Source organism: Chenopodium quinoa, unplaced genomic scaffold (assembly GCF_001683475.1).
Source record: "Chenopodium quinoa cultivar QQ74 unplaced genomic scaffold, ASM168347v1, whole genome shotgun sequence".
Classification (NCBI taxonomy): Eukaryota; Viridiplantae; Streptophyta; class Magnoliopsida; order Caryophyllales; family Amaranthaceae; genus Chenopodium; species Chenopodium quinoa.
The window spans coordinates 6,460,452-6,521,399 of NW_018743331.1; the positions used below are offsets into that span (position 1 = coordinate 6,460,452).

General features: G+C 35.2%; 1 protein-coding gene across 5 annotated transcripts; it reads left to right on the plus strand.

The window, feature by feature from the left end:
* Positions 1-25,993: 25,993 nt before the first annotated feature.
* LOC110737843 (protein PAM71-homolog, chloroplastic-like) lies at positions 25,994-46,728 on the plus strand. Of its 5 annotated transcripts, none has more exons than XR_002514480.1 (13): positions 25,995-26,172; positions 26,262-26,300; positions 29,177-29,332; positions 32,747-32,906; positions 35,762-35,945; positions 39,567-39,614; positions 41,500-41,596; positions 44,156-44,313; positions 44,853-44,918; positions 45,001-45,051; positions 45,137-45,241; positions 45,323-45,512; positions 46,444-46,728. XR_002514480.1 is itself a non-coding variant. In XM_021918190.1 (12 exons), exons 3-12 carry the CDS (start codon positions 29,224-29,226, stop codon positions 45,386-45,388), a joined length of 1,044 nt encoding a protein of 347 aa, XP_021773882.1. In that variant the 5' UTR covers positions 25,994-26,172; positions 26,262-26,300; positions 29,218-29,223; the 3' UTR covers positions 45,389-45,673. The 5 variants fall into 5 exon arrangements, 2 of the variants coding, with proteins under 2 accessions (XP_021773882.1, XP_021773881.1); XR_002514481.1 differs by lacking the exon at positions 46,444-46,728 and adding an exon at positions 45,744-46,415; XM_021918190.1 differs by lacking the exon at positions 46,444-46,728 and having other exon boundaries at positions 25,994-26,172; positions 29,218-29,332; positions 45,323-45,673.
* The last annotated feature ends 14,220 nt before the right edge of the window (positions 46,729-60,948 follow it).

Here is a 60,948-nt window from a genome sequence, read left to right on the forward strand (position 1 = left end):
GGGTTTACAATTGTTTCATTTACTTTGTTTAATCTATATCAAGTATATAGATTAGATCTTATAAATTTATTAGCCCCCTCCCTCCGAGGATTAACTTCTCTGTAATGACACAATGGAGTTCTTGCTGCAAAACCAAACTTCTTTAATCATCCTACCCTCCCCCCCCCCCCCCCCCCCCCCCCCACTTCCTAAAAAAAAATTCCTAAAAGGTGAAAAAGCTGTAATGATAATCATTGCATTAGTGACTGATAGCCTATTTTTACTGTGCAGGCTTCAAAACGACTGACAAACCCATTTGAAATTCTGTGGAAGTCATTTTGCCTTGTGTTCTTTGCAGTGAGTATATAATTGATCGTAAGTAGCTGTATTTATAATAATTTCGTTTTGCTGAAACATGCTTACACTTTTGTTTCTGAAGGAATGGGGTGATCGCTCAATGCTTGCAACCATCGCCCTTGGTGTTGCACAGGTACGATATAGAACTAACATTCATATGTATAAACTTGTATGCATCCATAAGTTTTACAATTATATCTTAACTACTTAACTTTCAGTCTCCATGGGGCGTGGCAAGTGGAGCCATAGTGGGACACCTAGTTGCCACATCTGTTGCAGTTCTTGGAGGAGCATTTCTTGCCAAATACATTTCTGAAAAGCTGGTAGGTCACTGAAATGTTTCTGTTGTTAACTTGTGCTATCTTGCTGCTCTTATTTATCATGCTCACTATATTTCCCTTTAGGTTGGCTACTTAGGAGGAGTCCTATTTCTTCTTTTTGTTGTAGCAACATTCTTTGGATTCTTTTAGTTCCTCGTGACATAACAGAGTCGAAGGATATTTTCCAAGATAGTATATTCAAAGCCTTTATCTTCAAAAAGGAAATCTTCAGAAGATTTGTTCCCCAGATCAGGAACTCCTCCCCACTGACACATTAGTTGGATCGTGCAAGTATAATCTATCAGCTTTATAGCCAGCTTGGAAATGTTCATACAAGTTACGCCATGCCAATTCAGCAACAGAGCACCTTAAGTAGGAAATTTGACAAATTCCAATAACCAGGTAAACAAAGTGAAACCTGTGAAGTATAGGAATTCATTGTTACTAATAAAATTTTTGTGCCTTCCTATGTATGACATTTATTTAAATTGCCATCTTGCAGCAACCATTTTTGTATACATAATGATTTACCATGAAAAAACAAGAGAGTTTTTTTAACTGTTATATGTTTCATTTTTTGGCATATATAGCATTATAGCTACATTACTCTTGATACAGAAATGTATGTCACAGATCGGATGGAATTTGGGAATTTCACCCCTCAGTAATCTTCCATCATTTTTATCAGATCTTCCATCATTTTTATCAGATGTAGAGAGTTTGTTTAAATGCTTTTGAAGTATTACTTTTGAGAATTGTGGGATGGGGAATTGATAAGGAAAATTAATTAATATAATCCCGATTTCTTGTTTTTAAACCTGGAGGTGCTTTCATATACACCATCTTCGAAGTCCCATGAAGGCTAGCGACTGGCGTTGTGGGATATCCATTTGATATACTTCCCAATTTTTGCAGCTGCCACAGCCAAAAAAGTACTAACAGTCACCACTGTTGTCATTGGAACAAACATCACATAATAGTCCACCCCCCGTATTGAGATCTCTAGAAATCACAAGTCTTGCTTTCAAGTGTTTTAAACTCTCATTAGGGTTTTTAATTCTGTACACACTTGCTTCCAAGGGCTTTCTTCCTGGGCAGTAGTTTTCCAATGATCCATGTGTCATTTTGTTCTAGTGCTCGTATCTCCACACCCATTGCATCACACTAACTGGAAACTTTTAGGCTCTTTCCTTACTATCACAGTTGCAACAAATTTCCGTTTTTAACAGAACCATTCACAAATATGCGCTACTGACTCCAACTAGCAAACTTATCACCATCAAGTCGATTAGTAGCATAGCACAAACAACCATATGTTTCATATAATTTAGGCGTTTAGCACCTTTTCTGGCGTTGCTAGAAATTACCAAGCAATTTGTGCTAGAGACTAATGCTTCTTATAGAGGAAGAGGTTACAACAATTCTGGACACTCCTTAGTTTTTTCTAGAACTATCATTCCTCGAAGGCAAAAGCTTTCATTACATGAAAAAAGAACTACCGTGTTTGCTCATTGCAGTGCTAAAATAGGAGCACAACCTATCTAGTCAAAAGTTTCTTATACTCCGTAATAACTTATCAGAATGGCTCTTATCATAAAATTCGCAACACCGTTTCAGCAGTTTGATCTAGTTGTCTAAGTTAAAGTGATTTGTCTTTGATAAACAAATACTAAAGTGGTGTTCGGAACTGGGGGCAAATGCTTTGGCTAGAATGTCTAGTTTCAAGGTTTAGATCATGGCTTAATCAATTTTAACTCATAATCACTTAAGTTGATACACGACGGTTGTGAGTTACATGAGAATGTGAAGGCCTTATTAGAGAATCTTGGACAAGGGAAGAGATGATTAATACTTTGCCATTCCACTTGAACAGGGCGCAAGATGTATAGGTGAAAACTCTTGTTGATCAAAAGGAGGTCTGATAGGAAGTTTGAGGTGGATATCTGAGTTAGGCTTACTATTAGCTGGTCTCGAGACCAGCTATAATACTTCCTCCGTTCTATTAATATTGCAACAAGGATGAAATTACGCATCCCAAATCACATTTTATATGTTAAATATCTATAATTTTATAAGCATAAAAATTATAAAAAGTTGATATTGTGTAAGTATTTTACGAGACAAATCTAACAAGATCCCACATGAATATATTTTACTTATATAAATCATAACATGTGGTCAAACAAGCATGATAAATAGTGCAAAAGTCCAGTTGCTGCAATATTACAAGAACGGAGGAAGTAATATGGTTCCTCACTCTCACTATTGATTTGTATTTTTTCATTTTTCAAAAACCAAATGTAGTCGTTTTCTCTCTCTAACAGCCCACATTATCCCTCTATTTCCTCTCAAAAACACCATTATCAATCTTCAAAAAATTTAAGATCTCAAATTTTGTGTATCAAAAACTACTAAATCATGGATATTCAACAAAAAAAATTCAAGGTGCAAACAAAGAATTTTAATTTTTACTATTTTCTTCTATATTTCATAATACTAGAGCAAATTTGTTGAATAATTAGCGGCTATTTCACCAAATCCCACTGATCACTTTAATAATTCACCAAATGCCATCAAGGTTTCAAAATTCACCAAATGCCACCGAGTTTTAAAAGAATTCACCGAGTGCCATTAATGAATGACGGTCGTCAGTTGACCCCACCACTTGCCACTTGTCACCTTCTGATTGGTCTGTTTTTAAAAAAAATAATTAAACAAAAAATTTAAAAAAATTAAAAAAAAACCAAAAATAATAATAATAAAAAAAAAACCACCAAATCCCCACCCACCACCCCACCCCTTCTACCACCCTCACCGGCAGCTAGGCCGCCCACCCCACCCTAAACCCCTCTCTGCCGCCGAAGACCGAAGCCCCTACCGCCGGCGACCCTCACCGGCAAGCGTGCCGACGGCCCCGCCCCTTCCTCATTCCCTCTCCGTCATCTTTCTACCACCATTAAAACCCACGTTCACGCTCGAAGGCAAGAACACAACATGCTCATTTCTTCACCATTTTCTACAAAATTACTATCAAAATGCTCACAATCAAGAATGCAACAACATGGGACAAACAATTTCATCAAACAAGCATCACACGAGAAAGCCCCAAATCGATTTTTCAAAGGGGGTTTTCGAATTTTTCACAAATTTGCATGAAATTCGACAATGAAGCAAGGATTATACATGGAAATACTTACATTGCAATGAGAAGAAGAAATTACACACAAATTGCAAAGAAAACCAGCTAAATTCGAGCCAAAAAAACGAGCACCCACGAATCGAAAAGGGGTTTCGGGTTGTGTGGGTGGGTGGCCGGAAACGAAAAGGGGAGGGGAAGGGTGTTTTGGGTGGGGTGGCCGGAAATCGAAAAGGGGAGGGGAATGGGGTATTGGGTGGGGTTGCCGGAGTCGAAAAGGGGAGGGGAATGGCTGGGAGGCTGTCGGACTTTCGCTCTCCTCTTCACTGTGCTTCTCCCTCCTCTTCCCCTTCCCGACGGCAGGGGGGCTGGCCAAGGCTGGCTCCATGGCGGGTGACTTTTTTTTTTGTTATTTTAAGATTTTTTTTAAACTGAACCAATCATATCATGACATGTGTCATGATTAAACCCTAATGACTAAACGGAGTTAACGGCCGTCAGTCATTAATGGCACTCGGTGAATTTTTTTAAAAACTCGATGGCATTTGGTGAATTTTGAAAACCTTGATGGCATTTGGTGAATTATTAAAGTGCTCAATGTCATTTGATGAAATAGCCGAATCATTAGCTATTAAAGAGTATATTCATAATGTTCAGATTAATACTGAACAAATTTGTGAATAATTAGCTATTGAAGAGTATATTCATAATGTTCAAATTAATACTAATTTTGCTTTAGTATTATAAAATATAGAAGAAAATAGTAAAATTACCTTTCTGTAAAGGTTATTATTAAAATTCTTGTTTGCACCTTGGATTTTTTGTTGAATATCCATGGTTTAGTAGTTTTTGATACCACAAATTTGAGATCTTAAATTTTTTGAAGATTGATAATGGTGTTTTTGAGAGAAAATAGAAAGAGAAAATGACTACATTTGGTTTTTGAAAAATGAAAAAGCACAAATCAATAATGAGAGTGAGGAACATCAACGGTTATTTGATGCACCCTGGTACTAGGTGCACAACGTCTATAATATGAACATTTAATAAAAAAAATATGAACACATTACAAAAAATGAACATTTAGTAAAAAAAAAAAAAATGAACACGCGCGTTACCAAAAATGAATATTTAGTAAAAAAAAATTATGAACATGCCACATAAAATAATGGACATTAAGTAATAAAATATGAACATGTAATTTTAGCAATAAAAAACGAACGATTAGTAAACTAAAAATGAATATGATCATGCCATATAAAATGAACATTTAGTAAAAAAAATAATGAACAATTAGTAATAAAGTAATGAGCACGTAAAGACAATGAACATTACATATTATAATTATAAAAATGAACATAAACATCCAATTTTATAAGTTCATATTTATAAAGAAATGTTCAATTTATATGCACTTAATGTTCAGTTTATATTACAAAAGTATTGAATTATATCGAGTCAGACTAAATTCTTTCAAAAAATTGAAGTTCATTATAAAATAGTGTTGTGTTCATATTTAAAATTTCAATCTTTATTTTCAAATAATATATGTTCAAATCCGAGTAGTGTCATGTTCATATTTATTGATGCTCATTGTAAAATAGTGTAATGATTATATTTAAAAATTTCAAGGTTTATTTTCAAAATTATATGTTCAAATTCTAATAGTGTCATATTCATATTTTATATATTCATCTTCAGAAACTATAGTTTAAAATTTATTATATATGATTGTTAACGAAAAATAGATCATATTAATTCATTATAAATTCTTTTATGTTCATTATAATGTGCTAAATGTTCATTTGAAAAATACTAATTGTTCATTTTATATATCAAATTCCAATTGAGGTTCATAAGTCCTTAACCCAAATTAACTTATGTTTATATATTAAACTAACTCAAATGTTCATAAAAAAATATACATGTTCAGATATCTAACATAATTTGCTCATAATTACAAAAATTAAAAATGTTTTAAAAATACATAAATCGAAAACAAAATAAATTTTCGTATGCAAATAATCAAATGTTCAGATATATAAATTATAAAGTACAAAATGCCAAAATTTTAAAAATTATTAAAAATACATAGATCTAAAACAAAAATAAAAGTTCATAAGAAATGTATCACATGTTCAGAATTATAATTAAGATGTTCAAAATTCCAAAAATATATGTCGGTAAAAATATATATTTATAGGAAACGTATCATACGTTTATATTTTTAACTTAAAATGTTCAAAATACCAAAATGTAACCAAATATAGATTTGTTCATAATAAAATACACAAATATCACACAAACTCAAGCATTGATTAAACCTAACTAGATTAAAACATCATAAATAATTTTGACTTAGCTACACCAACTTTATGAAGAGGTCAAAGATGAATTTGGCATAACAATTAACAAGGATATTCTAAAACTCATCCTCTAACCTAGCGATGGCGATTTAAACAATAGAATCTCATCATAAAATGATTTTCTCCACCGTCTTAACCACCTTCTCGCCGAAATTGCCATTTTCGGCTTCACTTCGTTGTAGAGACTAGCTCCATTAACAAAGCTTTAATTCTTTAAATCGAAGGTTGGACAAAAAGAAATTTGAATTTGATTTCTAGAAATTATGGAAAGAGAAAGAGTGTGAGGAGAAGAGAGAATTGAGGTACTTTTTTGTTGTTTAGAGAGCCACAAGGGCGAGTGATGAGATTCGATCCCAAGATTACCTAAAACCGGGAGGAGAGCTCTAACCATCTGAGCTATCCCTCACTTTCAGAATGGAGGTATAAATGTGTAAAAAATCTAGAAAGTAAATAATCAGGTTGGAGGAGAAGGAAAAACCCCAACTTATTATAATACGATGTAATTTTGGAGTGGTGGACCACCTAGAAATAGGTGAAGCAGGGTTCATCTAAAAATTTGCGGTCCAAAATGGCATGTATTGGGCTTTTCCAACGAGCTTGGGAAGCAATACAATGCCCCAATGGTCAAGTGGTCCTAAACCCATAACTAAGATATTTATAACTACTATAAATAGTGCTTAGGGGAAAATCCCAAGGACCAAGGTATGTTCAATTTTCTATTTGTTCGTACTTATAGAGAAAGATTACAAGCGTTTTTCTTTCTCAAGAACTCGTAACTAACTTTGAGTATTCTTAGACACCCCTCGAGCTTAGTTAACTATATTAGGTGATCATGATTCAAGCCTAAGATGTCCCTACTAGTCAAGAAATAAACTCTTGATTTGGTGATTATACCCGAAACAACACTCGTATGGACACAGATGAGCGAAGAATGGGACCTAAGAGTTTTATATCATCCAAGTATTTGGTCCATAATAAGTAATAAAGCTATAAATGAAGATCCGGGAATACTTCAACTAGCCTTTCATGATTCACAATTGAAACAGTTGAGAGGATTTATTCTTACAACAATGCATCCTTCATGTTTCATGATAAGTATTCTTCTGAACTGATGGTATCTATAACTATCTTGGATGGGTGGGTGGTCAAGCATCGCGATCACAATGTTGCTGAAATCCATTACTTAGTATTTTAGTAATGTAATGTTGTCTTGAATCTCAAGCTACTTGGGAGCATACTTTAGATTTTGAGAATAGGTTTCCTAGTTTTGAGATTCAGACTTGAGGTCAAGCCTTTCTGATTGCTACAGAAAACAACTATTAGCTTGATTATAGAGAATGTGTAAGTTTTTGAGTAGTTTCGGCAGGAAGTTAAGTCAAAATTAAAGTCAATTGTTCATTGTAAGCAGATTTTTCTCATCACCAAAATATAATGCAATAATATGTGCAAACAATTACTCGCAGTTAAGAAAACTCAGGTGCCAATCGAGGAACTAGAGGCATCATTTAAGTACAACATAATCAGCCCTCTCAACAAAACAAAAAAAAGTTAAATTTTTTTACAGCAATTACATCCCCTGCATCTTCAGGGTCATAGCGCATTGGTAGAGTTAAAAGAAGAAAAGGCGACTAACGCCAGCAACTCATGAGTATCTAGAGCAGCTAACCCCAACCAATTGGATTCGTACAACAATTACATCCCCAACAAACCACAAAGGCTTGGACACCTAATGTTACAACATTACAACTGACCACTAATCGTCTAACCCACTTCTCTGATGCAGCATTGACAGTTATAAAAACCTCAGAGCAGAGCTAAGATGAGCAGAGGAAAAAATGCTTCTTTAGGCGGAAGCTGAATAAGCTCTCATGAAATTTTTTTCATTCCTTAACGTGACATTCAGGTGAAAATTGTGTGATAAATAGGGTAAAGAATTTATTCAATCAAACACTGCTGAGTTCGGAATGTCCCATTTTTATGCAGCTCAGTGACACGTCTTTCAAATCTCTTAGCTCCAGGACCCGACCTTAAGATGTCTGCATCACCCCATTCACCACAAGTGTTGTTCCTCTCACCAACGCACCATCCACCAGGCACAACACTCCCACGTCTCCGCCCAAGAATTTCTTTGTCGATACGATCAAGTATTAGGTCATTCGGACGAAACTGTGTGGCAAATGCTGATCCACTCTGTAGCATGTCTTTTAAGTCAGAGCCATTCAGGTGTCTGGGACTATCATTTGAAGATGCATACTGTAAATTATGGTTTACAGCACTCTCTTTGAACTCTGGTGAGTTGCAAACAACGGTTGGTACATAGCTCAATAAAGATGATGGGGAGTTTGCTAAGTACATTAGTAAAGTATTTTTCAACAAGAGCTTTATATCGGATGAATGTATTTTTGGCGTCGGATTTATTTTTAAGATGATATAATCAAATGTATTTGGTATAGTGATCCACAAGAATTATGTAATATTTGAAACCATCATAAGAGTAAACTGGTGAAGTCCATAGGTCGGTATAAACATATTCGAGAGGAGCAGAAGAAGTAATGGAAGATATAGAGAATGGAAGACGATGACTTTTATTACAAGCACAAGAATTACATTCTAGAGTAGAGATACTGGATACATTTAGTTTTTTTTTTTAGAGATAATTTGCCTAAAGGCATATTGTGATGGATGTCCTAAGCAGTGATGCCAATCAAGAAAACTAGTAGTTGTGCTTGTGTAGACCTTAGGAGAAGTGGTTTGGACTTCATAGATGCCAGACTTAATTTTCCCCTGGAAGAGAGATGCCCCCATTGTCAGATTTTTCACAAGAAAAGAAGTGGATGAGAAAGTGATAGAAATATTATTATCTTGACATAATTGAGATATGGAAATAATACTTTTGGATATAGCAGGAACAACAAGAACATTGTTAAGTTTTAGAGAATTTGAGAATATTATAGAACCAAAGTGAGTAATTTTTAGGCCTTTACCGTCACCAACAACTAGTTCTTAACTCCCATCATACGAAGTGTGCATAGAGAGATTGTTCAAGTCTGCTATTACATGGTGGGAGGCACCGCTATCAAGAATCCAGGTGGAAGAGTATGATGTAGAAAGATTGGCAGTGTTGGCTTATGGCATAGGAGTTGGACGGTTGTTGTGTGGTGGTGGTGTAGCATTAGGAAACTGTTGTTTAAAAAAATTGCAATGAGCAACAACATGACCCTGTTCACGGCACCATTGGCATTTGCCTGAAAAGGTCTTGATTGCTTAGTATGGTTGTTGGGAGTTGGAAGAATACCTGTAGTATTGGTACGATTGTTGTTTTTACCGTAGGTACGGAAGTGAGGCCTTGTTGACGCTGCAAAGGCAGTGGCAGGAAGTGATGGATCAGTATAGCTTTGCTGCAAGGAGAGCTGCTTGTTGATAAGTTTCTCGTGCAGTTTCTCAGATGAGATGGGTGTATCCCTGGCATCACCGATTCGATGACTTAGTTGTAGGAGTCATCAAGGCCAAAGAGGACTCGATCAATTAAATCCTCGTGTTTAAGCTTCTTGGCCAATGAGGCTAAACGATCGGCACAAGTTTTGAGAGATTGCATATATTCGGTGATGGATTGACCACCCTTGGTGATGCGATTTAGTTGATCCTTGACTTGTTTGATGTGGCCATGAGTAGGAAGAGCATAAGTGTGTTTGAGAATGTCCCACAGCTGCTTGGAGGTACGAGCCTCAGAGACCGAGGGAACAAGGTTTGGTGACAATGTGCCGATTAAAGCACCAAAGAGAAGACGATCTTGGCGAGTCCAAAAAACATTATCTAGGTTGGGTTCCTCTTCACCACTAGAAGAGGTGATAACAGAAGGAGGGCATGGAAGGGAGCCATCAATGTATTGAAACAAATCATGGCCGACGAGTATAGCTTCGATTTGAATTTTCCAAGAAAGGTAGTTTACAGGGGTGAGTTTTATAGTGGTCTGGATATTGAGAAAAGTGAAGGGTTTGGCAGGGTCATTCCCATTGGGAATTTGATAAGAAGGAATAGAGTTTGAGTTGACCAATTTGGTTAGAGAAGAAAGAAAAATTAAGTGGAGGGAGGAGATCGGTAGGTTGATACCATATAAGAGTTATGAAAGAAGTTGTATTTTCTCATCAAACGATTACATATATATAGTATACAACTGGTAAGGGCTTTAGCATAAGTTAGGCTATATAAGATTACAATCAATCAATCACCAGGATTAAGGAGGGGATTAAGGCTAAATTATATAGAGTAAATTACTAACTAATATTCCTAGAATCAAGGTAGGTAATATTTACAAAATAATAGAAGATATTTACTTTGAGAAGATCAATCCTTAACATAAACTTCCTTGACTCAATCTCAACTTACATGAGTGAGTAAATAAATAAACTAACTTCTTGACTCAACTCCAATAATATATGGGCAAGAATAAAATCATGAATCATGCTCAATAATTCTAACTTTAGCTCTTATAAACATACATAAGCCTTGCTTATTAAATTCATTCTTCCTTGACACTTAAAAATAAAACATACTTACATGATTCAAACACATATTCAACCTGTATCATGCCTCAAATAACATATTCACATGCTTTCATAATAATTCATGATCAACCAACATCCAATCCAAGCATTTAATCAACCAAACATGCTACTAATTCATCACTTGAAACATATTTTACTTCCCTAACATGATATTAAGCATATACAAATATTTCTATGCGCATACGTACCTTGAATAATGCCTAAACTCAGCTACACTCGCTAGAAATCACCTAGCTCAAAGCTTCCTACAAATAAAAATACATAACCATAATTAATCCACTATTCTCAAAAATTTCCAGCAACAATAACATACTTTAAACCTCACTAATTAACCCAATTTAATGGTTTAAAAGGCTTAAAACCTTTTCTTTAAGTGGGTACTTAAAACTCTTTCAAAAAGACTTACTTTTCATGACTTAAATAAAATTTCAGCATAATTACTTATTATAAAATATCACTAATCAACTAGAAAATCATATTTAAATCATCAAGAACCTTTTTCCTTTTATCGGTAATCAAACCCTAACATAGTAATTAAAAAGTAGTGTGTATAATTAAATTCCAGCATTAATTGAGGGCTTAACACTCATTAAAAACATGTTCTAATCATTAAGTTAACAACCACAACAACCTAGAATCAAAGCCTAATCATAAACATTCTATATCCAAATTCTAAGGTTTCTATATTGGGGTTTGTAATCAAATTAAAATCTGAAAATTATAAGAATAAATTAACAACATCAACTACCCAAAAACAACATCAAAATATAATTAAAATCATGCCTTGAATTAATTAAAACAAACTTATAAATTAAATTAGGAGAAAGAGTGTTTTTTTTTTTGTACCAAAACCGAAAAGAGAGGAGAGAGAAGATGGTCGGATGGTGGTCGCAGGTTGTTGCTGCTGGCCTCTGGTGGTCGGTGGTGGCACCGGTGGTCGCCGGTGGTTGATAGGAGGAGAGAGGCGTGAGAAAGAGAGGTAAAAAAAAGGAAAAAGTAGAGAGAAAAATAAGAGAAAAAGGTTGGAGTTTTGTAAAATTTGACAAATTTGATTTTTAAGTGTGAAATTGTTGAGTTTTTGGGGTATTTATATCCCCTTTTAAAACAAAAATACTTATTTATAAAACCGCCATTACTAATCTTATCCCTCCTTAAATTCTCCTTTGGGGCTAACTTGTTGGACCCTTAAAAACTCTTTTACTCCTAACAAGTTAGTCCAATACTTTTATTAATGTTGACCCAATTTTAAACACTTTATTGCCCTAATTTTTAGCTCATATTATTTTATACACACTTATTTTATATTTAAATAAATAATTCATTTAAAATGAAATGAATCATTTTAATTTATAAATAAAATAATTAATTTATATATAAAAAATATTATATAATTAAATACGGAGTATTACGTAGATCATAAGATATCAAGTCTGAAATATCAGGGGAAGCATAAAATATTCAAGAACTTCAAGAAGGAGAAAGAAATGAGTATTATAATTTATGTCATAACCTTATTTTTTCACTTATTATAAATATTTTCTTAAAATATTTTTGAATTAATCTAGGTGAGGAAAATATAAATTACTCATGCCTCAAATTAATATTAATCTCTCCCATAAAAAGAAAACGTATAGTATCATTTTAAACTGATTTATCTTCCTCTAAGTTTTCTTTATATCCTATGACTATATGAAAGGAGCACTATAATTAAGTAAGAAATTATTTCATTTTAGAATAGCATATCTTATACCTTTTAAAGAACTTTTATTTAAACTTTAACTCCATCATCGTTCGGAAGAGCAAAGTTTCCTTATGCATTTCTTAATAAGAGGAAAATTAATTTTTAACTAAGTAAAATACGACTATGCATGCTTGTATCATATTAGTAATAAAATAAAATCTTTCGATTTATGGTTTATGGCCTATATTTAAACAAGAGGGTAAAATTGGATATTTAATTATGATGGGTTACAAGTTGATCTATTTGCCATGGAGAATTATACGTTTAAGTTTCATTGCCTCCGATAGATCGTTTATGTAGTCTAACATGATCAAAATTTTCAATTCATCACCTATTATTTAGATTTAGGCCATATTGAATGTCCATTTTGCATAGGTCAATTTCATACTATCCCTACACATTTCCTTTCATATTCCTCTCAATTCGTATCAAACAAAATGCCATTAAATCCCAACTTATAGAAGTTGGTCAATTTAAAAGTCGTCAATCGAAAAGCATCTTGTAAAATAGAAAAATAAAAAAAAAATTCTCCTCAAAGAATTTTCTATGGTGTCACTAATTCTAGTGGCTTCCTCAACCTTGATACATTGACCTCCACCTTGAAAGCAAGATGGCTCAGTTTCATTCAAATGATCCTATATGGATCGAACCCCACCCCCCCCCAAAAAAAAAAAAAAAAAAAAAACCTTTTCAAAACCTTGTATGAAATTTTTAGACCATGTTTAGATGGGCATTTGCTAGAATTATATATGGTTTTGATCCAGGAGTGGATTCAAATCCCACGATGAACGGTACATTGGGCAACTTTAATGCTCAAGCCCACCATATATCGTAAGGTTTATTTATTTTATTTTGCATTTGAATGTGATTGAAGATCAGGAAATTTAAGTGTTTTTGTGTATTATTAATTTAAGAAAAAGTATGTGAATAACCATAACAAGTAACAACGTATTAGTAAGAGACTGCTCTTTAGAATAGAGGAAGAGACGAGTTCCAGACGTTCGATCTTCCTAACTTATACCCGTACCTAGATCTTTAATTTCACAAGATCATTCTTATATAGTGCCTCACCTAATGGAGTGAATGTCGTTTTCTATTTGGAAACGATCTTAGAAAAGATTGTCTCTATTCAGGGAAAAATAGAGTGGCAACTCTAATTTCTTTTTGTCTAGTCAAATTATCGACTTACGCGGGATTTTGACTTTTAATCTAAATTAGTAAAAAAAAAAAAATAGGTACCACAACTGGCATAGTTTCTCTTAAGTAATTAATTTTCAAGGATTTCCCTTTAACTTATTTCAATTTAGTTTGGGATTTAATAAATATTCATTTTTTTTTCATTTTGCAAGATCAAATGAAATTATTACAATACAACACCGACGCATATAACACAGATAAGCAACACATTTTAAGAAAAATAATTTAAAAGTAATACCACATGGATCGAACGAATCAAAAAGACAGTAATATTCTTAAAACTTAATGGAGCAATATGATATTGTCATGTGTCATCTTTCCCTCACCATGACCTGTTACCACATGAATAATGGCATGACATGTCCATAAAACCTTTCATTTCAAACAAAAATAACTTAATGTCTAAACTTTATTATTATTGAGATAAATTGCCCGGAATAATCCGACCTTTGCCTTATTCGCCCAAAATAAATCCCACCTTTCGATTATTTTTTAATAATTCGACCTTTAATGTTAATCCGCTTTAAATGGTCTCAACCGGTCATTTAACTTGTTATAGCATGTCAGGGCTTGTTTAGTTCACCTTTTGTTTTTGCTTATCTGATCTGTAGGCGTCGCATGAAGTGCGCCTACGTGGAGCATAGGTGAATATGCTTGGAAATCATAGGAAGTTGGATTTGACATATAACGATAGGGACAAAAAAGTAGAAGCCGCCAACAAGCACTACTAGAAATAGGCTTAATTCCGAAGGAATTCTTCCGACGGAGTGCAATTCCCTCGGAAAATTTAAAATTTCCGGCGGAAATTGGATTTGTAGGAAAAATCCATTGGAACAGGAACTTTCCGATGGAAAATTCTGTTGGTAATCTTCTGACGGATTTTAATTACCTCAGAATTAACCTATTCCGACGGAATATTCCGTCGAAAATATTACAGCAAATTAAAAAAAAAACTTTGAGTTTTCTGCGTTTTTTGCGACAGAAAACAGAACCAAACAAGAAGAGAGAGAAAGGGAGAAAGAGGAAGAGAGAGAAAGGGAGAAAGAGAAAGAGAGAAGGAGAAAGGGAGAAGGAGACCTCGCCTCCACCACCAGCCGCTGCTTGGACGCCGCCGGTGTAGGTAAGTCTGGTTTTTTTGTATTTTTTTTTTTAAAGTTGCGGAAAACCCTAACCACCACCACCTAGGCTTTGCCGGAATTCACCATTAGCAGCGTCGAATTTCACCACAAACACCAAGGCTTGACCGGAATTCACCAATAGCGCCGCCGTTGGATAGTGGTAAGTGTTTATCCTTTTTTTTTTTGTAAATTAACTGTTTTGGGGTTTTTTGTGATGTTTTTTTAATTTTTTTTTTGTTTTGGAATTCCTATTAACAGCCACCACCCCCACAACCACGACACCAGCCTGCCGCCGGTCTGCAACCAGAATGACGCCCAACCACCGCCGACATCAGGTTGTGTTTCAATTTTTTTTTCTTTTTTTCATTATAACTTTATAGCATTTATTCGTTTTTTAATATACATAGGCAACACAAACTTAGTTCCTAATTGTTTAATTTGAATTTTTTTGTAGGATTTGTAGATTTCCTTGGTTCTTTGGCAATAATAAGTGCAGATCTACAGGTTAGAGACTATATAAAACCAAAAATTATAAGTTTAGTTTATACTTGGCATGTTAGTCGATAAATGTATTTAGATATATGTTAGTTTATTATTGTTTTTTGTGTAGTGTATACAATCTGTTCTATTTATATATTAATATGTTGAAATATTTGAAATGAATGTGTTTGTGTTATGATATGTTAGTTTAGTTTAGTTTATTTAAGTTTAGTTTTTAATTGTTGTATTATAACATGTTAACATAGTTTGGTTTAGTTCATTATAATAATGTATGTAGTTTAGTTTTGTTTATTTCACCATTAGTTTAGTTTACTGTAGTGTTTGTTAGTGTATTTAGTTTAATATTTTTGTTTGATATAATGTTGAATATAATATTTAGTAATTGTGCTAATTGATTTGCTTAGTTTAGTTTAATTATGATAAATCTCTGTTTAGTATAATGCATGTGACCTTCACTTTATATATACATAATAAATGAATCATTTGCATAATCATTTGCCTAGATACCCGTTCAAGGCATACACAATAGGAGTATGTCTTGAATAGTCCCCGGTTGGACTGTCCTTGTACGCTTATTCTCACTTAGGTGGTGAATGTAAGCCTTGCTTTTGATTCTACGGAAAATCGTGTCTTTTCATTTCTTTACAGTGTTCTCTGGGTACATATGTAGGTGTGTTTAATTTCCTACATCGTGTACTTGGAGAACTGTAGGGAAATGATGGCGGATTTTCCATAGAATTGAAAACCTGGCTTACATTCACTAGTGGGATTAAACGTACAAGGATGGGTTAGGTTGGAGTGATAAGGACCCTTTGGAAGCATTTCATATCTCATTTGCATTTTCATAACACTTTGATGGATAATGATTAGGAAGTACACTTTGTGACTAATATACATCTTAAACTACCTATAATATGCATGTTATGACAAAGAAATGGTTCATTTGGTTAGAAATGTAGAAAATAGGCAAAGGATAGGTCATTTAGGGGTCTATTGGTTGGATTTTGGTCAAACTCGCTCCCAAAACTTAGAGACTTGGTTTTTTTTATGATTTCAAGGCATATACAACCCCAAATATACGGGTGGCAATTCGGGTCAGCAGGTCGGGTTCGGGTCAGATTTCGAGTCGATTTCGGGTTATTCTTAGAAACTATTAAAAATAGTGTAAAACTTAATATTATTACGAAATATGAATTTTGGGTCAAATCGGGTTGAATTCGGGTTGTTCAGGTTCGGTTCAGGTCGGGTTCGGATTTCTCTCAGTAACTTCGGGTCGGGTTCGGGTCGGGTTTTCGTGTCGGGTCAGGGTTTTCCAGCCCTACCCAAATACCTATAATAGACATTTTATGACAAAGAAATGGATCATTTAGTTAGAAATGTAGAAAATAGGCAAAGGATAGGTCATATACGCCTCAATTGGTTCTAGTTGGGTCAAAATCGTCCCTAAAACTTAGGGAGTCGGTTTTTTTTTTGTGATTTCAAGGCATATACATCTTAAACTACCTATAATAGACATGTTATGACAAAGAAATGGATCATTTGGTTAGAAATGTAGAAAATAGGCAAAGGATAGGTCATTTAGGGGTCTATTGGTTGGATTTTGGTCCAACTCGCTCCCAAAACTTAGAGACTTGGTATTTTTTTTGTGATTTCAAGGCATATACAACCCCAACTACCTATAATAGACATGTTATGACAAAAAAATGGATCATTTAGTTAGAAATGTAGAAAATAGGCAAAGGATAGGTCATATAGGCCTCAATTGGTTGAATTTTGGTCCAACTCGCTCCCAAACCTTAGAGACTTGGTTGTTTTTGTGATTTCAAGGTATATACATCTAAAACTACCTGTAATAGACATGTTATGACAAAGAAATGGTTCATTTGGTTAGAAATGTAGAAAATAGGCAAAGGATAGGTCATATACGCCTCAATTGGTTCTAGTTGGGTCAAATTCGTCCCTAAAACTTAGGGAGTCGGTTTTTTTTGTAATTTCAAGGCATATACATCTTAAACTACCTATAATAGACATATTATGACAAACAAATGGATCATTTGGTTAGAAATGTAGAAAATAGGCAAAGGATAGGTCATATTGGCCTCAAGTCGTTCTATATGGATCAAAATCGTCCCTAAAACTTAGGGTGTTAGTTTTTTTTGTGATTTCAAGGCATATACATCTAACACTATCTATAATAAACATGGTATGACAAAGAAATGATTCATTTAGTAAGAAATGTAGAAAATAGGCAAAGAATTTTGATTTTAACTTACATCTTTAATTTGTGCAACTTTTCATATGTCTATCTTGTAGGAGGCCTACCAGAAGAAAGTTGAAGAAACAAGCACCCAAGGGATTCAGAAGAGTCCAAATGAGTTGTACTGGGAAACTGTAGGTGGTCGAAACAAGAAGGGTCGTGTGAAGGGACTTGGCCAAGGTGCGGAGCTGTATTACGACAGCCAAAAGGGTTCCAAGTCTTCCCAGCAGTACACGCCTTCCTTTCTTTCCCAGATGCAGGATCAGATGGACCAGAGGGTGGAGCAGAGGTTGGAGGAGAGGGTGCAAGCTGTGCGGAGTGGAATGGAAGTCGAGATGGAGACTCGATTAGCCGAAATAGAAAGGAGAAACCAAGAGAGGTATGAAGAGATGATGCGTCGATTCTCCCGCAACGACCCATATTCCAACATTCCACATCAGCGTCGAGACCCCACGAACGACCCGGGTAGCGGCGGTGTAGGGCAAGGTACTCCGGCTGTAGCTTAGAATTTGTGTATATAGTTGTACATGTATTTAGATTTAGATTATGTTGTATAGTTGAACAAAATGTATACATTATTATTAATAAATATATAAAAATATTTTCGTAATTAAATCGTCAATTCAAAGTTATCTTAAATTAGGTGCAGGATATGTAGGTGACCAAAATCGAATTAAATTATTTAATTTTCGCAAAATAAACAAGACTATTCCGACGGAAAATTTCGTCGGAACTTATACTCTTCCGACGGAATTGTTCGTCGGAACCTATAGGCTTCCGACGGAACAATTCCGTCGGAAAATATAGCCTTTCGACGAAATTTTCCGTCGGAACGTATACCATTCCGAGGAATAATTCCGTCGGAAGTCTATATTTTCCGACAGAATTTTCCGTCGAAACTATATAAGATACGACGGAAGTTTCCGTCGTAAAAGTATAAATTCCGACGGACTTTGTTTCGTCGGAACATTGCGACGGACTCTCATTTAAAGTCAAAACCAACTCCGACAGACATAAATCCGTCGGAGATTCCGTCGGAAGTGGGGCTTTCGACGGATTTTTCCTCGGAAAACGTCAATTTTCCGACGAGGTGTATTGCGACAGACCTGTTCTGACGGAATTCCGTTGGAAAGCCCTATTCCGATAAATTTTTTGATGTTTCTGATGGGAAAATTCCGTCGGAATCCAGCTGTTTTCTTGTAGTGAAGTTTTTAAGGAATTTGTAAACCGTTTATGGATTATTAAAGGCAACCACGAAAAGGGACAAAACCGAAAGCGACAACAATTTGATTCATGAAGGTTAGACCCCATTCATAATCCATGAGATTACTAACTCCATAGTGAAACTGAACCATAACTGGATAATCCGGGATGATGGCATAGATTGAGTCATGAACTCAATGTTGCCCGTATTGGCCTCTACTCGATTCTTATAGTGACACGTATTAACTGCAACCCAAAAGACATACATGCAAACAATATTCAATTCGCTCCAAACTAATTAATCTAGGTCGGGTGAATATTTAATGCATACATAAATCTAATTATTGTGACAACTTGAATTTAGCAACAAGATAACTAGGAACCTAAACCGGTTGTCCAAATTATCTTATTAGGCGTGATTTTCAATTACATATTCCCAATTAAACATGCTATATAGGTGATCAAAACAAATAGAATAATCAAATAGATTAAATAATAAGCAAACATATAAATATTGGAAGCAACTCAATAATTATAGAACGAATTAAAAGCATCCTAAACATTATACTATATAATTATTAATAAAATCCTAGGCATGATACTAACAAAATTAATATAAAGCCTAAGCATAATACTAATAATTAAAAATAACAATCCTAAACATGATGCTAGTAAGAGTAAACATTGTAGAATTAATTAAACAAAAGAATAATCAAATCTAGCTACTTACTTCGGTTGCGAAACCTTGCAACTACATCATGAATAAACGGTAATTAACTTCAATAATAAATCGAAATATACTAAAATAAATTAATTAAAGAAAAGAAATTAAATCGAGTTTAGATTGAAACCCTCAGGGTTTATGATCAACCTTTCACGCTATGGACCGCCGACAGAGCTTCGGGTGAATTATTAATGTCTAGGAGCACTCGGAGGAGGAATTTTGAAAGATTATGAGAGAGAGATTGAGATGTCTAGAGCATAAGAGAATATGCGAGAAGAAAACGGTGCCTGTAACCCACGAAAGGCCACGGTATTTATATAAAAATAAACGGGAAATAGATAAAAATTAAATCGCCTAAATCAGAAAGACCATGCGCCATCTCGGGATCATCGAGTGGCGATGATTTGCATCGCGCCACGATACAATGCGTCGCGACGCGATGCAACTTGGCGCGACACGATGCAAACGTCGGCTACGTCGCCACGCGCCAGATTACATCTTTTTGAGTTTTATTGAAATTAGTCTTTGTACGTCCTAGTATACAAAAATTCATCTTTTTCTATACGATTTTGAACGCATTTAGACATTTAGAAGATTATTTCAAACTCAAATTAATTTATGATTTAGATAATTTTTAGAAAATTGAGTTGGAAAGTATGATTAAGAATGAAAATAAGAATAAAGATGAAAACTAATGGATTGGGCTTAAGATTAAAATAAATGTGGGCTACAAAAGTTAGATTAAATGGGTTTTAAAATAAAATTAAGTACTTCTTTATTCCAATACTAAACCCGAACCATATGGCAATGAAAGGCAACCCTCACCATCGGGTTTCAGTCGGAGAGACATTTTAAGGTGTCTACATGATCTGATCTGATCTGGTCCGATCCGATCTGATTTGATCTGGTTTGATTAGATCTGATCTGATTGTCTGATTTGACCAAACTTTGACCGTATGTGTACGACAATCTATAAAGAAAAAATACATCAAGTGGGGTCTTGTTAGATTCGTAATAATGTGTATTTTATTCAAATGTAATTTTCATACTTTTATTCACTACGAAATTTAAGATATTTAGCGATAAAAAATCGCACATAAAATGATGATCTTAACTTAACTTATTTTTTCTGAAATAAGTAAAAATAAGTTGAATTAAACAAGGCCTTACATGACACATGTCGACATTTAATTGGTAAAAAAAAATTTCAAAGAAAAAATAAAAAAATTTACCTAATTAATTTTAAAAACCACCCCCACTTGCCAACCACCCTCCACGGTCGCCGACCACCCTCCCCCTCCCTCTTGAACCGCTGACTCCCCTCCCTCCTCCCCCGAACCACCAAACACCCTTAAAAAAACCCTTCCCCATCCCGATCTCGACCTCCCTCACCTTCTACCACCATGTTTCCGACCCTCCCCTTCCCCTGTCCTTTTTTCGCCCATCCCCTCAATTTCGGCCCCCTCCCCTCCCCCTTGTCAGCGCACACACCATCATTGTTTCGGTAATGGGTCTGGTGGTTTAGAGGTGACGAGAGGTGGTTGAGGAGGGGCGGCGATCGGCGCAGAGGAGCTGGGGTCTAGGCGCGGCAGCGAAGGGCCTGGTCTAGGCCGATGATAGGGGTGGGGAGGTGGCTGGGAATGGTGGTGGTGGTTTTAATTTTTTTTACATTTTAATTATTTTTAAAAATGTTAGTTTTATAGTGGTTAATTAATGTTAATTAGTAATAATCATTTCTTTAAAAAAAAATTAATATTAAAACTTATTTTTGACCAATCATGTTGTGGCACGTGTAAAAAAAACTTAATAAAAAAAATTACCTACTTAACCGGGTACAGGTCACTTGGGACTATTTAACGCGGATTGACATTAAGGGTCGGATTATTAAAAAATAATCGAATGTTGGAATTATTTTGGGCGGATGAGACAAAGGTCTAATTATTATGAGCAATTTTTCTTTATTATTGTGTCTATTTAGCCACCCTAATAATATTACCTTACTATTTAGCAATGATTAACTTATACTAATACTTTGCCATTATTTTTTGTTACACGTATTATATATTATTTCTTAGGGAAAATTGATATTAATAATCCCAATTTTGCTCCACTTTCTTTTAATAATCTCAACTTTGGATTATTCAGGAATTATTTCAACTTTGGGGGCTGTTTACTTTCTTCAATCTCAGTGGCCGGTTACCTGTTGAATAGGTTTTGTTTAAAAAAATTGATTTAAATGACACGTGTCATAAGTGAATTGGTTAAAAAAAAATTTTAAAAAAACAAAATTAAATGAAAAAAAACCACCAGCCAAACCCTAACTCCCCACCGCTGAAACCTTGACGCCGGCCGGCTGCCGCTATTCCCCCTCTCCCTACGCCGGTTTCTCCTCTCTCCCTGCGCCGGTGATGCAACTCATCCCCACCGCCCTCCATTTTCTCTCTCCTCAGTATTCCCTGAACTTCAATTTTTCGGGTTTTGTTTTTTTTTTTGAAGGGAAATTTTTCTGAGTTTAAATAAATGTGAAATGAAGAAACTTTAATAACCAACCACTACAGTTCCCAATTTCTTCCAACACCAAAAAAAAAAATTATGAATTTCTTCTTCCAACCATTTGTATTTAGGAGTGATTAAAGGGTGTCCCACGTCTACCCAGATCGCCAACTAACTTGTAAGTCGTAACCCACTTCACATTTTTTTGATTTTTGAATTTCTGGGTTCATTGCGGCAAAATGTCGAACACCTTGTATTCAAGTTCAATTTTGTCATTGCGGCAAAATGTCGAACACCTTGTATTCAAGTTCAATTTTGTTGAAAATATGGAAAACCCAGTTGAAAAAGGGGAGAATTTGAGGTATAAAAATGGTGGATTGGTTAAACAAATCTTTAAAAAGCCAATTCAATTAGTTGACTAGATAATAAAGGCAGCAGATGAAGCTGCTTCGTTTAAGCAGGAGTGTTTGAAGTATCAGGGAGGGGGAAAATCGGAGACGGGTGCGGTGGTAGAGGGGCGACGGGCCGGCGCGAAATGGGCAGCGGGCTTGGCGGCAAGCTGGTGTTAAGGTAGGATGGTGGAGAAGGGGAGGGGGCTGGTGTATTCTGATCTTTGGGTTTTGTTTTTATTTATTTTAATTTTTTTTTTGGACTAATTAGGACTTGACATGTGTCAAGAAACCTAATATAATAGGTCATTGACTTTTGTTTACCGGTTTGGGATTGAAGAAAGTAAACAACCCCTAAATTTAGGATTATTTCAAATAATCCAAAGTTGGTATTATTAAAAGAAAAAAGAGTAAAGTTTGGATTATTAATATCAATTTTTCCTATTTCTTATAGTTTTATTTTTTAACTAACCTTATACAAAATATCTCTTTAGAGTTTGGTTCATGCGATTGCTTGAATTTGCTATGGTTATAGTATAAAACTACTATATTTCCAACCCATTTAAAATCAAATACTTAATGACAATAGTGATTTTATATATACTTTCATGACCCGGGATATCGTACGGGCCAAAAGCTAGTTTAGATACAAACCTGATTTCACCAAATATTATCGAGCTTTTTAAAAATTCACCAAATGACATCGCGTTTTTAAAAATTCACCAAATGCCGTCGAATTTTTCAAAAATCCGCCCAATGCCATTGATGAGTAATGGCCGTTAGCTCCATTAGCCAAAAGGATTAATGATGACACGTGTCATCTTATCATTGATTCTTTTTAATTATTATTTTAATTAATAAAAAATAATATTTTTTTTCTCAATTTGCGTGCCGAAAAATGTTATGTTAAGGTTTTGGCGAATAGTTTGACCCTTTATGAGTTCAAGTTAAGCTCGTAATTGGCAAAAACTTAACATAAACGCCTCGTTTTGCGTGTTAAGTAAAACTCGATTTGTGTATTGTTATAATTTTTTAACCATGAAAATTGTTCAGGTATAGTTTTGGGGGACATTTGGGCCCTTTATGGATTTAAATTAAGCTCGAAATTAGGAAAAAAATGACGTAAATGCCTCGTTTTGCGTGTAAAGATTGTTATTTTTTTACCGTAAAAATTGCAAAACGAGGCATTTACGTTATTTTTTTTCCCAATTATGAGCTTAAGTTAGATCCATAAATGGTCAAAATGACCTCAAAACCTTACCCAATCACTTTTCATAATTAAAAAATAACGACACGCAAATCGAGATATTTCTCGACATACAAAACGGGGCATTTACGTTATTTTTTTTGCCAGTTCCGGGTTTTATTTGTCTCCATAAAGGATCAAAAAGACCCTCAAAACCTTACCCGAGCAATTTTTCCGGTTCTAAAATAACGACACGCAAATCGAGATATTCCTTGAAGTGCAAAATAGGGCAGTTACGTTCTTTTTTTTTGCCAATTCCGAGCTTAATTTGTTTCCATAAAAGTTCAAAATGAACCCTCAAACCTTATCTGAGCAATTTCATGGTTATAAAATAACGATACGCAAATCGAGATATTCCTCGACATGCAAAACAAGGCATTTACGTTATTTTTTTGTCAATTTCGAGCTTCATTTGGAAACTTACAGGATCAAAATGACCCCCAAAACCTTGCCTCAGCAATTCTTTATCACGAAAATCAAGAAAAAAATATTATTATTATTAATTAAAATAAACCACTTATATCATAACACGTGTCATCATTAAACTTAATGACTAACGGAGCTAGCTCTGTTAGTCATTAAGGGCATTGCGTTTGGTGAATTTTGAAAAACGCGATGGCATTTAATGAATTTTCAAAAAGCTCGATGACATTTGGTGAAATCACCGTTCTTTTTATACAATGAAGAATTTTTTAAAGCAAATAATTATGGAGGGAAATTCTTTTAATAATACACTTCCAACTGTCGCTTTTGGTTTCTCCTTTAGTAGTATATAATAGATAGATTAGATTAATTAGTGAAGACACTATCTAGTCCAGGTTTTTACACTAATAAGTTCACATAGATAAGATCATGGTAAGGTCTGACATCACCTTATAATCTTCCCAAATAAAGTCCGATGATTTCAATATACATCAACATTTTATTTGGTGCGAGTGGATTTAAGGATAGAAGTGTCAATTCGATCGGATAACCAAATGGAATTTGGGTTGATCCATGACGGGTCGGGTCTGTTCGGGTCGGGTATATTCCGTTCAAAATTACCCTGTTAACCTACCTCGGGTCGGATCGGGTTACTTTCGGGTCGGGTCAAATTCAGGTTAAGATCTGTCGGGTCCAAATTGGGTTTGGGTGGGGTCAATTTCAGATCGGTTCATATTCAATTTGGATAAATTAGGATCGGGTTTAAAACGGGTTTGACCGGGTTAATTTTAGGTTGGATGACTTTTGATCGGGTTGGTTCCGGTTCAATTGATTTCGGTTATGTTAAGTTTGGTTTGATTACTAAGGTTGATTCAATATTCGTTCAATTCTGATTCAGATACTTTTTTAAGTTTGGCTGAATTTTGGTTGTTTACCAAATTTAATATTCAAATAAGTAAATTTTTTAAAACTAGAGAAATTATTGAGCTATATATATATATATATATATATATATATATATATATATATATATATATATATATATATATATGTATATATATTATTTTGTTGTTGGGTCGATATCAAGCCATTCATGTTTGACCTTTTCATATCTTGTCATTAATATATGTTTAAGTAAAAAAAAAGGTAAATAATAGGTTGGGCTTAAAATTATGGTTGATTTGAAATCATGTCAAGTCAAAATCAGGTCAGATTAAAATCGGGTCGAGTTAATATCAGTTTGGATCAAAAATAGATCGGGATTGAATCGGATATTTTTCGGGTCAATTTTGGTTCGGATTGAGTTTAGGTTGGGTCAAACCAGTTCGATTTGGGTTCAAGTCGGATCAAATCGGTTTTGGGTGAGTTCAAGTCGGGTCAAATCGGTGCAGAGTTAAATTCAAATCGGATCAAATTCGGATTCGGGTTGAGTTCAGTTTGGCTACAGATCGGGTTCTGGTCTTCAATTTCTCAAATCAAATCGGATTGATTACAGTTCGAAACGGATGGTTTTTTTCGGGTGGTTCTGTTTTGACACCTCTATCTAAGGATTGCTGAATTTTCCAATAATCCTAGCCCAATTGTCTTTCCTAGCTCAAAGACTTTTTTCTAAGCTAAAATCTCTTTCAGGGGTGTCTGAAGTTGACCCGACCCAAACCCGACCCGAAAATAGCGGGTTTGGGTTGAGATTTTTCGACCCGAAAACTTAAATGGGTTGACAGGAACCGGGCTTGAAATTAAATGGGTTAGGTTATAGTTGAAAATTTCAACCCGAAAATGACCCACGTAACCCGAAATTAATTTTAGGTCAAAATCAGGTCGGGTCAACCCGAACTCGACCTAAAAAAAGTCTTTATAAAAAAAAAAAAAAAAAAAAAAAAAAAACTAAAAACACCTACCTATGTGATTACCATTCCCAGCCAATACGGATAAGCCCAAAAAATATACTAGGTATAAAACCCTAAGTATAAATACCTAAGTATAAAACCTCTCCTTCTGTCTCAGGCTCTCATCAGCCGTTTTGGGGCGTTTTTTTTCTCTCCTCAAATCTTTCATAGTTTCATTCTCCATTTCTCCTCAAAGTCTCTCGTTTCAAGGCTTCAAGCTCAAAGAGACAACGATTCAACATCTCAGCTCTCGTCTCAAGTCAGCTGAAAGGTAATTTTTAGTTGATTGTTTTTGTTTTCATTTTGGTTGTTTTTTCGATCTCAAGTTCTCCATTGTCGATTTTTTTGAATGATCTCCAGCCGTCAAAGCTCAACATCTCAAGCCTTCAAAACTCAAAGGTAATTGGTTTCGGTTTTTATTTATTTATTTATTTTGTAAATACAGTTTTTTTAAATACAATTAATTTCTCCCCTTTTTATTTTTTAGGTTAGTTATACTCTAATTAACGTTTCATGCGTATTAAGAGAAAAATTAAATGACGTTTTTCCTATTTGTTACAAAATTGTTTGGGTTAATTATTGTTGATGCTGCTTATAAAATTGTTGCTGATTTGTTTCATGCGATTATAGTCTAAATCAGATTTTATGCGGTTTTAAAGTATTTGGGTTAATTATACTCTAAATAACGTTTCATGCGATTTGTTGCTGATTTGTTGTTTGATACTTTGATGGGAAAGGGTATTTTGCATGTCTTTATTTTTCGATAAATCCTCTGTTATTAAGGATAACCCCCCCTTTTAGCCCAAAATCCATAAACCTTAACCCAAAATCGAGCACACTTAATTTCCAAACCTTTTCTTTTCTCATTATCAAGAGTATATTGGTTATCTTGTGAAACTTTAAATTTTAATGGTTTATTACGTGTACCATTCGATACATACTCCCTCTGTCCCCATTTTTTTTTTTGCCCCATTTGACTTTTCACGGTCTTAAACGCGCGTCTTAGAACGCATATAACTTCATTTTTTTATATTTAAAAATTATAAAAATTTGATATTAATATAACAGTTAATGAGACAAATCCAACAAGACCCCACTTGACTATATTATCTCTTATAAATTAATGAGAATGTACGATCAAGATTTTAAAGTTTGACTCAATTATTTGGAATGGAGCAAAAAAAGAGGGACAAAGGGAGTACATGACATCACATTACTATCATTAAAATAGAGTTTTATGGACATGGTAAATTTCAATGGTACTAATGTGGTATATGATAGTATCATTAAGACTTCAATGATACTATACATATTTTTAATTATACACAAAAAATACCATTGAACCATTAGTATAAAATCATGAATGTAATTGTCTAATCTACATTATGAAAACATTAACACGCTATTATGCGCATTTACCAATAAATGGCACACCTCATCTTTTTCTAACCAAATCATATTCTTTGTAAATCAAAATGACTTCCCTTTTTGTTCAGGGTTCACCATTCCCCTATTTAAAAAATTTCTATCGGGTTTATCTTCGCCGAATTTACAAGTGCCCATGGGCGCACGTTAGACAAACCGTATTCAATTATACAAATAATCCCACATGTTAAAAATACTAAAGCAAAACTTTGATAGGCTTGAGACAATTGAGCTTTAAACAAAGAGCTTATTAGTATTGAGTATCCAAAAACACAGTAAAATTAAATAGCAATTAAAACATGAAATTCAAAAAAAAGAGGGGAGAGAATTAATACATGCGAGAGAAAATTAGTGTCTGGGTATAGTGGGATTTGAACATTTGAGCGGACAGAAGAACGAACAACTAACAATGGAAGTAATCTTCCGCAATCAATGCCAATTTTTGATGTTGTAAGTTGTTGCTTCACCACCATTTTATCACTTTGTCCAACTTTTTTCTTAATATTTGCTTTAAAACCAATTAATTTTTCATCTTGGATAAAAATTAAAGCACATATAATTTGGGTGTTTGGGTTGTAATTGAAAGAATTTGCGTTTGGTGGTATCACTACATTTGAAAGACGATAGATGAAGAATGATGCAAAAGAACTAGGAAAGCTATACTGTTTTGGACTTTTGGAGATATTAATGACAAAAATAAGCTCATACCCCCTCGCCCATACGCCCATACCCAATCCAAACTCTTAAGGGGGATTCTGTTTGGAAACATTTCCGATTACCGGTCATACAGCACATGTTATTTTGGTTATTCTCTTTTATTACGTTTCATGTCTTTATTTTTTTTTGGTAACATCTCTTTTATTAAGGATAACCCCCCCCCCCCTTTTAGCCCAAAATCCATAAACCTTTACCCAAAATCGAGCACACTTAATTTCCAAACCTTTTCTTTTCTCATTATCAGTGGTAATCTTGTGAAACTTCAAATTTTAATGGTTTGTTACGTGTACCATTAGATACATACTCCTTCTGTCCCTATTTTTTTTTTTTTGCCCCATTTGACTTTTCACGGTCTTAAACGCGCGTCTTAGAACACATATAACTTCATTTTTTTATATTTAAAAATTATAAAAACTTGATATTAATAAAACAGTCAATGAGACAAATCCAACAAGACCCCACTTGACTATATTATCTCTTATAAATTAATGAGAATGTACGATCAAGATTTTAAAGTTTGACTCAATTATTTGGAATGGAGCAAAAAAAGAGGGACAAAGAGAGTACATGACATCACATTAGTATCATTAAAATAGAGTTTTATGGACATGGTAAATTCCAATGTTACTAATGTGGTATATGATAGTATCATTAAGACTCCAATGATACTATACATATTTTGAATTATACACAAAAAATACCATTGAAATTTAAAATTTCACAACAAATAACCAAAATACCCCGTGCTGTATGACGGGTAATCATATATCGTTGAAATATAAAATTTCACATAAAATAACCAAAATAACCCGTGTTGTATGACGGGTAATCGGGTATGTTTCCAGAAGGCCAGAATCCCCGTAGGGAGTTTGGATTGGGTATGGGCGTATGGGCGAGGGGGTATGAGCTTTTTTTTATCATCAATCAGTATCTCCAAAAGTCCAAAACAGTACATCTTTCCTAGTTCTTCTTCATCATTCTTCTTCATCTATCATCTTTCACATCAACAATAGTGATACCACCAGTCACCAAACACAAATCCTTTCAATTACAACCCAAACCCCCAAATTCTATGTGCTTTAATTTTTATCCAAGATGAAGAATTAATTGGTTTTGAAGCAAATATTAAGCAGAAAGTTTGGACAAAGTAAGTGATAAAATGGAAGTGAAGCAGCAACTTATGGCATCAAAAATTGGCATTGATGGCGGAGGATTACTTCCATTGTTAGCTGTTTCTTCTTCTGCTCGCTCAAATCCCACTTTACCTAGACGCCAATTTTCATTCTCATGTAATAATTCTCTCTCCTTTTTCTTTTGAATTTCATGTTTGAATTGCTTTTTAATTTTACAGTGTTTTTCGATACTCAATACTAATAATCTCTTTGTTTAAAGCTTAATTGCCTCAAACCTATCAAAGTTTTGCTTTTGTATTTTTAACATGTGGGATTGTTTGTATAACTGAATACGGTTTGTCTAATGTGCGCCCATGGGCACTTGTAAATTCGGCGAAGATAAACCCGATAGAAATTAGTTTAATAGGGGAATGGTGAACCCTGAATAAAAAAAGGAAGTCATTTTGGTTTACAAAGAATATGATTTTGTTAGAAAAAGATGAGGTGTGCCATTTATTGGTAAATGCGCAGAATAACGTGTTAATGTTTTCATAATGCAGATTAGACAATTACATTCATGATTTTATACTAATGGTTCATTCACTAAGTCCCTGATTTGGTTTGGATGTAAAACATTTTCAATGGAAAATTAGTTTTATGCAAAAATATTATTTCAAGTAAAAGCACAATTGCAAATTAGTTTTCCTTAGTTTGGTTGTATACGAGGAAAGTTAAAGAAAAATACAAAATAGGAATGGGAATGTTAGGATAGATAAAAGGAAATTAAAAGGGAGGTAAGGAGGAGGGATGAAAATGTGCTTCCCTTGTTTTGTAAAAGAAAATGTTTTTTATTGTTAAGGATGTATTTTTCCACCGTTGGAAATACTGTTTTCCACCCCTTCACAAACCTAACAAAGGAAATTTGAAATTAAAGGGAAAATCATTTTCCATGGAAACATTTTACATTAAACCAATTAGGGCTTAAGTGTCTTTCCTGCCTTGATTTTGTTGACGCACAAGTGATTATGCAAAGTCTCGGTCATAAATTTGATGCATGAGCATAATTGGAATTGAAAATCTTTAACATGTTTGATATCTGCAACCTAGTACAGGGTCAAAATAGATTCTAGTAAATAATTACTATCTTGCTGCTCTTTAGTTGGTGTTGAGGTTATTCTTATGCTAACCCTCCAAGAAGGAAAAAAAAGGTTTCTTGTGCTAAATATGTAATCATCCCTTTTTTGCTTCTTGAATCTTGAGTAGGAATTAGCTCGTTGTTCTACACCTAATTATTTAATGGAGCTTATGAGATCGTAATATATGATTTGAATAATTAGTGGTTACATTATGTTGGGTTGGTAAAGGATGTGTTAGCTTGAACAACGTGACAACCTGGTTATTTGGTGAGGCTATTGAAGAAAACAAGGGATTTTCTCGATCTCATCGGTTCTTTAACCCCCCCCCCAAAAAAACAACAAACAAAACTCTTCGGTTATACATGAACATATGGCTTAATAAAGGTTATTTCCTTTATAAATTGTTTTTCATTTGTGTCTCTTTAAAAACTTGAATGAAATAGGGTTTCAATGAGAAACAAAGGAATAACAATTTTTTTAAAGGAAACTTATGTCATTTTATTTTTTTAAGAACCTTAATTAGTTTGAAAACAAACCTTTTAGCCAATTTTTAGAACGGAAAAAAGTTATTAATATCACATTTTTCAAGTACAACTAAAATCACAAGGTTACCAATTGAGAATTAAAATTAAGTTTTGGTTACCAAGGAGAAAATCCAAAACATATGATTATTGTACTCCAAGTAGTTCTGATACAAAAAAGTTATTAATATCATGAATTATGTTATTAGAACAATAGAGTTGTTTTTTTGTTCAAGTAGTTCTGATGCTAAATATATGGCTCTTATTTGGTTATTGTTAAGAGCGATTAATCAAATTTGCACGAAAATAAGGAAGTTAGCCATAACCAATTATCAAATGTGTTTGAAAAATTAACTACCAGCTTGCTATCCAAGTACTCCATCCATTCTCGAGTTCGACTTGCTTTATGTTTTGGTCTGTCTAGAAAGCAAGACTCAATCTTACTTTATTCTATTTTTAGCAATCTCATATTATTAGTTAACCCCCTTTTACTCCACTCCACAATTTATGCACCTTTCCAATTTAAAATTAGTCTCTTACATTATCCAATTCTTTCTTACACCTACCTACCTTTTTACTCCAGCTCTTTTACTCTAATTACCTTTTTCATGCACCCACTCACTTTTTCTTAACTATCCCGTGGGCTGTGTTGTCATGTAGACTTCACTTGCAAAAATTGAGTTAGTAGGCTTGTTGGGAGTATGTTGACAACCATCTAAAAGGTCTTTAGTATGTTAGCAATTTGACAACCATTTAAAAATCCTTTTAAGAATTTTAAATAAAAGGTGTATATATTTAATGAATTCAATCACCTAAATAAAATTTAAAAAATACCCCACCTAAGGTAAGTGTGTATGTGCTTAAAAAGTTCTTGTGTTTTAACTCATTGAAATTATCTTCTCACTTTTTATTTTAATTAAAAATACTAAGATTTGTTTTAAAATGGCATCAAAACAACTTTCTAGCAAATGGGTCACACGCTGGTTTAAATATGTCAACTTTGTTTTTAGCTAGTTGGAACTATTTGATAATTGGCAGAAGCTAGAGTTAATAAATTTAACACACTCCAAAGTTGGTGTCAAATGGATGTACCATAAGTATATCATTAAATGTGTGTTGTGTTGTTTGATTTATACAGAAAGACCCATGGTTACTCATAAAAGTTGGAAGATGCATAAATTCATAGAATATATTGGATAGGAGGATAGTGTTATATTGTCTGCTTCTGTGTGCTGTATGTGTTGGCCCTGCCTGGCGGTCATTACATAAGAGACATTTAAGGTCGTGAATATTGTTTGTTGTATTGGGTGATTTTCATTTTCAAAATGCCTGAGTTTTTTTGAGTGTGACCATCGGTGTGTCCAAATGCCGATATGTATATCATTATAGGACACTCCTATATGCCATTATACAGTCAATCTTGGTAACGTTGATGATGTTTTAGTGAACTAAGGGCAATGTACATGTTTTGACTTTGGTCTTTAGTATCTATATTTTTTTGTATGAATATCATATTGAATGAAGAAGGGACCAGAATTTTGTAGAATTCGATAATATCCGACTAAAAGAGTTTGGTGAAGCAAGTGAAACTAATTCCATGTTTGAATGATGACCTGTTAAGAGATCAAAGAGATCAAACCTGTACCATGGCCTATAAGTGTCTTTCTCTTCTAATATGGTCCCCAATTACTTGAAATATTGTGTTTTTCTTGTCAGGACGTTATGTTTCTCCTGCCTTTTGACTGTGCAATTGGTGTCATACCTATATTTTCTATACCGACTCTCATAAGAAACATTAATTTTTACCGGAATCCTCAATTTGTGTTCACATATTCTTATACAAACCTAGTCTCTTGAATTCTAGGTTTTGGTATTTACACATTGATACACTAAATTTTGATTGATGATAAATAAATGTTTTTTATGTTATGAAGTAAAACACAAGGAAACAAGGAAGTTCAAATCAGTCTTCAGTCCTGTCCGAAGCCAGGCCTCAAATGTTGGTGTTGGATCAAGTGAGTTTGATGGAAGAGAGGAGTTTAATAGTCAGAATATATCTTCAAATGGCTTATCCACTGAAAGTTCCTCTCAAATGTAAGTATCAGTTGTCATTGTTGCAAGTTTGTAACATTATGCTTTTATTTGTAATCTTTATGTCATAAAAAGTTTATATTAGTTTTCATTGTTGCAAGTTTGCAACCAAGTAAGTTGTTGTTTGTAGTCTGTATGTCATAAACAGTTGTTTTTATGTGAAAACACGTATGACTGACAGGCATCACCTAATAATAAATAAGCCTATAGTCCACTAACAAGGTGGTGAAGGAAGTAGGGTCGTCGTACAATATCTTTTTGATCCTATTATATTTGCGGTCTAGTGTTTTGATGCTGGAATAATTGAAACTAAGACAATAATTGAATAGGGAATAATCAATACTAAGGCCTTGTTTGGTTGACAACATAAAATGGGAAAAGTGGAAATTCATGGAAATTGATAAGTTGGATAGTTGTTTGGTTGACATACAAAGCAAAAATGGAGGAAGTGGGAATTCATGGGAATTTCAACTTCCTACAAAATATGAAAAGTAAATTACCAAGCCCCCCTTGGTTAATCAGGTTTCATGGGAATTTGAAACCCCCGCCTCCCTTTGACTTCCCCAATTCTTCACTTTCTCTCTCTACTTTCCAAACCCTAACTACTCAACTTACATACTTTAAATCTCTCACCCTTTCTTCATCTCTCAAATTCTAAAACTTTGTTACATCTACTATCTTAATACACTCTATTTTATCCTCGTTCTCTAAAGTCTTATAAGTTTCAAATATTCCAAAGAGAAACTTTCAAGAACTCAAATATGGCACCAAAAAGGTCAAGAACGGGTTTGAGAGTTCGAGATAACCACAATCGGAGATTCAATAAGACCCAGACTAGATTTTTAGGACATAGTCATCGACACTGCAGACTAGCGCATGCACGCGCCTTATATATGAGGCACCATTTTTTTTTAATAATTTATTTATTTATATACTACTTTCTAAGTATTAAATATGTCAAAAAAAAAAAACTCAAATTTAATCTTTAAAACTGATTTACAATAACTTTGTTTTTTTTTTTTTTTTTTTTTTTTTTTGTAAAAACAATAAGAAAAGAGAGGGAGTTTAAAGTTGAAAGTTCTAGATCCTCTTAGAGGGTAAAAAAAAAATTCATAATTGTCAATTAATTCCTACTCGTTTCATTCATATAAATCCTTTAAATGATATGGAAATTGATGATGAGGTAAAAATGTTGTTTGCTCAAATGTTTAGTTTGTCTTTTTACACTTTTTCCCTAATTACTTACAGTATGAATTTTTGAGCTCTTAAGTGTTGTGAAATCTAGAGGTGATGACATTACCTTGTACTTTAAATTAATGAATAGAAATATTAATATGAGTTTGCACGAATTTTTGGTCTAAGCAATAATTTTATTCACAAATCGCCAGCCGAATATATCGTCATAAGAGAATTGTGACTCCCTCTATCATCTATATGCCACTCGAATCCACCACCTTGTCTCTAAGGTTTGGCACTGGTTTGCCGACTTTACTATTTTTAGGAGGCATGAGCCTCAAAATGTTCATAGTGAGGAATTGGCCATTTTCGGTAGTTATGTTTACCGAACAACTAACCATACAAAATTAATTTTGCGCACCAACTTGCAGTCCACCATAAGGAGATAGCTAAGGCACCTCACTGCTGTCCCATTTACTTGGGTGGCTTGATCACCCACATTGCTTGTGCTAAGATCGGTTTCGTTGAAACTGAGCATGTCCTGGTCCTATCCAATTCGATCTAGCCTATTACAATAGTGTACATGGGTTTGTAATAACTGTACTCCTACAAAGCAATAAAAACTAAGCTAATTGCATTTAAGGATATACTAAGGTCTATCAAAGTAAATACAATTTCTCACTATCATTAGACTCCACAAATGACTTCTTTATATCTCTGTGTAGGAGTCATTTTTACTCTATAAATAGTTATGGCATTCCTCCAGACCCAAATGCTATAAATTACTTCAGCAATAGCCATCAAATAAAATTTACTAGTTGCACTCGTTTTTTTGGCAATCTTAATTGCAATATGCACTTCTTCTCTGAAAGACTTCATCTGCCTTCTCACCTGCAACACATTGAGCACATATTTCCAGACTTCAGCTGATGAGCTGAGAGAGAGCAAGAGAAGAACTAATGTTCAATGCTCTCTGGAGCCTGATCATATAACTGCAGCTTTGCACACATTCAATGCCCCAACTAGTGATTCTGTCTTTAGTGGGTAGTATATGCAAAACAGTCATCCATAAAGTGAATACAATATTAGGACAAGCTTTAATATTACAGACCACCCTTCTCCACATCACCTTCTCATATGGTCCTTGAAGCTTCTGTTACACAAGTTTGATTGAGAAGCCATCTCTACTGTTATCTGCATTCCACACACCAACCTTACCAATGTAGTCTCTACATCTCTAAATTTTCCTCTCAAACCATGAAGCATGGAATAAGCATAATGAAGACATCCCTTTTGCTTGATATAGGCATAGTGGAATAGGCATATGTGAATTCATTCGACCCAAAGCTTGTCCTTTCTGTAAGCTAATGCCAAATGGAGTTTGGTAAGGGCAGCCTTATTCCACACATGAAGGCATTTCATAATGCTGTATGAACTGTGTCATCTCTTTAGTATCCTACTAAAGATAATGTCTTGTGTGGCTGTGTCTGAAGTTTGTACTGTGATGTGTCTGACAGAATAACATGTTTGTGACTCCTGCTCCTGTACTTTGATGTGACAACCTTTACATTGTTTACCTTTTGACTTCTGATTAGTCTATATCATCTCTTAATCGCATATGATCTGTTGCAATGTGTATTAGGATGACATCAATTTGTGTTTAATTTTCAATTGTTTGGCAGTGACAAGCGTCCTAGCCGAATCCCTTATCCTCTCTCTATAGCTATGGTTCTAGGTGTGTGTGCTCTGGCGTTTTCCCTTGTTATGTTTGTCAAAGGAGGGCCTTCATCAATTTTGGCTGCTATTGCAAAGACCGGATTTACTGCTGCATTCACATTAATATTTGTCTCGGAAATTGGGGATAAGGTAAACATTTTTGTAACAAAGCTTTTATCTGTTCTTTTGAAATTATATTGGTTTGCAGTCTGCACTCTACAGTTTTATTTGAGTCTGATTTAAATTAGAATAATCACCAGGAGCGTATCACATTCCTTGATCACATCTTCTTCTGATTTGAGTATATAATGTTAATTAGAGATGGCTAGTTACTTTGCTAACCGAAATTTGAAAATAATGTTGAACCCATGTTTTTTTATTTTATTTTCTTTTATAATTGAAACATCAAGATAAATAGTTTTCCATATGAACTGGCCAGCATTACTGTGCTGCTATAATAGTAGATGTGATGTTATAATTATGTTTGAGCTCTTGTTTGGTCATCAAGGAGGATCTCCTCTGTACTAAATTTCTGGGTTTATGATAATGACATCCTCCTCCTGGCTGCTTGTAAGGACTTTAGTGATTAGTTCTTATAAATGATATCTTTTAGAAGCATCTCATGATTCTTCTTAGGTTCCAAATTAGCTAGCGTTTTTCAATAGAATCTCTTGGTGTGGCCTGATGCTACTTAGATATGTTTGGAGGACAAGTTCAATAGAGTTAATGTGTGGTACAAACATATTTGAGATTGAATCATGACCAAATATTAATGGCAACCCCATTTATGTTAGATCTAGGCATCTTCAGAACTCATTTTAGAGGCTAACAATGATTAGGGAGATGAATCTTTGACTGATGACCTTAAAATTTGAAAAAAATGCAAAATTCATGGGGACTTAATAAGAAAAAATTCTGTCTTTTGACTTCACTTGTGTATCTTGAGTGCCTGCCTATAGAAGTGCTTCTAAGAGATAATAACATTTTGGAAGAATTTTTTACTCCTACATGGGTAAACCAAAGAAGAGATAGAGAAAAAATATGAGCCTTTTCTGCTAATGTTCGCCTAGCCATTTCCACTCAATTCTAGTGTTTTGAGTTTTTCCACTTTCATGTGCTCTTATATGTAAGAGGGAGTGTATTGAGTTTCAAAAGTTTAGGGTAGGTGAGTGATAAATTAAATGCACTTTGGGTACATGCGTTCAAATTCATTTGGTTTTCAATTGTTTATGGACACCCTTAGGGCATGCTTGGAATGCTAGTAAGAGGGGAAGAAAATTTATTAGAAGGAAAATATCTGACGTTTTTGAAATGCCTAATTTGGAGATAGAATTGTAAAAGGGTAACATGTTCCCCTCAAAATACGGGTACAAGTTATCATGACCCCCTAGGGCTATGTTTCTCGGACTTGGGTACCCTAGGGTAACTCTCCCTTTGAATAATTATCTAGCTTCCTCCTTTTTCCTCATGCCATTTCATCTCATCTCACTCCTCCTTGCCATTCTCCTCAACCTTTGTCTTGCTCTACCTCAATCTCTCTCCTTGTTCTCTCAATTCCTAATGAGCTTATCGTCGAAAAATAAGTGGGTAAAATCTTACTCTATGGTGGTCAAAATTGACCAAAGATTTCAAACCAAAACTTCAATGTCAAACTGACCACCATAGAGCTTGATTTTTCCCATAAAAGACTCTCGGTTGCGATTTCAATAATTCTCTCTTTCCTCTCTATTTTGCCTGGTTTGTGAGGTAATATAATTTGCAATAGTTTGCAAAGTGGTTTATATGATAGGGCTTTTTTGCTGTAATTTTTGTGGTGGTAATGGCTGGTGTTGTCGGTAGTAATGATTGATGGTTGCATCTGTCGTGTCCTCTCTCCATTTGGACCTGTTCTCTTCACCTGAAATAAGGTGGTCGAGTTTGAATCTGATCTTAATTTTTCTGATTTGGTCTAGTTTGTTTTGATGCATTATTTTATAAAACTTTGACCGTGTTTTTAATCTAATCTATCGAAAAAAAATCAATTTGGATCTTATTAGGATCGTCTCATTAATCATGTACTTTTCAAATATATAATTTTCATAATTTATTTTAAATTCACAATTAAAGATATTTAGCAGTTAGTAAACGAGAATTAAAGTTCTGATCTAAATATTTCTGGTTTGATCTAATTTGATTTTGACAAGAATTAGAAATGAGTATCTAAAATAAGTTAGAGAGAAAAAGTCCTTTCTCCATTGTAGACAACTTTGTTCATTACCCTTGAAATAATGCCAAACTTGAGCAAATGAAAATATTATCCCTTTTATTGATCCTCTAGTAAAATTTATACCCTTAAAATTACCCCCTTAACTATTTAAGAGAATCCAGGCAAGCCTTAAGGATTCACTTAGAGAGAGCTTAAACTAATTAGGGAAACGAGGTTGCGACTAAAGAACCCTGAGAACCAATCTGCCCTTTTTTCCCATTGGAGTAACAAGTTCTGGAATCTGGCTTTGGTTTGAAGTACACAAGTTGTTATTAAAGTAGCTTCATTTCTGGTACCATCAAATTGCTTTATAGGACTAATAGCTTTTGGATGAGTATCCGGCTTATAGAAACAACTTGAAAAGTACATTGATTTTAATAGGAAAGCAAAAAATGTAAACAAACTAGTTGATTCTGACATGAAGCTAGATTTTCTTATGATTAATAAATATCATTTGCTAGCTTGTTACTACTCAATTCTGCTGTTACGACTCGTTCTTTTTTAAAGTTTAACTACAACGTATTCCTTTTTTGAAGTTGCAAATTAGTTGCAACATTACTTTATTTGGCCAATTGATTCTCTCTATCTTTCTCCTTATCACATGGGTCCACCTATTTGCTCTCTCTCTCTTTTCTCTCCTAAATAATTATGTATCCCCTCCACTTTACATGTTTACAATTAAAAGAGAACGGAGGAAGTATGTCAGTTTCATGGGGCTCCTGATGCTACTCATTTTGTCAGTTCCTGCTCTATACAGCCCTTCTAATTTAGCTTTTGTATTCTCTTTACATAACTCTTGCATTTTGAAACACAAGTATATAAGCATTTTCTTGTTTTGAAAGTAACCTTCCATACACAGCGATTGGCTTCTGTTGTCTTAGGCATGACTAGTTAGTTTCCAATGTGATGTAGGCAAAGTTATTAAAATCAAGGTTCTACTTTGAGGGCCTTTAGAATTGAATTGTAAAATCGAATCAAGTACATTATACTCAAATTTCATTGAATATGTTTGTATTTTAAGTTAAAAACCTAACTACTGATAGAAAATAGTTGTTTACCCACTAAATAACCAATAATTGACGGTGCAATTATTAATAACTTTGTAGGCATGTTTTAAAATTTGTAAGGTTTTTGTTAGTTAAAAGAAATATGTAAAATCGGGTACAATTGTAATTCGAATCACATGGCTGTACAATAATCGTAAGATTCTAAGATTTAAAACGCGATTTTAATAACTATGGATGTAGGATTATTGGCTGTTAGAAGTGAACGAAAAGAGCCTTTTAATCAGAGTTGGGATATAGCTCTTTTGAAATGCATATTTTACCTACTTTTTATGGAAGGTTTTTACATACTATACTGACAATGTTCAGTATAATGTTTAACTGTAATAGGCCTGAGATCAGATAAACTCGTGCAATTTTCAGATAAATGTTATATTTTCATTTTGTATACCCTTAGACTTCCTCTGGAATGTTATTTTGTGAAATGGAATATTGATAAGTTGCTTTGTGTCCTTGGAACAGACATTTTTTATTGCTGCTCTCCTGGCCATGCAGTATAAAAAAGGACTGGTATGATTCTCTCTCTCAGTGTGTGTGTGTGCGCGCGTGTATGTGTATTTGTGAGCGTACTCAACACATGCACTCATTTTTCACATTCATGACTGCATTTTAAGTTATTAAACTTATGTACAACATTGAATTCTTTCGATAACAGCTTTCTTGTAAATGCCAAAATGAAGGTCATGTCATTTTGCTAATAACGTATCACATATAAACTCATCCTAAGGTCTGATGATGTCATGTATTCTACTTGGCAGGACAGCTAATAATACTATAATAGTACATGACTACATATAGATGCTCAATCTCTCATAAGGTGGATGAAGTACCACCTTAATGTAAATTAATAGTGGAACATTAGAAATTTGAGTATCTGTAATCAGTGAGCTCTAATAAAATTTGAATTTATAAATGATAGCCTTCTTTACATTAGAGTGTGTAGGTGACACTTTTTAGCCAATTCTACAAGAAGTCTCCTGTTTCCCCTTTGTATAAGCAGAATAATTTAGGCATAGTTTCACATGTGCTTTTTGCTCAGGATTAGTCAAGAGGATGCCAGCTAATTTTACCTCTTTTCTTTGTGTTGAAATTGGTTGTCAGAATTTAGGCATGAAAAATTGAATTTTGATAATAAGGATACGCTTTGCCAAATAACATGAAGAGCAGAGTGGAGAAATCACTAGATTAGGTGGAATACTTTTTAACCCAGTCCACTGTTTTCAATTAGGGTTGAATTTGTCAAAGAGGATCTTTTCCCGAGATTTGCATGACACCAAAGAATTGTGTTCCCCGTGTAAAGATGGTCTATTTATCTGTTTAGGACATGTGATGGTATACTTCCTAATCAAGCAGTATAGGGTTAAAAAGACGGATTGAAAGGAACATCTTATAATTAAAACATGCAGTAAATCAGTCTAACTTTTCATAAATCTATCAATGATGAGTTGGCCCTTGAGAAGTGACAACCACAAGTCATGTAGAAAATCGATGAAGCTTGAGAAACTGAAAAAGGAAAAGAGTAAGCTTATCTGACTAGGCCATGCCAAGGTTTATGATAACATGGATTGATGCACTAAATAAGCATAAGATATATTACTAGAACCTTGTTACTCTCTCTGTTGCTAGCGCATGTTTACTTATTCAGAAATTAATAAATAGCCTTCAACCATGTTTCTAGCGCACTAGTTTTGCTAGTGCTTATTGTGTCACTAGTTTCTCCAGGTCTATTACAGAGTGGATATCACTCTATTGGAAGGTTCAAAAAGTTATGGTAACTAACTTCTGTCTGCGGGGTATCTAAGTATTGTTCACCTTGAACTTTTGGGTCGCCATTCTGTGGAGCTACTATATTTCAGTGTTGAATGTAGCTTTTTTATTGCACAAGTCCTCTTTCTGCGACATGATTAACTGTTAAAGCATTTTCTAGGCCATGCCAAGGTTTATGATAACATGGATTGATGCACTAAATAAGCATAAGATATATTACTAGAACCTTGTTACTCTCTCTGTTGCTAGCGCATGTTTACTTATTCAGAAATTAATAAATAGCCTTCAACCATGTTTCTAGCGCACTAGTTTTGCTAGTGCTTATTGTGTCACTAGTTTCTCCAGGTCTATTACAGAGTGGATATCACTCTATTGGAAGGTTCAAAAAGTTATGGTAACTAACTTCTGTCTGCTGGGTATCTAAGTATTGTTCACCTTGAACTTTTGGGTCGCCATTCTGTGGAGCTACTATATTTCAGTGTTGAATGTAGCTTTTTTATTGCACAAGTCCTCTTTCTGCGACATGATTAACTGTTAAAGCATTTTCTAGAGGGAGGATGATCACAAGAATTTAGTGAACTTCCACTGATGGAAATCATATGTTACAGTCTTTTTTTTCATGAAACAGGTGCTGTTAGGATCAATGGGTGCCCTTGGACTGATGACCATCCTCTCTGTGATTATAGGACGAGTATTTCAGTCTGTACCGGCTCAATTTCAGACAAGTATGTGTTTAATACCTCATATTTGAGGAATCATGTTTGTAATTGTTGGCCTAACTTATGTATGCACTGTGTCAGGGAGTCAGGCTCATGAAACCACCTTTTCTATTTTTCTTAGGAAATTCTCATGTTGCCTCTAACAATTGATACGCTTGATTGGTAGCCCCTTTTTTTGTAAAAAAAAATATTCATAAAATGACCCGAATTCAGTTTTTATTCACTTAAAACGTTAATAAGACCTAAATGGATTAGTTTTCACTAAAATGCAAACCATGGTTAACCTATAAATAAATTACTTAAATGGCCCTACAATCCTCAGCTTTCTCCCTACTTACACCACTTTACAGCATCGACCACTACCACCGCACAACTGTTATTAAGACCCTTTTTTAGCCCGGCACAGTACACCAATCACTCTCCCTCCTTGATCCTAATTCATGGGTTTCAAGTACTGCTTTCGAATCCAAGGAGGTTTTACAAATTACAACCATCAAGAACACATTTAAGTATTTGAGAATCCGAAAAAGATGTCATATAGAACCTGTTATGAATATACTTAATCCGGCAATTTCTTAAGATATCTATATTATACATTTCCAACGACACAAATGAAAAGGGCAATGTAGTTCAATTTGAGTTGCAATTAAACCATTTAAGAAGGCAATAAAAAAAATGACTTTTTTCGCCTTTTTTTCCCATTTTTGTCTTAATCACTTTAAACGATTTAAAAGTCTTCAATTTTCCATTAACTACAACCAAAGACAACAAGGGAAGCAGAAAAAGAATGGGGAGCAGCTAATATCGGGAAACTAATTAAATAAATTTTTACAAAATTGATTGATGAAGAAAAGGAGACGTGATATAGTAGCAGGAGTAGGCAGGAGTATAAAACTGGAACAAAAGCGACAAGAAACCCTAGTGAATTATATCCTCAACACTATTCTCTCTCTCTCTGTAATAGACTAACCTAAGGAAGGGTAGTATGGACATTCCAGTAATATTAGTTTATTAGGTTAGGAGTTTTAGCCTTAGTATAAATAGAGAGGGGAGAAAGGAGAAGGTAGCAGAAATGAAATTTTTATTGAAGGGAGACCTTATAGAGTCATGGCCTCAAGTCATTGTTAGAGAGTGATAGCCTCTAGCTATTTTGAGAGTGATAGCCTAAAGCTATTAACCCTATCATTTTGTAACCCTTCCACCATTATCAATCAATATTAAAGCTTTCATCTTTATTATTTCCTCTTATTCAAGAAATTTACAAAAATCAGATTATCTAGTTTAATCAAAGAACCAATCTTTCTGGTGATGTTGGACACTTAGGCGTTAATGGAGGAAAGGAAATGGTGTTGGGCTGGTGGTTGGTGTTGCTAATGGAGGTGGGTGGTCTGATTGGGGGATGAAGATAGAGAAGGGTGGGGGTTTGAGGGTTTTTTTTTTTTTTTTTTTTTTTTAAGAAATAAAAAATATACTAACCATGGTTAGTTTTTTGATTAAAAACTTAAGAAACAACTCTCACTAATACAAGTTAGAATAACAGTTTAGTACTTGTCATATGAATACCAAGATAATCTATTTGATTCTACTTATTAGAGCAGATGGTCATAAAACTTGAACAAATTAAAGTATGTCTTGGAGAATATCATTCTTGGACTTTGGATTTCCTACTGATTGTTCTTATGATATTGTAGGTCCTAACAATATTGATCGTAAGAAATACTACGTCCGTTTTGCTGAGTTTTACTTACTATAGCTACGCAAAGCAGGAAAAGAAATAATGAGGACCATATATTGGGTACTTTTGTATTAAAGAGGAGAGAGATAGAGAGTAAGAGATTTATTAAATAAAATTGGCCCCACAAAGTGGGATTTTTAGATGATAAAAAGTGAATAAAAAGTTGTCATAAAAGGAATAAAGTAAAAGTGAGTAGAATTTAGAAAAGCGGATGAAAACGGAAAGTGAGCAAGTCTTAGGAAATTGGAGGTAGTATAATATTCAGATAGTATTAATATGTGCGCATAACATAGTGTAGTTCAAGTTTTTTAATTATTTATATTAGATTATACTTGGGGAAAAAAAAAACCTTCATGGCTCCTTGTTACTTTTTCTTACCTATATAGAGAACTTAGGGGGTGTTTGATTGGGGCTTTTGGAATGGATTGGAATAATGTCAAATCCATTCCAATGTTCAGTCGGACATTTAATGCTGTGGAATATCATAATATTTGTATCTAACTCTATTCCACCCCCTAAAATCTCATACCTAACTCACCCTCTAAGATTCTAAAATCTAAATTCATACCATTATGTATGGGATCCCAATCCAATCCGTTCTATTAGAGAGAGAATAGTGGGTGTATATTTTTAATTAGAAAGTAAGGGATGTGAGAGAAAAGTAACGAAAAATTTGAGAGTATGGACCATAAGATGAGAGATCTAATAATTAAAAAAATGTAGAAGATTTCCATTTGAAGGAGTATCTATTAGATAATGGGTCAGTCTTGCATTGAGCTCTTTAAACATATAAAAAGTTTGATGCTAATCATGTATGGTCTCCTTTTCAGCTCTTCCGATCGGAGAGTACGCTGCTGTGACTCTTCTGCTATTCTTTGGCTTGAAGTCAATCAAAGATGCATGGGACCTTCCAGCAGATGATTCCAAAGATGAAAATAAAGATGGCTCTGAACTTGGTGAATATACTGAGGCTGAGGAGCTTGTGAAGGTGAATTTCAAAACACCGAATTTTATTTTCACGATACTTATAGATCGCATATTTTTATTTTCAAAAAACACCTTTACTCTCACTTCTTTATAAGCTTATTATTACCTCTGTCTCATTTGCATCATTTCTGAATTAATAAATTTACTGCTCTAGTACTGGACCCTTAGGCTCTCAAGTGAATCTCTTTGACTCCATTGTGTCCAATTAATTATATTTTCCTTCAAAGTTTCTAATTAGGACTTTGTTTGCTTGAACACAACAAATTAAATTCACTACTTTTTATGGGGTTTACAATTGTTTCGTTTACTTTGTTTAATCTATATCAAGTATATAGATTAGATCTTATAAATTTATTAGCCCCCTCCCTCCGAGGATTAACTTCTCTGTAATGACACAATGGAGTTCTTGCTGCAAATCCAAACTTCTCTAATCATCCTACCCTCTCCCCCCCCACTTCCTAAAAAAAAATTCCTAAAAGGTGAAAAAGCTGTAATGATAATCATTGCATTAGTGACTGATAGCCTATTTTTACTGTGCAGGCTTCAAAACGACTGACAAACCCATTTGAAATTCTGTGGAAGTCATTTTGCCTTGTGTTCTTTGCAGTGAGTATATAATCGATCGTAAGTATCTGTATCTATAATAATTTCGTTTTGCTGAAACATGCTTACACTTTTGTTTCTGAAGGAATGGGGTGATCGCTCAATGCTTGCGACCATCGCCCTTGGTGCTGCACAGGTACGATATAGAACTAGCATTCATATGTATAAACTTGTATGCATCCATAAGTTTTACAATTATATCTTAACTACTTAACTTTCAGTCTCCATGGGGCGTGGCAAGTGGAGCCATAGTGGGACACCTAGTTGCCACATCTGTTGCAGTTCTTGGAGGAGCATTTCTTGCCAAATACATTTCTGAAAAGCTGGTAGGTCACTGAAATGTTTCTGCTGTTAAATTGTGCTATCTTGCTGCTCTTATTTATCATGCTCACTATATTTCCCTTTAGGTTGGCTACTTAGGAGGAGTCCTATTTCTTCTTTTTGCTGTAGCAACATTCTTTGGATTCTTTTAGTTGGATCGTGCAAGTAGAATCTATCAGCTTTATAGCCAGCTTGGAAATGTTCATACAAGTTACGCCATGCCAATTCAGCAACAGAGCACCTTAAGTAGGAAATTTTACAAATTCCAATAACCAGGTAAACAAAGTGAAACCTGTGAAGTATAGGTATTCATTGTTACTAATAAATTTTTTGTGCCTTCCTATGTATGACATTTATTTAAATTGCCATCTTGCAACAACCATTTTTGTATACATAATGATTTACCATGAAAAAACAGAAGAGTTTTTTAAGTGTTATATGTTTCATTTTTTGGCATATATAGCATTATAGCTACATTACTCTTGATATACTTCCCAATTTTTGCAGCTGCCACAGCCAAAAAAGTACTAACAGTCACCACTGTTGTCATTGGAACAAACATCACATAATAGTCCACCCCCCGTATTGAGATCTCTAGAAATCACAAGTCTTGCTTTCAAGTGTTTTAAACTCTCATTAGGGTTTTTAATTCTGTACACACTTGCTTCCAAGGGCTTTCTTCCTGGACAGTAGTTTCCCGATGATCCATGTCATTTTGTTCTAGTGCTCGTTACTAGAAATTACCAAGCAATTTGTGCTAGAGACTAATGCTTCTAATGGAGGAATAGAGGTTACAACAATTCTGGACACCCCTTAGTTTTTTCTAGAACTACTGTGTTTGCTCATTGCAGTGCTAAAAAAGGAGCACAACCTATCTAGTCAAAAGTTTCTTATACTCCGTAATAACTTATAAGAATGGCTCTTATCATAAAATTTGCAACACCGATTCAGCAGTTTGATCTAGTTGTCTAAGTTAAAGTGATTTGTCTTTGATAAACAAATACTAATGTGGTGTTCGGAACTGGGGGCAAATGCTTTGGCTAGAATGTCTGGTTTCAAGGTTTAAATCATGGCCTAATCAATTTTAACTCATAATCACTTAAGTTGATACACGACAGTTGTGAGTTACATGAGAATGTGAAGGCCTTATTAGAGAAGCTTGGACAAGGGAAGAGATGATTAATGCTTTGCCATTCCACTTGAACAGGGCGCAAGATGTGTAGGTGAAAACTCTTGTTGATCAAAAGGAGGTCTTATAGGAAGTTTGCGGTGGATATCTGAGTCAGGCTTACTATTAGCTGGTCTCGAGACTAGTTATAATACTTCTTCCATTCTATTAATATTGCAATAAGGATGAAATTACGCATCCCAAATCACATTTTATATGTTAAATATCTATAATTTTATAAGCATAAAAATTATAAAAAGTTGATATTGTGTAAGTATTTTACGAGACGAATCTAATAGATTCCACATGAACATATTTTACTTATATTAATCATAACATGTGGTCAAACAAGCATGATGAATGGTGCAAAAGTCTAGTTGTTGCAATATTACTAGAACGGAGGAAGTAATATGATTCCTCACTCTCACTATTGATTTGTATTTTTTTATTTTTCAAAAACCAAATGTAGTCATTTTCTCTCTCTAATAGCCCACATTATCTCTCTATTTTCTCTCAAAAACACCATTATCAATCTTCAAAAAATTTAAGATCTCAAATTTTGTGTTATCAAAAACTACTAAATCATGGATATTCAACAAAAAAAATTCAGGGTGCAAACAAAGAATTTTAATTTTTACTTTTTTCTTCTATACTAGAGCAAATTTGTTGAATAATTAGCGACTTTCACCAAATGCCACTAATCACTTTAATAATTCACCAAATGCCATCAAGGTTTCAAAATTTACCAAATGTCACCGAGTTTTAAGAAAATTCACCGAGTGCCATTAATGACTGACGGCCGTTAGTTGACCCCAGCACTTGCCACTTGTCATCTTTTGGTTGGTCCGTTTAAAAAAAAAAAAATAATTAAACAAAAATTAAAAAAAAAACCAAAAATATTTTTTAAATAATAATAATAATAATAATAAAAACCACCAAATCCCCACCCACCACCCTACCCCTTCTACCACTCTAAACCCCTCCCTACCGTTGAAGACCGAAGCCCTTACTGCCGGCGACCCTCATCGGCAGGCGTGCCGACGGCCTTGCCCCTTCCTCATTCCTTCTCCGTCATCTTTCCACCACCATTAAAACCCACGTTCAAGCTCAAAGGCAAGAACACGACATGCTCATTTCTTCACCATTTTCTACAAAATTACTATCAAAATGCTCACAATCAAGAATGCAACAACATGGGACAAACAATTTCATCAAACAAGCATCACACGAGAAAGCCCCAAATCGATTTTTCAAAGGGGGTTTTCGAATTTTTCACAAATTTGCATGAAATTCGACAATGAAGCAAGGATTACACATGGAAATACTTACATTGCAATGAGAAGAAGAAATTACACACAAATTGCAAAGAAAACCAGTAGAATTCGAGCCAAAAAACGAGCACCCACGAATCGAAAAGGGGTTTCGGGTTGTGTGGGTGGGTGGCCGAAAACGAAAAGGGGAGGGGAAGGGTGTTTTGGGCGGGGTGGCCGGAAATTGAAAAGGGGAGGGGAATGGGGTATTGGGTGGGGTTGCCGGAGTCGAAAAGGGGAGGGGAATGGGTGGGAGGCTGTCGGACTTTCGCTCTCCTCTTCGCTGTGCTTCTCCCTTCCCTTCCCCTTCCCGGCGGCAGGGGGGCTGGCCAAGGCTGGCTCCATGGCGGGTGACTTTTTTTTTTTATTATTGTTATTTTAAGATTTTTTTTTAAAATTGAACCAATCATATCATGACATGTGTCATGATTAAACCCTAATGACTAAACGGAGTTAATTTTTTTAAAACTCGATGGTATTTGGTGAATTTTGAAAACCTTGATGGCATTTGGTGAATTATTAAAGTGCTCAATGTCATTTGGTGAAATAGCCGAATAATTAGTTATTAAAGAGTATATTCATAATGTTCAGATTAATACTGAACAAATTTGTGAATAATTAGCTATTGAAGAGTATATTCATAATGTTCAAATTAATACTAATTTTGCTTTAGTATTATAAAATATAGAAGAAAATAGTAAAATTACCTTTCTGTAAAGGTTATTATTAAAATTCTTGTTTGCACCTTGGATTTTTTGTTGAATATCCATGGTTTAGTAGTTTTTGATACCACAAATTTGAGATCTTAAATTTTTTGAAGATTGATAATGGTGTTTTTGAGAGAAAATAGAAAGAGAAAATGACTACATTTGGTTTTTGAAAAATGAAAAAGCACAAATCAATAATGAGAGTGAGGAACATCAACGGTTATTTGATGCACCCTGGTACTAGGTGCACAACGTCTATAATATGAACATTTAATAAAAAAAATATGAACACATTACAAAAAATGAACATTTAGTAAAAAAAAAAAAATGAACACGCGCGTTACCAAAAATGAATATTTAGTAAAAAAAAATTATGAACATGCCACATAAAATAATGGACATTAAGTAATAAAATATGAACATGTAATTTTAGCAATAAAAAACGAACGATTAGTAAACTAAAAATGAATATGATCATGCCATATAAAATGAACATTTAGTAAAAAAAATAATGAACAATTAGTAATAAAGTAATGAGCACGTAAAGACAATGAACATTACATATTATAATTATAAAAATGAACATAAACATCCAATTTTATAAGTTCATATTTATAAAGAAATGTTCAATTTATATGCACTTAATGTTCAGTTTATATTACAAAAGTATTGAATTATATCGAGTCAGACTAAATTCTTTCAAAAAATTGAAGTTCATTATAAAATAGTGTTGTGTTCATATTTAAAATTTCAATCTTTATTTTCAAATAATATATGTTCAAATCCGAGTAGTGTCATGTTCATATTTATTGATGCTCATTGTAAAATAGTGTAATGATTATATTTAAAAATTTCAAGGTTTATTTTCAAAATTATATGTTCAAATTCTAATAGTGTCATATTCATATTTTATATATTCATCTTCAGAAACTATAGTTTAAAATTTATTATATATGATTGTTAACGAAAAATAGATCATATTAATTCATTATAAATTCTTTTATGTTCATTATAATGTGCTAAATGTTCATTTGAAAAATACTAATTGTTCATTTTATATATCAAATTCCAATTGAGGTTCATAAGTCCTTAACCCAAATTAACTTATGTTTATATATTAAACTAACTCAAATGTTCATAAAAAAGATATACATGTTCAGATATCTAACGTAATATGTTCATAATTACAAAAATTAAAAATGTTTTAAAAATACATAAATCGAAAACAAAATAAATTTTCGTATGCAAATAATCACATGTTCAGATATATAAATTATAAAGTACAAAATGCCAAAATTTTAAAAATGATTAAAAATACATAGATCTAAAACAAAAATAAAAGTTCATAAGAAATGTATCACATGTTTAGAATTATAATTAAGATATTCAAAATTCCAAAAATATATATCGGTAAAAATATATATTTATAGGAAACGTATCATACGTTCATATTTTTAACTTAAAATGTTCAAAATACCAAAATGTAACCAAATATAGATTTGTTCATAATAAAATACACAAATATCACACAAACTCAAGCATTGATTAAATCTAACTAGATCAAAACATCATAAATAATTTTGACTTAGCTACACCAACTATATGAAGAGGTCAAAGATGAATTTGGCATAACAATTAACAAAGATATTCTAAAACTCATCCTCTAACCTAGCGATGGCGATTTAAACAACGGAATCTCATCATCATAAAATGATCTTCTCCACCGTCTTAACCACCTTCTCGCCGAAATTGCCATTTTCGGCTTCACTTCGTTGTAGAGACTAGCTCCATTAACAAAGCTTTAATTCTTTAAATCGAAGGTTGGACAAAAAGAAATTTGAATTTGATTTCTAGAAATTATGGAAAGAGAAAGAAGAGAACAAGATGAGGAAAGTTTTTAGTAGTGTGAGGAGAAGAGAGAATTGAGGTACTTTTTCGATGTTTAGAGAGCCACAAGGGCGAGTGATGAGATTCGATCCCTAGATTACCTAAAATCGGGAGGAGAGCTCTGATTATCTGAGTTATCCCTCACTTTCAGAATGGAGGTATAAATGTGTAAAAAATCTAGAAAGTAAATAATCAGGTTGGAGGAGAAGGAAAAACCCCAACTTATTATAATACGATGTAATTTTGGAGTGGTGGACCACCTAGAAATAGGTGAAGCAGGGTTCATCTAAAAATTTGCGGTCCAAAATGGCGTGTATTTGGCTTTTCCAACGAGCTTGGGAAGCAATACAATGCCCCAATGGTCAAGTGGTCCTAAACCCATAACTAAGATATTTATAACTACTATAAATAGTGCTTAGGGGCAATTCCCAAGGACCAAGGTATGTTCAATTTTTCTATTTGTTCGTACTTATTGAGAAAGATTACAAGCGTTTTTCTTTCTCAAGAACTCGTAACTAACTTCGAGTACTCTTAGACACCCCTCGAGCTTAGTTAACTATATTAGGTGATCATGATTCAAGCCTAAGATGTTCCTGACTAGTCAAGAAATAAACTCTTGATTTGGTGATTATACCTGAAACAACACTCATATGGACACAGATGAGCGAAGAATGGGACCAAAGAATTTTTTATCATCCAAGTATTTGGTCCATTATAAGTAATAAAGCTATAAATGTAGATCCGGGAATACTTCATCTAGCCTTTCATGATTCACAATTGAAACAGTGGAGAGATTTTATTCTTACAACAATGCATCCTTCATGTTTCATGATAAGTATTCTTCTGAACTGATGGTATCTATAACTATCTTGGATGGGTGGGTGGTCAAGCATCGTGATCACAATGTTGCTGAAATCCATTACTTAGTATTTTAGTAATGTAATGTTGTCTTGAATCTCAAGCTACTTGGGAGCATACTTTAGATTTTGAGAATAGGTTTCCTAGTTTTGAGATTCAAACTTGAGGTCAAGCCTTTCTGATTGCTACAGAAAACAACTATTAGCTTGATTATAGAGAATGTGTAAGTTTTTGAGTAGTTTCGGTAGGAAGTTAAGTCAAAATTAAAGTCAACTGTTCATTGTAAGCAGATTTTTCTCATCACCAAAATATGATGCAATAATATGTGCAAACAATTACTTGCAGTTAAGAAAACTCAAGTGCCAATCGAGGAACTAGAGGTATCATTTAAGTACAACATAATCAGCCCTCTCAACAAAACAAAAAAAAGGTTAATTTACTTTACAACAATTACATCCCCTGCATCTTCACGGTCATAGCGCATTGGTAGAGTTAAAGGAAGAAAAGGCGACTAACGCCAGCAACTCATGAGTGTCTAGAGCAGCTAACCCCAACCAATTGGACTCGTACAACAATTACATCCCCAACAAACCACAAAGGCTTGGACACTGAATGTTATAACATTACAATTGACCACTAATCGTCTAACCCACTTCTCTGATGCAGCATTGACAGTTATAAAAACCTCAGAGCAGAGCTAAGATGAGCCGAGGAAAAAAATGCTTCTATAGGCGGAAGCTGAATAAGCTCTCATGAAATTTTTTTCATTCCTTAACGTGTCATTCAGGTGGGAAATGCTGATCCACTCTGTAGCATGTCTTTTAAGTCAGAGCCATTCAGGTGTATGGGACTATCATTTGAAGATGCATACTGTAAATTATGGTTTACAACACTCTCTTTGAACTCTGGTGAGTTGCAAACAACGGTTGGTACATAGCTCAATAAAGATGATGGGGAGTTTGCTAAGTACATCAGTAAAGTATTTTTTAACAAGAGCTTTATATCGGATGAATGTATTTTTGGCGTCGGATTTATTTATAAGATGATATAACCAAATGTATTTGGTATAGTGATCCACAAAAATTATGTAATATTTGAAACCATCATAAGAGTAAACTGGTGAAGTCCATAGGTCAGTATAAACATATTCGAGAGGAGCAGAAGAAGTAATGGAAGATATAGAGAATAGAAGACGATGACTTTTATTACAAGCACAAGAATTACTTTCTAGAGTAGAGATACTGGATATATTTAGTTTATTTTTAGAGATAATTTGCCTAAAGGCATATTGGGATGGATGTCCTAATCAGTGATGCCAATCGAGAGAACTAGTAGTTGTGCTTGTGTAGACCTTAGGAGAAGTTGTTTGGACTTCATAGATGCCAGACTTAATTTGCCCCTGGAAGAGAGATGCCCCCATTGTCAGATCCTTCACAAGAAAAGAAGTGGATGAGAAAGTGATAGAAATATTATTATCTTGACATAATTGAGATATGGAAATAATATTTTTGGATATAGAAGGAACAACAAGAACATTGTTAAGTTTTAGGGAATTTGAGAAGATTATAGAACCAAAGTGAGTAATTTTTAAGCCTTTACCGTCACCAACAACTAGTTCTTAACTCCCATCATACAAAGTGTGCATAGAGAGATTATTCAAGTCTGCTGTTACATGGTGGGATTCACCGCTATCAAGAATCCAGGTGGAAGAGTATGATGTAGCAAGATTGGCCGTGTTGGCTTGTGGCATAGGAGTTGGACGGTTGTTGTGTGGTGGTGGTGTAGCATTAGGAAACTGTTGTTTAAAAAAATTGCAATGAGCAACAACATGACCCTGTTCACGGCACCATTGGCATTTGCCGAGAAAAGGTCTTGATTGCTTAATATGGTTGTTGGGAGTTGGAAGAATACCTGTAGTATTGGTACGATTGTTGTTTTTACCATAGGTACGGAAGTGAGCCTTGTTGACGCTGCAAAGGCAGTGGCAGGAAGTGAGGGATCAGTATAGCTTTGCTGCAAGGAGAGGTCCTTGTTGATAAGTTTCTCGTGTAGTTTCTCAAATGAGATGGGTGTATCCCTGGCATCACCGATTCGATGACTGAGTTGTAGGAGTCATCAAGGACAAAGAGGACTCGATCAATTAAATCCTCGAGATAGAGAATAATGGAACACCCAACCGGTAGCACAACACACATCAGTAGGTCTTTGTGTTCATCGTCTGACCCAACCCAGAAAGAGGGACCGGCCGAAGCCAAGAAGAGGTTTGATCTCCCTGCTGCGATTTCCACAATGCAGATTGTCGAGGAGACAAAGAAAAGGCGGATTCTGCAGAAGCGGTAACCTTTGTGAAATATATATTTGCCAATTTCTTCATGAGTTTAGGGGCAGCGACCTCACTAGGATTACTCAAAATGTCATTGATATTACGACATTATTATTTACTACTAGTTTAGGGGCAGCGACCTCACTAGGATTACTCAAAATGTCATTGATATGTCATTGATATTACGACATTACTACTACTGCTACTGCTGCTTTTGCTGCTGCTGCTGCTGCTGCTACTGCTACTGCTATACATTGTATGCACACTTGTCCGGAAGGACAAGTGGGAGATTGAAAGGAATGGTGTCCTTCCAGCAAGTGTATTCTTCCGATAGAGGGTTCAGAATTATTACAGAGCTAATTCTTCAGTAAGATCAAGTGATCGGAATGCCTAGGTGGAGGCCGCTTCCGATTAGTAATATCAAGGTAGAATTAATGTTACAGCTTAATCTTAACCGAACCCTTCGGGTCGAACCCAATCGAATCACCGATCCGAGACGACGAATTAATCCGAAAGGATTTAATGAGTCAGCAGAGTTTTACGAATACAGACGTCGGAAATCGAGCCTAAGGTGCGAGATCGAGCGTCGCAAAATCACAATCAACAAATATGAGCGTAGCCGTAGCTAGACTAGGCTAGCTCATCGCAACCCTAGGCGCACCATGGTGTGCTAGGCCCTGTCGCAGCCTAGGCATGCCCTGGCAGCCCATCGCAAGCTAGCAGCATGCTAGCCTGGGTGCGCATGGCAGCTATCGCAAGCCCCACAAGCACCAGGCAGCCCATCGCAAGCTAGCTACATGCTAGCGTGGGTGCCTGGATGCACAGGGCACCTATCGCAAGCAATAGGCGCACCAGGCGCACCATCGCAAGCCCTGGTGCTGCGTGCGTGCGTGCCTGGCATGGCAGCACCATCGCAGGCACCAAGTGCTAGCATGGATGCCTGCCTGGCATTGGTGCACCATGTGCGTGCTGGCTTGTGTGCTAGCCTTCGCGTGGCAGCACCAAGCATCGCACCACATGCGAGGGCCTGGGCGCCAATGTAGTGCTAGGCCACGCACAGCAGCCCAGCATCACCACGCACCAAGGCTGCTGTGTGATGCGTGGGTGTGCGTGTGGTGCGAGGCATGGTGCGTAGCTAGTGCGCATGGTGCGTAGCTAGTGCATGTGCGAGAGATGCTGCGAAGGTGTGTGCGTGGTGTGCGAGGCAAAGGGGAGCCAGCATGCGTGGCTCGCTAGCAGCACGCATGCTGGGTGTGTATGCATGTGCGTGCGATAGGGAGTGTTAGGCAGCCAACAGCGCCCAGCGCCCAGCGCTTAGCAAGCCACAGCATGTGCATCACCTAGCATAGCAGCATGCAGTGCGCATGGCTAGCTGGGCTGATGCTTGCTGCCATGTGGCTGGCTGGCTGGGCCAGCTGGTAGTGCTAGCTGGCGTGCCTAGCTGGCTGCCAGCTCAGCAGCTCTCCTAGGCTGGTTTTGGTGAGGGGTGGGGACCAAGGCTTGGGCAAAGCCTTGGGGAGCAAGGCATTGGTCCCCCCTCCTCTCCATGGTCCTCACCTAATACTCTCTCTCTCTTTGACACTTGTCGAATTGTGATTGCATTTATTTATTGATTTATTTTAGAAATAAATTAATTGGCAAATAAAACATTCTCCCACATTGGTTGGAGAATGAAAATCAAGGGATCACTTCCCTATAAATACCAAGCTTGGTATTGGGAATTAAAACAACCTTGAGTGGAATTAAAAAGGCAACTCTAAGAAAGAGTAAACCTTTGATTCGTAAAACTCATAGTTATTTTGTCCGGGTCTCGACTAACCTTCGAGACTTAGGACGGTCGGGTCGGGTCGGGTCGAGGGTACGATCCGTCGGAGATCTCGTGTTTTCGGGATTTTGAAGTAATATCTCTTTGGGAGCGAAGTACGCGACAAAGGTATAATTCTCGTGCTTAATCTTGTTTGATTAATTATTTATGCTTGTTAGTTGCTTTAATTAAGGGGCGGGTCTTGGTGGGTTTCCTTCCGCGTAGAGTCGGGTCACTACGAAACCCAACAGCGGTATCGGAGCCACGCTCCTTTTAATTTTTGCAATTATTGTTTAATTAAGGTGTTTTAAAAGAATTTATTTTCTGGTTCATGTTCATCTAATTAGATTAGATGCTCGTTTTAATTATTTTTTAAAACTCGTATTTTTCTATCGATTTGGCTGTCGAACCCAAATTTTGGCTCCAAAATAGTGATTTTTGGGTAGAATCGATATTCTGGAACTGTTTCAACCCTTTAAGGATTGTCCAGAAGCCAAATTTGAACTAGAAACCCATTTTTTCTGGGGTTTTTCGTTTTTCAACGAAAATTTTAATTCTTTTTAAGCCTTGATTAATGCAAGCATTACAAGGTTAGATTAAATGCACATTTGCATCACTAATCTACTGGTTTTAAAATATCTTTGAGCATAATACTGGAGTTTTTTTATTAGTGCTTAAGTTGGTATACCAATTTTTCACATAAACTTGTTTTTCACAAATTTTGCAAATAAATTGCAATAAAGTGTGAAAACTTGTTGTGATTTTGTATTTTAAGTTCCCAAGTAATGTTAAAGTTCTAATCTTTAAATGTTTAAATGATTAGAACCCTAACCCTAAATTCCATATTGAACAAAGATTGGATTTTTTCAATTTTGTTGATTAAAATCCATTAAGTTCAATTACTTGTGAGTAAAATTCGATTAATCTTCATTTTGGAAGATGTAATCTTGGTATTTTACACAAGTATGCAAGTTGGAAAATTTTTATCATTGGATGGTTAATTTATTTTTTCAACTCCCATTTGTCAAATCCATTATTAATTTGCATATTGGCAAGATTAATTTTGGACATAGCTCATTTTATTTTAAGCATAAAGTTTGACCTAATTTTGTTCAAAATTGAAATTTTGGATAATTTAGGCTTGTGCACCAAAAAAATAAATTTTGTTTAAGTTGGACTTAATTTTATTTCATTTTATTTTCCCTCAAATTAATTCTAAAATGTAATTTGGAATTAATTATTGTCACACACAAACCGGAATTAAATTCCGAGAATTGGCACGTAAATCGATGCACATGCAAGCGTCACCTAGGCTAGCCGGGCTGCCTGGCAGCCCACATGTGGCTGCCTATGGTGCACGCAAGGGCGTTGCACCAATATGCGTGGCTGTGTGGTAGGGAAGGGCTGGAGCAGCAGTGTGGGGGCTGTGGCTGGGCAGGGGCTGCTGTGGATGCAGGCTAGTAGCAGTGGGCGCCAGCCCAGCACGCAAGCAGCTCGCAAGCACCAGCATGCTAGCAGGCAGCTGGGCTAGCAGCGCTGCTTGCTGGGCACAGCAGCCTCACCCACGCACCATGGTGCCATGCCATGGGCTGCCTAGCAGCCATGGTGCGCACCCACCAAGGGTTTTGTTGGGTGATTTTGCTTAATCTTGAGCTATGATTTTGCGAATTTTTTGTTGTTTTAATAATTTTAAATAATTATTTTAACGAGGCTAAAAACCTCGATTTACGATTTTGCAAAATTTTGACAAAGTATGGGTTATGCCGACTTAATTAATCAGATTAATTAAGTACGGATGCGGAATTTAGTGGGAGTTTAATTAAGTGCGTAAGCATTTTGCGTTTAGAAATAATGGATTAAACAACTTTGACTAGTTTTAATTAGACGCGTTAATTGGATTAACCACCTAAGTTAGTTACTAGTTTTGCGTGTTTAATTATGTATTTCGTAAAAATTGCATGGGCCATTCACAAATAGTGAATGGGTGAATGAAAGATTGTTTTCAAAACAGGTTATTGAAAATGGCAACTAGTGGGGCCCGACTAGGATAGAAAATACGGACTGCGTTCCGTTATGTATTTTTGTAAATCTAAATACGGTCTGCGAACCGTTAAGTATTTTTGTACTATTAGATTAATCTTAGTCGGTCTAGCTAGCTTTAGTTTATTTTGGCCAAGATGTCTCAAGACGGCGTTTCGATGAAGACGAGCCAAGATGAAGACCCATGGAAATTGAAGATTTCAAGGGGTCATGCTAGTTGCCAAATGCATCATTTTATGCCTTATATATATATATATATATATGTATATATATATATATATATTATTACTATATATGATTGCTAGATGCATGTCTAGGATTTCAAATGTTGCGGTGATTTGTTAAGTTCACTTAAATCAACCGACATAGAAACCCCAGGTCCCTTGGAATATTGAGCTAAAATTTGCCGTTCCAAGAACAACACTTACCGAACTAATGCGCGTACGTGATGGATTATGCCAAAGCGAGGCATCACTACTTCCCTAGGAACGTAAGGTATACTAGGTATACAAGTTGTCTTGGTTAAGCTCAACGATATCAGTAAGGAGTCCTTAGATGTCGTGGAAAAAGAGATAAAATGTCAAGGATGCATTAGATGCGACATTTTATCAAACCGAGAGTAGCTTGGAGCTATTAGCAATTGGATTGCTTACCTTAAGATATTTAATTATTAAGACAAGTCAAAGCCTGCTGAACCATTTCTTGATCTTTGGGATCTCGGAATCTTTTTATTCTCGCCCGTAAGGGACAATTTTAATAATGCGTGGATAAAATGCTCAATAAGATTGAATATATGCATGAACGCTTTAAATTTCGACTTATTGATTTATGAATGGTTTTTCATTTCAAATTCTTTCAATTGTAGAATCATGTCTGCAAGTAACTCAAACAATAACCATGTGTGCCTAGAACTCCTCGAAAAGTTAGCTATCAAGCTTAACTTGACAAACCTTGATGAATGGGAAGAGGAACTCAGGAAAACTCTCCGGAGTTGTTCCAAGGAGTATGTTCTGGATACTTCCCTCCCAACCCTCTTCGCCAAGAAAGACTTGAGTGACGAAACTTATTATGCATGGTCCAACGATTGCAAAATAGTGTCACAACTCATGGCTAACTCCATCCCGGAAGAATGAAAAGCAAAACTTCCATTCTCTTTTCCGGACTTATTCCTTGGAGGACTAAGGGATGTTGTCGGTGTGAGATTCTCCAAGACTCTCAACGACAACAATGATGGACTCTTGTTTGAGGTGACTAGGTCACTCACGAACATGAATGTCAAGTCATCAGATCAAGGTTGTCTTGCTAAAGAGAGGTACCATCTTTGGTCTACGGTCTGCAACACCAAGTTGAGACCGGGTATGCCCCTCCGACCCCATGTGGAAAGAATGACTAGGCTCTTCAAGCACATGAAACTCCTCGGAATTCCATTAGAGGATGGAATGGCTGGTCATATTATGCTCACTTCACTCCACTCAGGATATGATGCACTAAGGCATATATTTCTGAAAGGAAGGAGACACATTCTTTGAAGAGTGTGGTGGAGCTACTTCACCGAGCCAATTCATTTGGGGCAACCAAAATACCATCAAGGAGAAGGGAGTTCAAGAAGGTCAAGGAGAAGATCCGTTGCTTCTATTGTGGAGGGCAAGGCCACTACAAAAGAGAATGCAAGCTCTTCAAGGAAGAAGAGGAGATGAATGGAGCATCTCCCTCAGGTATCTTCCTAAACACTTGTGAATTAAGCTTATCATAGGTATTAGATACCAAGTATGACTCACTTTATGTTGCCTTTTCAAGGACCAAGTGAGAAGCTTATCAAGTGTTGGTGCATGGACAAGAAGACGACGAAGATGGTTTTTCGATCGTGCTTGCATGCACTATTTTGTCTATGACATGTAAATCAAACTAGTATCAGTTTCATCATGCTTTTGAACATACAATGATCTATGGTGTTGGACACCTAAGTATTTTGAATGTTAGACTTTGACAATAGTTGTTTTAAATTGTCTTACAAATTTGTGTTCAAATTAAAATTGCATGTTTTTACATATGATTAGACAAAAGTAGATACCACTGCTTAAACTAAGACCACTAAGAATTCAACTTCGTTAATAAACATTAATAGATATGGCTATATCTAATTAATGTCGAATAAATCTGAATCCTTGAGAAATTCAAAGAATTTCAGAAAGAAGTTGAAAATCAACTTGGCAAAAAAATTAAAGCACTTCGATCGGATCGAGGTGGCGAATATTTGAGCCATGAATTCGACGATCACTTGAAAGAAAATGGTATTCTTTTAGAGTTGACACCTCCCGGAACTCCTCAATGGAACGGAGTGTCCGAACGGAGGAATCGAACCTTGTTAGACATGGTTCGATCAATGATGAGTCTTAGTGAACTTCCTATCTCTTTCTGGGGACATGCGTTACAAACCGTGGCACTAACACTGAACCGCGCTCCGTCAAAAGCTGTTGAAGAGACTCCATATGAATTATGGACGAAGAAACCTCCTAGGTTGTCTTTTCTCAAGATTTGGGGATGCGAAGCATATGTCAAGCGATTAATTTCGGACAAACTTCACCCCAAATTGGATAAGTGTTTCTTTGTGGGATATCCAAAAGAAACCAAAGGGTATTACTTCTACAATAAATCCGAGAACAAAGTGTTTGTTGCTCGTGATGGTGTCTTTTTGGAGAAGGATCACCTTTCCAAAATGACAAGTGGGAGGAAAATCGAACTCGACGAAGTTCGAGAGGACGAGCAACAATTTCAATCTGATAAAACTAACAATCTAAGTGCTTTGGAAGCAGCTGAGAAGATTGGTCAAAATCAAACAGACAATGTAAATGCTCAACCTATTACCCTTCGTAGGTCGCAAAGGCAAAGATCTCAACCAGACAGATACCTTGGTATTGTCTTAACCGATGATCAAGACATCCTAGTTATGGATGGAGATGAGCCAGCGACTTACAAGCAAGCTATGACGAGCCCCAACTCTGCAAAATGGCAAGAGGCCATGAAATCCGAGATGGACTCCATGTCTGAAAATCAAGTCTGGGACTTGGTGAATTTGCCCGAGGGTTATACACCCATTGGTTGCAAATGGATCTTCAAATTGAAGACAGACAAGGATGGAAATGTATCAATATATAAAGCTAGAATGGTGGAAAAAGGTTATAAAAAAGTCCACGGGATTGACTATGATGAAACTTTTTCACCAGTTGCAATGCTAAAATCCGTCCGGATTATCCTAGCGATTGCTGCATATTACGATTATGAAATATGGCAAATGGATGTCAAAACCGCCTTCCTAAATGGAATTTTGGAAGAAACTGTGTATATGACACAGCCGGAAGGTTTTGTCGATCCAGGCAACGCTAGAAAGGTTTGCAAGTTGAAGAAGTCCATTTATGGACTAAAGCAAGCCAGCAGAAGTTGGAATCTGCGATTTGATGAATCCATTATCAAGTTTGGTTTTATCAAGAATCCAGATGAATCTTGTGTATACAAGAAGGTCAGTGGGAGTGACATCACATTCTTAGTCCTATATGTCGATGACATACTACTCATTGGAAACAACACAAAATTACTTGAGTCCGTAAAGGGCTGGTT

Bases quoted from the DNA above. Each gene is read 5' to 3' on its own strand.
- LOC110737843 (XM_021918189.1), top strand. From the start codon at position 29,203: ATGGAAGTGAAGCAGCAACTTATGGCATCAAAAATTGGCATTGATGGC. The intron at 44,919-45,000 runs GTGAGTATATAA...TTGTTTCTGAAG, and splicing joins TTTGCCTTGTGTTCTTTGCA to GAATGGGGTGATCGCTCAAT. The intron at 45,052-45,136 runs GTACGATATAGA...CTTAACTTTCAG, and splicing joins TCGCCCTTGGTGCTGCACAG to TCTCCATGGGGCGTGGCAAG.